At 45.9% G+C, this 72,089-nt stretch overlaps 1 protein-coding gene across 1 annotated transcript; it reads left to right on the forward strand.

Annotated features, from left to right (window-relative positions):
• The first annotated feature begins 25,867 nt into the window (after positions 1-25,867).
• On the forward strand, positions 25,868-36,128 carry ACTB (actin beta). Its single transcript, XM_077275619.1, has 6 exons — positions 25,868-26,042; positions 26,514-26,642; positions 33,666-33,905; positions 34,239-34,677; positions 34,755-34,936; positions 35,560-36,128. The coding sequence occupies exons 2-6, from the start codon at positions 26,520-26,522 to the stop codon at positions 35,701-35,703; spliced, it is 1,128 nt and encodes a 375-aa protein (XP_077131734.1). The 5' UTR covers positions 25,868-26,042; positions 26,514-26,519; the 3' UTR covers positions 35,704-36,128.
• Positions 36,129-72,089: the final 35,961 nt, after the last annotated feature.

The following is a 72,089-nucleotide window of genomic DNA, read 5'->3' on the forward strand; positions in this document are numbered from 1 at the left end:
TTGTATGCGTCAGTTCAGAGAAACCAAAAACCATATCATGTTTGGTGCACTATATTAAATCACTACAAGGCCGCATGTATTTATGTTACACAGCATGTTGTAGACTGGCTAGAAATGTAACAAAGCTTTAAAAGTATACATAAGTTAGATGTTTTTTGAATAAAAATAATCTGTCTTATATTATTCACTGAAAGGAAGCAAAATTTACGGTATACATAGAACGCCAAAGAACTGCGACAACTATAACTAAAAGTCAGATTATAAAGAAATTAAGATTTATTATCTGCAAAAAGTGGAGAAACAAACTTTGAATGTTTTGTAATTGTAATATTCAGGAGCCTGCACATTTATGTAGCTTGGTGGCTCTAATAGCCTATCTTGGGAGCAAAAATAATTGTAATGGCTAACAAATTCCATGGAAAAATAAATAAATAAATAAATAAAAATAAATAAATACATAAATAAAAATAACTGAATGTAACAATTGCCAAGTAGTAGAAACAATAAATGGTTTTACAATATCACCCAAATCAGCTAGGTCATTATTCTTTATTTTAATCCAGTTACATACAAGTTGAAAGCAAGAATCATTAGCTGCATGTTATAAAATATGACAAACGTTATTATATTCACTAATCCAACAAGTTCTAGAACCAAATTTCTACACATGTTGTTTATTGTAGAGATCCATAAACCCACTGCATAAGCCTTTTTTCACATTAACATCATGGATAATTTTCATCATTTTTGTTTTATAACTGGAGCGGCCAGTTCTGTAGCATTATTCTTTCCATAACTATTATGTGGAAACCTTGATAGAACCCCCTTAGACCCCATTAAAATCAGTGGTGTATGTCCGGATTTGAAAGTAGCTATTTGGCTCTATTTTAAGCTACAGATATTACAATAGTCTGAATGGGGCCTAAGATGTAACTTCATATGAAACTACTGTGATACATTATAAATTACAAAATAGTTTGAAGCTTTGTGTAGAAATATATCAGGCAAAGAATATAAATCTACTAGACACTCTAAAAGAATAGTTAAAAGTAACTATTAATAAAATAAAATACTGTAACATATGTAAAACATTATATTCAATAATACGCATATTTTTTAAGGAAAACTGTCCATGGTTGGGAATAGTGTACATTCAGAAGCAGCAAAGAGAAATGAGTGCAGTGGTAACGCTCAGCGAGCTGCGCTAGAAAAATCAGGAGAAACACAGCTGTTATACAAATGTTTAAGGTCAGCAAAACACGGTTTCAAAATGGTTGTGTGCAAATAGATGGCACAGACATCTGTGAAATTAATGTGTGATAAAATAATGTTGAATTAAAGAATGATGGAATAATATACGTGTCTGTGGCGGGTGTAAAAGTCATGCATTTGTTTCTTACATGTCTTGGGATAACCAAGAAGATTTTTATGGAAAATTTCATAGTCGTCCAATATTGACACAATTTTGCGGTGTATGGTTATTATTATTATTATCATTATTATTATTAAAGTAACACCGGGAAAATAAAATACTGTGACATATGTAAAACATTATATTCAATAATATTCGTATTTTTTAAAGGAGAGCTGTCTATGGGTAAGAATGGTGTACATTCAGAAACAGCAAAGAGAAATGAGTGCAGTGGTAACGCTCAGCGAGCTGCGCTAGAAAAATCCGGAGAAACACATCTGTTATACAAAATGTTTAAGGTCAGCAAAACATGGTTTCAAAATGATTGTGTGCAAATAGACGGCACAGGCACTACGATATCCGATGTCAATAAAAGAGAATAAATATTGTTGGTACACTTTTGATATTATTATCAATTTGTTGGAAGCGTATCAGTAATCAATTTAATACATTTTGATTCGCTATGATTTTGGTGTAATGTCTATTTAACACGCTTTATGCGATTTTAATTAATTATCTGCAGGCCAAATAAATATTATTGGGCCTATGAGTACAGTGGTAACGCTCAGCGAGCGACGCTGGATCGGAATGTAATAATGAGTGTTCAGTGGTAATTGATTTGATTTGTTTATTTGTGCTGTATTGCGGATTTCAAGAAGTAGCTTTTGATCTAATTGAACAGCGAAATTTATTCACATTACTTTTTTAGAAAATGTAATTGATTTTGTTCAATAAACGTTATTACTTTTATCTGAAAAGTTCTCTCGTTCTTTATTTTACAAAGATCAGTACTGTTTATAGTATCAAACTGTCAATAAAAGAGGGTCCTGCCTATGAAAATGTCAGAAGCACATCTTATAGTGGATAAATGACTTGTAACAAAATATTGTTTTGTAAGAAGTTTCACATATTTGGTAAACACCTCTTAACACGCACAACCTGACATCTAGTTAGTGGTCGGTACAGACACATTTTAACAGATGCTAGCAAGCGGAGTGTTTGTATCTGCAGCACAGAAAATCTTAGCAGCTGTTAGCAGTTATAGTACCCAGACTTCAAGCTCACAACAGAATAATACCATGGTTTCAAAATGATTGTGTGCAAATAGACGGCACAGGCACTACGATGGCCGATGTCAATAAAAGAGAATAAATATTGTTGGTACACTTTTGATATTATTATCAATTTGTTGGAAGCGTACCAGTAATCAATTTAATACATTTTGATTCGCTATGCTTTTGATTCGCTATGCTTTTGGTGTTATGTCTATTTAACACGCTTTATGCGATTTTAATTAATTATCTGGTGGTTAAATAAATATTATTGGCACTATAGGTTTATGAAAATGTCAATAAAAAGAGAATAAATATTATTGCTACATTTTTGATATTATCAACTTGTTGGGAGCGTATTCTCATACCCCTTACAGAACGTATTTTTATAGGCCGATATCCTGACGTGATCACCGACCTTTAAAGTCGTTTAATCGGTTTATTAGCAATAGTAGAACTGTAAATATTGCGCCAGATTTGCATAGCGTTTTTCTCTGTCACTTCAGCGGGGGTACATCGTATGGTAGAATGATACGTGTGATTGTAGCTATGCACCAAATCCGGTAAAATATCAATATACCTAAAGGTATTATGCTTCGTGAGAATGCTATGATTTTGGTGTAGTGTCTATTTAACACGTTTTATGCGATTTTAATTAATTATCTGCAGGCCAAATAAATATTATTGGGACTAGTGGAGTGTTTGTATCTGCATCACAGAAACTCTTAGCACCTGCTAGCTATTATAGTACTAGAATCCTTCAAGCTCACAGCAGAATAATACTGTAGATACACAGCCTCACTCTCCCTATCCGTGGATTATCAAACAAGACTAATCTTAATATATCATATAAACATCTAATATAAAACAATTACTGGGATAATATTCGCTGTATTAACAAATTAAACTATATCAAAAAGGTAGAGCCAGACATGGCGGACAGCTGGCTGACAGGGCGGGGTGGGGTACACACTTTTCTGACTGCAGCCCTTGCAGCCTGTACACAGACTCACCCAGAATAGAGTAACAGCTTTTATTTCGTCAACATTTTCAAATTTAACTCGTTCTAATTGTAATTATCAATTTAATCAAAACTGCACTTGTCTTCTTTGATCTAACACAAAATGTGCGCTCAAGGTGACCGCTGCATTGTGTGACAGCTGCTAGCAAATTCTGTGTTTTCTCAGCTAGTGGGAATTCTACCATGCTTTACTTCACACAGTAAGCTATTTTTAGCCATCCTCTGCTTGGGCCGTTATTTGGGGTACCGGAGAAACAGCTGTGGGGAGCCCCACAAACAACGGGTTGAATCATATGCAGTCATTTTCCAAGCACCGTGATCGCAGCTGTTAGGGTAGTTAAGTAGGAGACAGTATTCCTTACTTAAATGCACGCAGTTGTGTGGCCGTTAACTAGACAGCCAGAGTTTCTGCAGTTAGAATGTGTTCAGTGATAATGAATCACAACTTATAGTGGATAAATAATCACATTATTCTGTAAGAGTTTGTTGCTGTATAACCAACGTGCTATTTAACGCGAGTGCTTTTATACTGAGATGCGTTTATTTACAATAAATATCTTTTACTTTTACAATACCCTGTCTTTTGCTTTTTTATAAAGGTATAAAACACCACGATTCATACCTGCGCTTGTTGTAATATGGTTCCCCTATAAATATAAAACTCTAATATAAAACAATTACGGGGGGTAACAGGCCTGTTGTAACATGCCCGCATACATATATATAAATATAAAACTCTAATATAAAACAATTACGGGGATAATATTCATGTTGTAACATGCCCGCATACATAATGCGCGCATTATAAATCCCCTATAAATATAAAACTCTAATATAAAACAATTACGGTGATAATATTCCCTGTATTAACAAATTAAACTATATAAAAAGGGAGGGGGAGCTGCCACACAGCTGCTGTTAGAAGACAAGGAGAGGGGTGGGGTTACACACTTTGATACACTTTGATAGGGGCGTGTCCACCTGTCAGATTGAGTTTGACGAAACCACCCGACGCTCCACTACTCTAGTTCATCTCTACGTTTGTGTTTTCCTCTTGCCTCACCGTTATTATTTGTTGGGGGCTTTCTATATCTTTGGGGTTCAATTTCTCTGGAGGCAAGCGAGGTCTTATTTTTTCCCTCTAGGGGTAGTCAGTTTTCTGGCTGGCTCGAGACGTCTAGAACCAACGTAGGCACGTTCACCGGCTACTTTTAGTTGTTTGTGTCAGGATCAGGTATGCGGTTAGCCCAGTTTCCACCTCCCTAGAGCAGTATTTACATTTTTGCTATTGTCACGATTCACTCCGTGACTGTCAGGATCCCTTAGCCGCTGCCCACAGTCTGTCACGGACGGGGGTGACCTTAGACCAGCAGACGGCTATCACATGTGCAGGGGGCTTATCCTAGTTATCCCTCCACTGCCACAATGTGATGAAAAAAAAACACACACGAGGCTATTGACCTCTTAGTTTACAGCAGGGGCTTATTTTAGGTATCCCACTGCTCTTCAATATACCATGAACTGCAGGGATTTGTGTATCCCGCTTACAGTTCCACTTAAACCTTGCAGCTCTCTGGCGCCCCCTTTCTGTCAGGTCAGATTAGGTACTGCACCTGGGGTAATTAGTCGCCAGAAACGCTGCCTGCTATGTACTGGCTATTGGGTGTACTGCAGCGATGCGATAACTACTCCCGCTCAGGCAGGAACAATAATTATCAAGCCGCAGTCGCTACAGTGACCCCCCAAAAGCCGGCACACGGTCGCTGCCACCAGCTCCAATTGAACGGGTCTGGAGCAAACCCCAAAAAACAGTAGCGTAATTCCCTTCAGAGACAGGGTACGGTTTAGGGCAGGAAGAACGAACTAGTATTAAATAGGATACCCCATAAATGATTTTAGGCAGTGTTTATAAAATATTTTACAAAGATGTTACAAATGAGACAATTGCAAATATGTACAAGGTAATTATAAAAATAAAAGGATTAAAGGAAGAAAAGATAACTCACATGTTCTTAGATCATTGCATTGCAGGCAACAGGCTAGGAGCTTTCCATCTATCCCAGTGCATTGGGCACTCGCAGTCTGGTCGCTTCAGGAAAAAACTCACAACTCTGCTCTCTTGGATGCCTGCCAGCACTTAAAACCTACAGTCTGTGACCTCACAGAAAGGGCTTGGTTTTCCAACTCCTCCTACCTCTTCGGTTTCACTAACTGGGCATTAAATATATCTGATGCCCGTATCTTCGCTACAGAACATAAAATAATCGCACCATACCCATCGTTCATCTCATAGTATCGTGGGCATTCCGATGAGATCAAATATGCCCTGTCTGGGATACATATTTACAGAGAAATCCCTACTTCTTCACCAGATGGAGTTAGACGCCCGTATTTAGAGTGATGCGTAGATCCTCCGAGTGTGATTATGACGATATATTTTGGTGTTCGTAACTTAAACGGTTTGCATAATATCTTCCAAAAACAGAACAAAGAAATCCCATGCATTCTAGAAGTTTCTCTAACAGTTCCTGCTAACACAAATTTCTCTTGCAGCTATGCCCGTCGTAAATACCTTTCGTCAATAAAACTCCCCCACAAGGCAAGCTCTTCTACACAGACAGCTAGAAACACAGGGAAAGAAAGAGAACCAGAGAGAAGGGGGGTTTAGCCCCCGCATGCTAGCAGGAAAACTAACTTATGATATTTCATACCATATCGTGACACCTCCCCCTTTTAGCGTGCGCTACGGCGGCAGGACCTCTCGGTATGCCTCCATGCGCACGTCCGTGGGTTCACCCTGACGGGAAAGTCCATCTGCATTACCATGCTCTTTGCCCGCTCTGTGCTTAATGGTGAAGTCAAATTGCTGAAGGGCAAGGCTCCAGCGTAGCAACCTGCCATTGGTTCCACACATGGTGCTTAGCCAGCGCAGAGGGTTGTGGTCGGTCACCACCGTGAAGGTGCGACCGTACAAGTAGGGCTGCAAGCGCTGCAGAGCCCAGACTATGGCCAGGCACTCCTTCTCGATGGTGGAGTAGGCCACTTCCCTCGGCAAAAGTTTCCGGCTCAGGTACAACACGGGGTGCTCTTGGTCCTCCGAGTCAACCTGGCTGAGCACAGCACCAAGGCCAAACTCGCTGGCGTCGGTCTGTACCAAGAACGGTCGACTGCTGTCGACTGCTTTCAACACAGGGGCGTTGCACAGTGCTGTTTTCAACGCCTGGAAGGCCCCCTCACAGCCATCTGTCCAGTTGACGATGTGGGGTAGCTTCTTCCTGGTGAGGTCCGTCAAAGGTTTTGCCAGGCTACTATAGTGCTGCACGAAGCGCCTATAGTACCCTGCAGTGCCCAGGAAGGACATCACCTGTTTCTTGTTCCTGGGAGTGGGCCAGTTCACGATCACGCCCACTTTGTCAGGCTCTGGCTTTAGGGTGTTTCCACCTACCCGGTGCCCCAGGTAGTGAACCTCCCTCATGCCCATCTGGCACTTTCCCGGCTTGATAGTCAGTCCTGCTCGGTGAATTCGCCCGAGCACCTCTTCGAGATGCTGCAGGTGTTCATCCCAGGAGGGACTGAAGATGGCAATGTCATCTAAGTACGCCACAGCGTACTTCTCCAGTCCCTGAAGCAGGAGATTGACCATCCGCTGGAAAGTGGCAGGGGCATTCTTCATGCCGAAGGGCATGACCGTGGACTCGTACAGTCCAAAGGGTGTGATAAAGGCGGACTTCTCCTGCGCCTCGGGGCTCAGGGGAATCTGCCAGTATCCGCGACTCAGATCCATTATTGTCAGGTATTCTGCGCCAGCTAACTTCTCAAGCAGCTCCTCGATGCGCGGCATTGGGTGCGCGTCAGAGGCTGTAATGGCGTTGAGCCCCCTGTAGTCCACGCAGAACCGGGTGGTCCGGTCCTTCTTTGGCACGAGAACTACAGGTGAGGCCCACGCGCTCTTTGACCGTCGAATCACCCCCAGCTGTAACATCTCATTGATCTCCTGGCGCATAATCTGCTGCACCTGGTCAGAGATTCGATAGGGTGTTCGCCGTAGTGGGGCGTGGTTCCCGGTGTCCACCTCGTGGACGGCTAACTCAGTCCGTCCAGGCCGGTTGGAGAACACGACCCGGAAGGGTTCCAGTGTGGTTTGCAACTGCAACCGCTGTGGTTCATCTAGCGAGGCGCTTACCTCCACGTCCTCAATGGACCCACGGGCCTTGGCTTGGGCCAGCATGTCCAGGAGGGCGTCTTCCTCCCCTTCTTCGGGTGCGCTGCAGACCGGTAGGACGAAAGGTTCACGTTCGTGATGAGCCTTCATCATGTTGACGTGAAAGGCCTTTCGCCTACCCCGAGTGTGGTCAAGCGTGACCACGTAGGTGACCGGGTTGAGCTGTTGGTGGACGACGTATGGGCCCTCCCAGGCTGCCTGAAGCTTATCCGTTGGTACAGGAACCAGCACCCACACCTTTTGACCCACATGGTAGGTCCGCTCCCGGGCGTTCTGGTCGTACCAGTGCTTCTGATCAGCCTGAGCCTGCGTCATGTTGTCATGCACCAACTGCGTCAAGGTCTGCATCTTGTCACGGAAGCGCAGGACATACTCCACTATGGACACTTCAGAAGGGTTCGGCTCCTCTTCCCAGGATTCTCTTACCAACCCAAGGGGTCCCCGGACTCGCCTGCCGTACAGGAGCTCGAAGTGGGAGAACCCCGTCGAGGCCTGCGGAACCTCTCGGTAAGCAAATAGCAGGTGTGGGAGGTACCGCTCCCAGTCGCGCCCTTGTGTCTCAACCAGCATGCGTAGCATCTGTTTGAGGGTACCATTGAAGCGTTCACACAAGCCATTGGTCTGTGGGTGATATGCACTCGATACCAGGTGCTTCACCTGCATTTTCTTACAGAGAGCCTCCATTAGGTGAGACATAAATTGGGTCCCTCGATCAGTAAGCATTTCCCTGGGAAATCCTACCTGTGAAAAGATGGCCAACAGGGCATCCGCCACCTTATCTGCCCTAGTTGACGACAGAGCTACTGCCTCTGGGTACCGGGTAGCATAGTCTACCACAGTAAGAATAAATCGCTTTCCAGAGCTGCTGGAGACGGCCAGCGGGCCCACAATGTCCACCGCAATCCTCTGGAAAGGCTCCTCTATCACTGGCAAAGGGATCAGGGGAGCCTTAAGAGCAGGCCCCGCCTTCCCCACTCTTTGACAGGTGATACAGGAGCGGCAGTAGTTTGACACATCTGTCCCCATCTTAGGCCAATAGAAGTGTTGAGACAGCCGGGCCTTAGTTTTGCTGATCCCCAAGTGTCCAGCTAGCGGGATCTCATGGGCAATCCGCAACAACTCACCCCGGAATTGCTGTGGGACGACCAGCTGTCTTTCCCTCAACCACTCCTTTTGTGATTCTCCGGGTACTGTCTCCCGGTACAACCTTCCTCCGTCCCAGAACACCTTCTCCTTATCAGTTTCAGAGAATGACGTCCCGGCGAGTTGTCTCAAACTCTCTAGGCTCGCATCTGTGTGCAGAGCGGCCTGAAACTCCTGGCTAGGGGAAGCCAGAAGTGACGTCAGGGTCCCTTCCCCACGGGAGCCCTCTGGGACCTGCACTGGGTCCACCTCTGGTTCAGTCACACTGATGACTGAGGAGGGTCCGGGAGGCAAACAGTTATCTGCGTTCCGGGCACTCTGACTGCGGGTGACAGCAGCTACGTAGGCTGTCTCCCCGGGGGTTTCTACAGACCCATCAGCTGATGCTGCTATGGGCTCTACCTCCCCATCCTCCCCCATTACCTCAGGAGCATTGCTACTTATGGGCCAGTTACCTTCCTCGGTGGCACTGGTCAATTTCATGGCGTCACCTGTCTCACGGTTCCCATGTATCTCCCCATTTCTTGTAGCACCGACACTTGCCCCTGCTAGGGGTTCCTCAGCCGTCTCACTCCGCAGAGGGACTTGGCTGAGCACTCCTGTACCTATGGACACATCAACTTTCACAGAAACATCATTATCAGATACAGTTGGCACAGGTACAACATTTCCCCCATCAATCCTAGGGAAAAAATGGTTAACAGATGCATCATTACAAGATAAAGCATGGTCAGGTAACACATGCGATTTCCCATCATCATCATCATCATCATCAGGGTTAACGTTACGCTTATTAGCAGATTGGGGAGGGGTGTCAGGGACGTAGTATGCAAACAACCTCCCCAAATCAGTCCCCAACAAAACATCAGTGGGCAAATTATCAGACAGCCCCACTTCTTTCACCCCGCTCCCGGCACCCCAATCAATAAAAACCCGGGCCATTGGCAAGGGACAGCTGATGCCCCCAATCCCAGTGACAGTTAGGGTTTTCCCCGGAATGATTTCTTCAGGGGCCGCCAGTTCGGGTCGGATGAGGGTTCGTTCAGCCCCGGTGTCCTTGAGGCCTGTAGCAACACGACCTCCCACAGTGACGGGCTGTACGTTGTCACACACCCTCCCAACCACACCACCCACCAAAAGAACGGCTGCATTAGGCCCTGGGGCCTGGGATGAGGGGTTCTTCTGCCTGGCTGGACATTGGTGACTGAGGTGTCCAGTCTGCCTGCAGTGGTAACACTGGCGAAGTTCGGTGGTAGGTCTGGTGCTGTTGGCCACGGGGACAGGACCTCTGGTGTGTTGGCTGGCAGGGGTACTGGCGTTGGCTGCAGGCTTACCCCCTCTCCAGCTGGAGGTGACTGGCTTCCGCACTTCCGATCTACGGTTGGCCTCATAGGCATCGGCAATCTGCGCTGCTTTCGTCACATCGTTGGGTTCTCTGTCCATCACGAACTGTCGCACCTCAGTTGGGCAAAGACGGAAGAACTGGTCTTTGATCATCAGGTCTCGCAGCTGTACAAAGGTGGTCACTGACAGTCCTTGGGTCCACTGGTCAAAGTGGGTCCCCAGTCTATGCACCACATCACTGTAACTGTCGTGTGGGCCACGTAGGAGGGTCCGAAACTTTTTACGGTACACCTCGGGTGTAAGCTGGTACTTAGCTATGAGAGCCTGCTTGATGGCCTCATAGTCACCATCTTGTTCTTGAGGGAGGGCAGCAAACGCCTCCAGAGCTTTTCCTCTCAGCCCTGGTGTCAGGTATCGTGCCCATTCTTGTGTAGGCAGCTGGTACTGTCTGCAGGCTTTCTCAAAGGCCCGCAGAAACGTGTCCAAGTCCCCATCCTTTTCCATAACAGGAAAGTGGTCGGGCCGGGGCTTTGGTATCTGAGCGCTGCTGGGCTCACGGCTCTGGGCAGTGGAAGGCGTCCCCCCCCGCCGGAGCATCTCCAGTTCATGTTCTCGCTGGGCTTGGCGCTCGGCTCGCTGGGCCTGGGCCTCTCGCTCGGCTCTCTCAGCCTCTCGCTCAGCTCTCTCTGCCTCTCGCTGGGCCTCTCGCTCGGCTCGCTCCTGGTATTGCTGGATCAGCTGCAGACGTCTCTCTAGGTCATCTGCGGAGCATTGTTGCAGAGCCAGCTGCAGGCGGAGGTCTGCGCCCCCCTGGTTGCCAGTAGGGCCCGTATTCAGTGGTTGAACCTCTGCTGCAGCACCACGTTCGCTGGTGCTGGCATCTGCGGCCTCTGGGCTCTGTGAGTGGTCTAGAGCGGCTTCCCATTGCACCAGTTCAGCGACCATTTGAGTCTTGGTCATGCTCTGGGGGTTCAGGCCATGATACGTGCATATCCCAGCAAGAGTGTCCTTCTTCTGCTGGTTGTACCAGGCTTCTCCTTTCGTTGCCATGGTTGCCAAATAAAAGATAGGATAGAAAAACGAAGAAAAAGGGAGGGGATAATCACCAGTACACAATTGTCTCACAACTAATAAACACTGAGTTCGTTCTCCAAACTTATTTGCGCAGAGTTCTCGCAAGAAGTTTCTGCAAGTTTTTAGTGAGAGGAATGATTGCTCAAACCAAATCACTAATGCTCTAATATCCCACCGCCTTGCCACCAATATGTCACGATTCACTCCGTGACTGTCAGGATCCCTTAGCCGCTGCCCACAGTCTGTCACGGACGGGGGTGACCTTAGACCAGCAGACGGCTATCACATGTGCAGGGGGCTTATCCTAGTTATCCCTCCACTGCCACAATGTGATGAAAAAAAAACACACACGAGGCTATTGACCTCTTAGTTTACAGCAGGGGCTTATTTTAGGTATCCCACTGCTCTTCAATATACCATGAACTGCAGGGATTTGTGTATCCCGCTTACAGTTCCACTTAAACCTTGCAGCTCTCTGGCGCCCCCTTTCTGTCAGGTCAGATTAGGTACTGCACCTGGGGTAATTAGTCGCCAGAAACGCTGCCTGCTATGTACTGGCTATTGGGTGTACTGCAGCGATGCGATAACTACTCCCGCTCAGGCAGGAACAATAATTATCAAGCCGCAGTCGCTACAGTGACCCCCCAAAAGCCGGCACACGGTCGCTGCCACCAGCTCCAATTGAACGGGTCTGGAGCAAACCCCAAAAAACAGTAGCGTAATTCCCTTCAGAGACAGGGTACGGTTTAGGGCAGGAAGAACGAACTAGTATTAAATAGGATACCCCATAAATGATTTTAGGCAGTGTTTATAAAATATTTTACAAAGATGTTACAAATGAGACAATTGCAAATATGTACAAGGTAATTATAAAAATAAAAGGATTAAAGGAAGAAAAGATAACTCACATGTTCTTAGATCATTGCATTGCAGGCAACAGGCTAGGAGCTTTCCATCTATCCCAGTGCATTGGGCACTCGCAGTCTGGTCGCTTCAGGAAAAAACTCACAACTCTGCTCTCTTGGATGCCTGCCAGCACTTAAAACCTACAGTCTGTGACCTCACAGAAAGGGCTTGGTTTTCCAACTCCTCCTACCTCTTCGGTTTCACTAACTGGGCATTAAATATATCTGATGCCCGTATCTTCGCTACAGAACATAAAATAATCGCACCATACCCATCGTTCATCTCATAGTATCGTGGGCATTCCGATGAGATCAAATATGCCCTGTCTGGGATACATATTTACAGAGAAATCCCTACTTCTTCACCAGATGGAGTTAGACGCCCGTATTTAGAGTGATGCGTAGATCCTCCGAGTGTGATTATGACGATATATTTTGGTGTTCGTAACTTAAACGGTTTGCATAATATCTTCCAAAAACAGAACAAAGAAATCCCATGCATTCTAGAAGTTTCTCTAACAGTTCCTGCTAACACAAATTTCTCTTGCAGCTATGCCCGTCGTAAATACCTTTCGTCAATAAAACTCCCCCACAAGGCAAGCTCTTCTACACAGACAGCTAGAAACACAGGGAAAGAAAGAGAACCAGAGAGAAGGGGGGTTTAGCCCCCGCATGCTAGCAGGAAAACTAACTTATGATATTTCATACCATATCGTGACAGCTATCTTGCCGGAATATCAGAGATCCTCTGCCATTGGGATCATAACAGCACACTTAGCGCTGCCAGTCTTCTGACATTATTTGGTGTCAGGCTGGCTGCGCCTGTGCGGCCGCGCTGGACGAGATCCCGCCTCGTAGTGTCTTCTGATTTAATCCCACTGCGGGCCTGTGATCCATGGACATGCGCAGTGCATATCTTAACCTCCTCCTCTCACTCATCTCCCTACGCCTTCTTCAGACTGTGCAATGTCAGCTGATCCCTAATAGCATGCCACGGCCGTGACGCCGCACAGTCTGAAGAAGCCGTAGGGAGAGGAGTGAGATGCGAGGATATGCACTGCTCATGCCCATGGATCACAGGTCCGCAGAGTGATTACATTAGATGACACAGCGAGGCGGGATCTTGGCCAGCGCGGCCGCACAGGCGCAGCCAGCCTGACACCAAATGATGTCAGAAGACGGGCAGCGCAAAATGTGTGCATGGCCAAGGGCTAACATAACAGCGCAGGCTCCGGGACAGATTCAAACAACGCTGAGGAGGCGGCGCACGGCGCCAAGGGGGTAAGAATGACGGCTGTGCTGCGTCACATGACAAATGAAAGTTCCACCTACCGGATGGTTTTACGGTGTGGGGGGACACATTTCATAAGTGTCAAGTTCAGCGTTTGCAAGGACCATAATCAAAAGAGCTAAGTTTACCTTTTTCAGCATTAGTGCTGTACAAGATGGCTCCTTCAGCTACAATCGCCTTGGGGGGGGCTTAAAGGTTCTCTTTCAACTTGCTCCAGTGCAGGCTTCGGCCTACACTCTGCTCTTCCTGCTGACCCTGGGCTCTAACACCGCCAGTTGGCGCCCGGAAGTGCTAGCTGCACAGAGAAAAACACCCGCCAATGTGTCAGTGGGGTTCAGCACTGCCAGCTGTTCCCCTGCTGTGTAGCTGGCAACGTGTCCTGCAAAAGCCACGCAGACACAAAGCTGCCTCCAGTGCAGGCTTCGGCCTACACTCTGCTCCCTCTACTCCTCCTGCTGACCCTGGGCTCTAACACCGCCAGTTGGTGCCCGGTACTGCTAGCTGCACAGAGAAAAACACCCGCCAATGTGTCAGTGGGGTTCAGCACCGCCAGCTGTTCCCCTGCTGTGTAGCCGGCATCGTGTCCTGCAAAAGCCACGCAGACACAAGAACTGAAATTGAAGGGAACCTGTCCCCCCTCCCCCAGGTGTTTGTATGTTTTACAGCCACCTTGTACAGCAGTAATGCTGCATGTGTGTGCAGCGCCCCAGAGTCCTGGTCGTTGCAGTACTGATGCTCCGCCACTAATGGGGGCTATGGTACGTCTGATGGCACTGAAGGGGTTCACCTGACCAGGTATCACAGACACCAATACACTTCACAGTCTGGCCTCCGGGGGGAGCTAAGGGTGCTATGTATTAGGCCACTCCTCACAGTCTGGTAAAACTGGGGGTTAGACAGGAAGTTAGAGAGAAGCTGACTGGGTTGGAGCCAGGCAACATCCTGTGGCAGAGGGTGTTGCAGGGGAAGATTCAGGGGGGTCACTGTCAGGGGTGGGATCCTGACAGAGGCCTAGCAAACTGAGAGAACGTTACGGGACCGCGCCTGCACGAGAAAGCGGCGGTACCCCAAGAAAGGACAAGAAGCGAGGTTTATTGTGCTGAGTGAGAAACGAGATCAACGCAACAAGGAGAAACACCAGTAGGAGTCGTGCTGTAAGACGAGGCAACATCCTACTGAGGCGCGCAGCCGGTGGCCGGAACGCCGAGGAAGTATAGAGCTCAAGGCCTAACTTCAAACCTACGGCAGGACAGTCAGTTATAGGCGGGCTGTCTCACTCAATTCACCTAAGAAGACATAGGGGGCAACAACTGGAGAGGGGCAACACTAGGGTCCCAGAAGAGCTCCGAGCCTACCCGTCATACGGGTGCGTCCTATTCATATGATCTGGGGGACGAAGCAGAACATCATAATCGAGTTGTGAGGGAACTTCAGAAACAGACACAACAGTTGTGGGGACTATCCCGTAAGCACAGCAGGGGAGGACCACAACACACAAGCGCTAGAAGGTAGGCACAGATTTCCACCTTCAAAGGGAACTCTGGAGGTGCCATCGGACCGGCCGGACTTGCGCAGCCTGGTTAACCGTACTCCGGACTGAGGATCCTGAAGCCTTCAGTAAAGAGGTAAAGAGACTGCAACCTGGTGTCCTCGTTATTTACTGCGACCTGCACCACATCATAACATCAGCACCATACCACCCTCCACCTTCATTGTACGCCCCTCAGCAGGGTCACGGACCGGGTCTAGCCACCGTGACAATCCCAGAACAGAGACTCAGAGGCCTGGTACCGGGTACCCCTCGGCCCTGCGGCAGTGGGGGCGCTACAACTTGGCGTCACAAACAGGATCTACTTAAGCCTGAAGAATCAGGTCATGTGTGCCTTGGAACTGTGATTTATTGTGCTTGGACTGTGACTTAGTGCAAGGACTGTGCATTGCCGCTGCCGCCAAAAATTCCCGCCAAAACCCGCCGCCATTGCAGCACCATAGGGAGCGCAGAGGAAGAAGAAGGACGTGCCATGGGAGGAGATTACCAAAGCGGCGCCAAAAGCAGTGACCGCCCCCTCCGACTTCTGCTGCGAGATGATGACCTGCCCAGAAGCAGAGGAGAACCACCCCCTGATTTGGAACGGCGGGAACGAGGTGAAGAGGGAGCTCGACCTTGCAGAAATGGTGGAGCCAGGTGCATGCGTTGCCGCCGAACACTGGACAGCGATGATGATCAGCAAGTGCCCGAGCGGCGGCGAAGTGATCCCGGCTTGCCCTCACCCACCAGAGGCGGACCCGCGTCCACCGCAGCTGAAGGATCTGAACTTCTTGGAGCCGCCGGCGGAGGAGCCGAGCCTACCTATCCCAACCACGGAGCCATGGAGGGCGGAACCACATCAATAGGCCACCTTGGAGGAACCGCAGTCCGGGCTGCGGCCGATTCCAGTGTCCTTGTCAGCGGAACGGATCGACATCGGTGGAATCACATCAGGCGCAGGTATGGAAGACGCACCTGCTCCCCTGACCGATCCTGCTCCCCTGACCGATCCCGCTCCCGCGACCGCTCCTCACCCCAACAATGACCGTTTCCTCTCGGCGGGGCTGGTGGTGCTCACCCCCGACACGATGGGGAAGCTGGTACCTCCACTACCGACCACGATGGGGAAACCCATAGATGTGAGCCCAGAAGGGGTGATCCTCCAGTGGGACACCCCCCGGACCGGGCCAGATGGAGCTCGGGAGGAAGGTCTCACCCTTGCTGTGCTCACTTGGGAACAATATAAGCAATGCCTGATCCTATATTGGAAAAACCGAAAAGACACAGAACAAACTAATGCGCCAAAAGTACAACGCCCGAAGCCTGCGCGTGGCAGGAAAGACGTGGTAAAGCGGGGAACTGTGCTGGCCTTTCACCCAAAGCGGGGTTGGGGCTCCATACAGGAACCGGGACTGCCGACTGACGTCTTCGTTACCGGTTACAACGTGAAGACTCCCTGCCGCAACCAATATGGTGACCCACTATTGCAAAGGGGGGATCAGGTGACCTACACCCGCCACCGGAGTGCGCAAGGATGGTGCGCTCGGAACGTCCAACGATGTGGGCCTGAGGGGGTGTCCCCTGTTGCCCTGACCATGACCGATCCGGACTTGACAGATCTTGTTACTATCGCCACTGTACGCCTTATTGCGGCTACCGAGCTTGCAGCCAGGGTTAGCCTTCGAATCCAGACACCGGGTGATCTGACTGCATCCGAGAGACCAACCATTGACACTGACACTACATCAGCCGCAGACCGGGGGCCGAAGCCGCCACGGTCAGGAGATGTCCACTACCGGCTGATGTCTTGCAATTAACTATGAAGCTTTAAAGTGCTTTGCAAACTGTATATAGTTAACTGTCCGTCTTTCTATGTGTCTTCTAGCTGCTACAACCCGACTTGGGTTAACTCTTAAAGGGATCCCTTTGTTTACCCGGGATCCCTTCCTCTGCTTTTGCTTTTGTTTCCTATTTTATCATTGTTGAAAGAACTGCTGGATCATGAACACTGCATGATTACAAACCTTCTTAAAGGTGCCCTCTACTGGTTTTACAAAGAAAGGGACTCTTTGCGAAGAAACTGTTCCTGGAAACAGCATCAGAGTCCTTACTGCATACGGACTTGCAGCTTGAGAAGTTGCACTACCTCATAGAGACTTGGTCCCCTCTTAAAGGGAACGTTCATCGATAGCACTTAAAGAATGATGATACTTTAACAGAAGAAGTAATAATGCTGACATGTAACAGTTATATGTAGTTAGCTAGTTAATTGTAAGGAATGTTTAATAATGTGTTAGAGAATGAGGACAGGAAGTGAACCCGTATGGGGTTAGTCGGTGAGTCCTCCTAGGAGCCATACAGAGATGGCTCGGTGATCCTGAACTGAGAGATGGATGATATGTTCTATACTGTGTATAGTAGCAGAAAGGCAGAAGGCCCCGGCGGAAAGGGGCGGTCCTGCAACAGAATGAGAGGCAGTAGGCCTGGGGCAGATAGACAGGCGGTCCTGCAGATGTAAAGATGGAAAATGAAGAAAAGTTGATTAGCCTTATAGTGTTTTATAAGAAGGTCTTTAGTGGCTTCAGCGTGTACGTCCTTAAAGGCAACGTTAAATTATTGTTCAAAAATTTGCACTTAGTAGTAATACCCGGTTGGGTAGGAAAAGTTATTTATAGTACGTTATTTAAAGTATTTAACCATGTTTGCAACGTTCAAGTGTCCTCACCTCCCATAAAGGGAAGCTCTGTTCAAAATTTGCTTATTGTTATTGCATTTCAAAATTGTATGTCTTTTTGCTGACATGTATTGTTGTTTTCTTCCCAGTCCAGGAGTACTGGATTTAACCGGGGGGGGGAGTGCAGCGCCCCAGAGTCCTGGTCGTTGCAGTACTGATGCTCCGCCGCTAAGGGGGGCTATGGTACGTCTGATGGCACTGAAGGGGTTCACCTGACCAGGTATCACAGACACCAATACACTTCACAGTCTGGCCTCCAGGGGGAGCTAAGGGTGCTATGTATTAGGCCACTCCTCACAGTCTGGTAAAACTGGGGGTTAGACAGGAAGTTAGAGAGAAGCTGACTGGGTTGGAGCCAGGCAACATCCTGTGGCAGAGGGTGTTGCAGGGGAAGATTCAGGGGGGTCACTGTCAGGGGTGGGATCCTGACAGAGGCCTAGCGAACTGAGAGAACGTTACGGGACCTCGCCTGCACGAGAAAGCGGCGGTACCCCAAGAAAGGACAAGAAGCGAGGTTTATTGTGCTGAGTTAGAAACGAGATCAACGCAACAAGGAGAAACACCAGTAGGAGTCGTGCTGTAAGACGAGGCAACATCCTACTGAGGCGCGCAGCCGGTGGCCGGAACGCCGAGGAAGTATAGAGCTCCAGGCCTAACTTCAAACCTACGGCAGGACAGTTAGTTATAGGCGGGCTGTCTCACTCAATTCACCTAAGAAGACATAGGGGGCAACAACTGGAGAGGGGCGACACTAGGGTCCCAGAAGAGCTCCAAGCCTACCCGTCATACGGGTGCGTCCTATCCATATGATCTGGGGGACGAAGCAGAACATCATAATCGAGTTGTGAGGGAACTTCAGAAACAGACACAACAGTTGTGGGGACTATCCCGTAAGCACAGCAGGGGAGGACCACAACACACAAGCGCTAGAAGGTAGGCACAGATTTCCACCTGCAAAGGGAACTCTGGAGGTGCCATCGGACCGGCCGGACTTGCGCAGCCTGGTTAACCGTACTCCGGACTGAGGATCCTGAAGCCTTCAGTAAAGAGGTAAAGAGACTGCAACCTGGTGTCCTCGTTATTTACTGCGACCTGCACCACATCATAACATCAGCACCATACCACCCTCCACCTTCATTGTACGCCCCTCAGCAGGGTCACGGACCGGGTCTAGCCACCGTGACAATCCCAGAACAGAGACTCAGAGGCCCGATACCGGGTACCCCTCGGCCCTGCGGCAGTGGGGGCGCTACATGTGCAAGGTGGCTCATAAACTTATTCTCCTTGCACACGTGGAACGGAACACGTCTACAATGTGTCCCCTGAGACCATTAAAACGTCCCTGAGGTGTGACTTTCCTTTGTAATGACACGCAACAACCCCCTTGGTAGCACAGCCCTTCTTCTGACATCATTGTTTGGCTGGCTGCGCCTCTGCGGCCGCCCTGCCCGACACAACGCCCCTCGGTGTCTTATTTATTTTGACTGCGAGGGTGTGATTGACGGGCATGAGCAGTGCATATCTTCGCCAGGCTGTCACTCAGCTCCTTCCGCCTTCTTCAGACTGTGCGGCTTCATGGCCGTGGCATGCGATAAGGGATCAGCTGACGCCGCACAGTCTGTAGCAGGTGTAAGGACACGAGTGAGAGGCGAACATATGTACTGCGCCAGGCCATGAATCCCAGCCCCGCAGTGTGAAACACTGTAAAGACACTGCAGGGCTGGGATTCACGGGCATCGCGAACCGCACCGGCCGACATGAAATGATGTCAGAAGACGGGCAGCGCATGGCCAAGGGATAACGCAACAACGCAGACTCCTGTACAGCAAAATGCGATGCTCAGGAGGCCGCGCCAAGCACCAAGGTGGTATTTTTGCCAGCTGTGCTGCGTCTCATTACGAAGGGAACTCCCGCCTCCAAGACAGATTGACTCTATAAGGGCAAAAATGTTGTACGTGTTTCATTCAGCTTGTGCAAGGAACAAAATTAAAAGAGCAACCTTTGACTTGTGCAGCACTACTGCTGCATAAGGTGTGGCTCTTCTAGTTTGTAACACCTGAGGGGGGGTTAAAGGTTACCTTTAAAATTGGTTCAATTAGGCTTCGGCCTATACTCTGCTCCCTCTGCAGAGCCTGGGCTCTAACACCGCCAGTTGGTGCCCCGAAGTGCTGGCTGCACAGAGAAAAACACCCGCCAATGTGTCAGTGGGGTTCAGCACCGCCAGCTGTTCCCCTGCTGTGTAGCTGGCAACGTGTCCTGCAACAGCCACGCAGACACAACAGACCTACAAATGCCTCCAGTGCAGGCTTCGGCCTACACTCTGCTCCCCCTGCTGACCCTTTGCTCCAACACCGCTAGTTGGGGCTCTAGGAAGACAAGCTTGAATAGGTCCCCATCCTGGTTCCAGCACCGTCAGCTGTTTCCGGGCCGAGCCTTTGGCTTAGGTGCCTCCCTCTGGGTATCCGAGTTCCACCAACGTCAGGTGGTCCTTGGTAGTGCTTTCAGGCACGGGTACCTCCTGCTTAGTAACCGGGTTCCAGTAACGTCAGCTGGTCCTCGGTAGTTCCATTGGCTTTTGGACCTTCGGCTACCCATCCGGGTTCCAGTACCGTCAGCTGGTTCTCGGCAGTGTCTTTTGCTCTTGTACCTTCTGCTCCCCATCCTGGTTCCAGTACCATCAGCTGGTTCCGGGCAGTCTTTGGCTTAGGTGCCTCCCTCTGGGTATCCGAGTTCCACCAACGTCAGGTGGTCCTTGGTAGTGCTTTCAGGCACGGGTACCTCCTGCTTAGTAACCGGGTTCCAGTAACGTCAGCTGGTCCTCGGTAGTTCCATTGGCTCTTGGACCTTCGGCTACCCATCCGGGTTCCAGTACTGTCAGCTGGTTCTCGGCAGTGTCTTTTGCTCTTGTACCTTCTGCTCCCCATCCTGGTTCCAGTACCGTCAGCTGGTTCCGGGCAGAGCCTTTGGCTTAGGTGCCTCCCTCTGGGTATCCGAGTTCCACCAACGTCAGGTGGTCCTTGGTAGTGCTTTCAGGCACGGGTACCTCCTGCTTAGTAACCGGGTTCCAGTAACGTCAGCTGGTCCTCGGTAGTTCCATTGGCTCTTGGACCTTCGGGTAGCCATCCGAGTTCCAGTTCCATCAGCTGTTTCTCGGCATTTTCTCAGCCTTCTTGTACCTTCTGCTACATTTCCAAGTTCAAGACCCTAAAGACGACGACCCGGAAGACCACCCCTAAGATGACGACGACACCAGAGACGACAACCACTGAGATGACGACGACCCTGGAGACGATGACCCTGAAGACCACCCCGATGACGACGACCCTGGAGACGACAACCCTGGAGACGACGACGACATGGGAGACCGAGAAGCAGAAGAACAAGAGGCTGCAGAACAAAGAGCAGAAGAACATTAAGCATAACACTAAATATCAGAGCAAAAGATATTATCTAAATTATAAGCAGAAGAAGACTAAGCAGTGTATGGGGGTGAGTCCGTTCCTCCTCGTGGTGCCCCTGGATAAAGCCTGATGCTGCAGGCCAAACTGAACGCGGACAAATGTAACTCTTTTGTGACAGGCAGAACGGAAGGTGTAATCTTCAAACTTTTATAGATAACAACTACGGGAATGCCTGTCACAAATAAGAATATGATGAAGAAGTTGAATATGAAGAAGAATAATAGTTAAATAAAAAGAATATGAACAATGTAAAAAAAAAAATTATAGGTAGAAGATGAAGAAGATGAATAAGGTGAAGAAGAAGTTGATGTCAAAGATGCTGATGATGATGAAGAAGAAAGTGTGGGAGAAGTAAAAAAGAGGGTGAAGGGCGTGGAAGTAGTGAAACATCAATATCTGACAAAATAAAAAAAATCTTAACATAGTCAATATCTTTGTAACTCCGAACGTCTTAAAAAAAAATTAAAATTCCTGCTATTCTATTTGATTGGGCTAAACCTCTATGCCTTTAATGTCTCCGCCACGTCCCCCAATACATCCTACATTATTCTTAGTTGTTTTCCTTCACGTAGAATGAACCTACAAGGAAAGAAAGGGTTTATTTTAATTGCGATATTTTCGTCCCATTGACTTGCATTGGGATCGGGGATCGGAATCGGCGAGATCCGATACTTTGACGGTATCGGCCGATACTTTCCGATACCGATACTTTCCGATATCGGAAGGTATCGCTCAAGACTACTCAGTGGTTTTCTTTGCAGCATGAGATGGTGCATTGTCATGCATGAAGATGATTTTGCTCCTGAAGGCACATTTCTGCTTTTTATACCATGGAGGAAAGTTGTCAGTCAGAAACTCTATATACTTTGCAGAGGTCATTTTCACACCTTCAGGAACCTTAAAGGGCCCTACCAGCTGTTTCTCCATGATTCCGGCCCAAAACATGACTCCTCCACCTCCTTGCTGTTGTTGCAGCCTTGTTGGGACATGGTAGCCATACACCAACCATCCACTACTCCATCCATTTGGACCATCCAGGGTTGCTCAACACTTATCAGTAAACAAGAATGTTTGGAAATTAGTCTTCATGTATGTGTGGGCCCAATGCAACCATTTCTGCTTCTGAACACTGTTTAAGGGTGGCCAGATAGTAGGTTTATGCACCACAGCAAGCCTTTGAAGGAGCCTACACCTTGAGGTTCGAAGGACTCCATAGGCACCAGCAGCTTCAAATATCTGTTTGCTGCTTTGTAATGGCTTTTTAGCAGCTGCTCTCTTAATCCGATGAACTTGCCTGGCAGAAATCTTCCTCATTATGCCTTTATCAGCACAAACACATCTGTGCTCAGAAACAGCCTTAAATCTCTTAACAGTACGATGATTACGCTTAAGTTTTCGGGAATTTTCTAATGTTTTAATCCCTTCACCAAGGCATTGCACTATTTGATGCTTTTCAGCAGCAGAGAGATCCTTTTTCTTTACCATGTTACTTGAAAACTGTGACCTGCTTAATAATGTGGAACATCATTTTTAAGTAGCTTTCCTTTAATTAGAATCACCTGGAAAACTAATTATCCCATGTGTTTAAGATTGATTTCAGTGATCCATTGAGCCCTGAGACACAATACCATCCACGAGTTTATTTGAAAAACAAAACAATTAAATCTTTATCACACTTACCGTATTTTCCGGCATATAAGACGACTGGGCGTATAAGACGACCCCCCAACTTTTCCAGTTAAAATATGAAATCTTCTTAAAAGTCGGGGGTCTTCTTATATGCCGTATGTCGTCTTATTGGGCCGGTGACTAATGTTCCTTTTTGGGTGGGGAGTGGTCCCGATGATGAAGAGGGGGCGTCTCACAGGAAAGTGTGAGTGGAGTAGCCCCCTATTACCTCTTTGCGGCAGCGTGGGGGTCTCTGTGCTGGGGAGCGGCGGCTCCTCATTGCGGTAGCATAGGGTTTCTGTGCTGGGAGCGGCAGCTCCTCTTCGTGCCGTGGGGCGGTGCATCTTCTTGCAGCGTCGGGACTCCTCCGGCATCTCCTCAAGGCCCGGAGGCACGAGGGACGAGATCTGAATCTGAGCATGCGCCGCCCCCAGCGGCCATTTTCCCGGAGGCCACCGCATCGCAGCAATGGAGCTGCCGGTGCCTCCGGGCCTTGAGATGCCGGAGGAGCCCCGACGCTGCAAGAAGATGCACTGCCCCACAGCACAGAGTCCCCACGGCACAAAGAGGAGCTGCCACTCCCAGCACAGAAACCCTATGCTACCGCAATGAGGAGCCGCCGCTCCCCAGCACAGAGACCCCCACGCTGCCGCAATGAGGTAACGGGGCTACTCCACTCACACTTTCCTGTGAGACGCCCCCTCTCTTCGTCATCGGGACCACTCCCCCCCCCCCCACCCACCATATGCACATTTGTCTGTACCCGGCGTATAAGATGACCCCCCGACTTTTAAGAAGATTTTGAGGGGTTAAAAAGTCATCTTATACTCCGGAAAATACGGTAAATCCAATTTGCATAATAATTTGGAACACAGTGTATAACTCATTGGTGGTTGATACACACCAGGAGACATTTGTCATTGAGTTTGCACCAAAATGTGGCGCCAGCTTTCTATAACATTAGGAAGTGTACTACCTTATATTTTACCCTGATATTGGCATGGTTACTGCACAACTGGTGGTTTTCTATTTATAGCTATGTAGCTACATAGTGGCCCCAAGAATGATTTTCTCTGGTGGGCCCAAGGTGCTCCAGACTGATGCTGAATGCAATAATAAACCAGGCACCAAGTAATTTGCGACACAGCACACGTCACAGAACCATGGTAAAAGGCCCCTTTCACACATCAGTTTTTTGCCATCAGTCACAATCCGTTGGCTCAACGGATCCGTTGCAGATTCTGAAAAACTGAAGCGACGGAATTGTGTTTTGACGGATCCGACTAGCGGCTCTGGCTAATTGGATCCTAAATAAATCGGAGCGTGCTCAGTTAAAAAAACGTAATCCTGCGCCATAGGCTTCCATTCTAGCAAACGACGGACAGGGGTGGATATATCGCTGTCCATTTTTTCAACGAACACAAAAAACGTTACTTGTCCGTTGTCTCCGGCCGCCGGACAAAATTTTCCACCGATCCGGCGAACGACGGATGAAACGTGAGGCCATCTGTCGCAATCTGTTGGTAATACAAGTCTATGAGAAAAAAAACTGATCTGGCGGCATCAGTTATTTTCAAAATTCTACGGGTTGCGACTGATAGCACAAAACTAATGTGTGAAAGGGGCCAAAGGATAATCCTTGTTCAGAAGCTGCAGCAATAACTCTTCTGCCATTCTAAACATATAATGCGTTTTTCAAAATTGCTTTACATCCAATTAGTACTTCCAAACAGCCATCCCCAGCAGAAAACCGTGAGTGTGAACAGGTACTGGCCCTGACACATGGCCACAGCGATGCATGCCTGGGTGGGGCAGTAACGCCGGCCGTACTGCACACAGCGCTTTAGGCTACTTTCACACTAGTGTCGGTACGGGGCCGTCGCGCTGCGTCGGCCCGACGTACCGACGTATACTGTGAAAAAAATGCCCGACGTGGGCAGCGGAAGCAAGTCTTACGACGCTTCCGCTGCCCCATTGTAAGGTCCGGGAGGAGGGGGCGGAGTTTCGGCCGCGCATGCGCGGTCGAAAATGGCAGACTCGACGCACAAAAAGTTATATGAAACGTTTTTTTATGCCGAGGGTCCGCCAAAACACGACGCAACCATCGCACGACGGTTGCGACGTGTGGCTATACGTCGCTAATGTTAGTCTATGGGGAAAAAACGCATCCTGCAGACAACTTTGCAGGACGCGTTTTTTCTCCTAAACGACGCATTGCGAAGTACAGCCAAAAACGCTAGTGTGAATGTACCCGTAGGCTACTTTCACACTAGAATTGCGTCGTTGTGACGTACCGACGGTAGCAGTGAATATGCCGCACAACGGGGGCAGCGGATGCTGTTTTTCAACGCATCCGCTGCCCCATTGTGAGGTGCGGGGAGGCGGTCGGAAAAGACGCTATCGATGCACAAAAAAAGTTAGGCTACTTTCACACTGGCGTTAACTGCAATACGTCGCAAGTGCTTGCAGGATGCGTTTTTTTCTGCATTGACTAACATTAGCGACGCATTTGCGACGCATTGACACACGTCGCAACCGTCGTGCGACGGTTGCGCCGTGTTGTGGTGGACCGTCGGGAGCAAAAAACGTTACATGTAACGTTTTTTGCTCCCGACGGTCCGCTTTTTCCGTCCGCGCATGCGCGGCCGGAACTCCGCCCCCACCTCCCCGCACCTCACAATGGGGCAGCGGATGCGCTGGAAAAATGCATCCGCTGCCCCCGTTGTGCGGCGGAGACAACGCTAGCGTCGGTGACCTCGGCCCGACGCACTGCGACGGACCGAGCCCGACGCTAGTGTGAAAGTAGCCTAACATGCAACTTTTTTTGTGCCAACGGTCCGACGCAACGGTTGCGACGTGTGGCAATGCGTTGCACTGCGTCGCTAATTCAAGTCTATGGAGAAAAAACGCATCCTGCAAACAATTTTGCAGGATGCGTTTTTTCTACAGAACGACGCATAGCATCACAGTGTGCCGGGCAAAGGTTTTTTTTCGCTTCAACAAATATCCCTCCGCCGCCTGCTATCCACAGAGCCAATCAACACGTCGGGTCCGGGAACTTTCCTTATATGGCCTGGCCGGTGGGGCGCGCTCAATATAAAACAGGTGCCGAGCCCATTTTCTGTTAGTGATCGTTCGTAGTCTCACACATCTTTTTTTGAGCACTAGGCAGAGAAGCGCAACCCCAGGTAAGCGGAGTGCTCTGAGGTGAGAGGGTAGGGGGTTTGGTTACTGGCTTTTGACAGTACACGCTGGCTCTACTGCAGCGTACCGTGCCGTTTTTCTGCGGTGCTGGCCAGGCCTGAGTGTTCGGCTACTGCCTTCACTACTACACCATGTCGACCAAGCTGGCGTTGCAAGGGCCGCCCTGAGGGGAATGAGCGAACACCGGCAGCGCCTGTAGCTTTGTCCGGGGACGGTTGATAGAGGAGGCGGCCGTGGTTCGGGAGCGGCGGTCACACACCGCGCTCTCGGACTCATGCCGCCGCTGTCCCTCCCAATGCTGCTAATCTGTTCTGTTGCCTTATTTGGTCATTTTAGTAGCTTGGCAGGACTTCCCTTTGTTATGTCAGGCGGTAGTACCAACCCGTGCGCCCCCTGCAGGCTGCTGATGGCGAATATGTAGGAAGTGACTAACATGCAATCGTGTAATTGTATAGATCACCATGGATGACGACATTGCCGCACTTGTAATTGACAATGGCTCTGGAATGTGTAAAGCTGGCTTTGCTGGAGATGATGCTCCCCGTGCTGTGTTCCCTTCCATTGTTGGTCGCCCCAGACATCAGGTATGTACAGGTTCTCACAACCAGGACTGCAGGGGAGCTAAAAATGTGAAATGTCTATAGCTGGTAATGTAAGTGCTGGTGAGCCAAGGCATGTGGTCAGTGCACCGGTATTAACTAACCACTGTCCCCTTATGAGACACTTATGATTCTTGTAGCATGAACCAGTTTTTCTGATCTGCAGAAGTTGCCCCAAATAAAGGACGTGCTGAAGAAAAGTGCTCTGCAGCACATGGGAGGGGTGGAACTACATCCATCTTTCTACCCAGCTACTACTTGACATCTAAGGGTACCGTCACACAGTGCCATTTTCATCGCTACGACGGCACGATTCGTGACGTTCTAGCGATATCGTTGTGTCTGACACGCTACTGCGATCCGGATCCCTGCTGAGAATCGTACGTCGTAGCAGATCGTTTGAAACTTTCTTTTGTCGTCTAGTGTCCCGCTGTGGCGGCATGATTGCATCGTGTGACACAGGTTGTATACGATGTGCGCACAGTAACCAATGGCTTCTACATCGCAAATACGTCATGAAATTATCGCTCCAGCGCCGTGTATTGCAACGTGTGACCGCAGTCTACGACGCTGGAGCGATAATCATACGACGCTGCAACGTCACGAATCGTGCCGTCGTAGCGATGAAAATGGCACTGTGACGGTACCCTAAAGCTTTACACTCGTATTAGGTTGTTACAGTGTACTTGATGCCTTACTTGCACTGAGAGATTGTTTACTACTTTAACATTGATGCCTAAGGCTGTGTGCACACGTTCAGGGTTTTTCACTATAAACACTTAAAATGCTTACATATGAATCTCATCATTATGGTTCTTGAACCCTCGATTTATTATAATAATTTTCTCTGCAATTAATGCGGCCCGAACCGCTCAGTGCAGAGACCCTGTTCAGGTGTTATTTCGAAGCCCTCAGTGTGGACAGGTGTGCTATGTATTTTGAGTCTCTGCGATTTGTATTTTATTTTTTTTTTAAAGCAAAAACTATCCCATAGGAATTAATGACAACCTTTCCATGACCCCCAACTGACATGGATTGAAGCCACAGCGCAGGTGCACTGACCTTCCAAAGATGGCAGCTATACAAATGTACGGTGTCTATTTTAGGACCTGATCATTTATCAAAGTCAAACAGCAGAATAATGTGACTGACTCGTGGCTAAAATGGCAACACTGGCAGCGCTGTTCAAGCACCATGTATTTCCTTCAGGAAATGCCCATCTAGTTTATAATGCAGTCTGTAATTTTTGTGTAATTTTTTTTCCACATGAAAAAAGCAGCATGTTCATTAATTTTTCTGATTTCCCACTATATTGTGCATTCCAGAACCTCTGGGGGAAAAAAACACAAAAAAATCCACAAACGCAAGAACGCATGCAGATTTTTTTTTGGTGGAAAAAATCCGGTTTTGTGAAGGAAATTTCTGCAAGAAATTCTGAAGTGTGCACATAGCCTTAGTCTTATAATTGAGCATTAATGTCTGATCAGCTGGGTCCAGCATCCCACATGGAAGTGCTGGCAGAACTTAGCCATCTACTTGCAGTGGCTGGGGCTTGTTACTGCACACTTGCCTCCAATTCAATGTGTAGTACCCCATGGTGGCCCATACAAGTAGATGGCTAAGTTCTGCAAGGACTTCAGTCCGGAGGCTGGCTCCAATAACATCTAATCAACTGGACCGGAGGATAGGGTATCATGTAAAAGTACTAATTAATGATCTTTATATAGCGCTAACATATTCTGCAGCACTTTACAGTTTGCACACCTTATCGTCGCTGTCTCCAATGGGGGCTCGCAATCTAAATTCCCTTTCAGTATGTCTTTGGAATGTGGGAGGAAACTCCTGCGAACACAGGGAGAATATAGAAACTCATTGCAGATGTTGTCCTTGGTGTGATTTGAACCCAGTGCTGTGGTGCTAACTACTGAGCCACCATGCTTCCAGAGTGGACTAACACTAATAAGTAACTGTACCTTATGTGAGCCTGCATGCTTCAGTCACCTTTCATAGAACTGCTAATAAATATTTTACCCATGTTTCACTAGTGTGCTATACTGTAAATGGCTAGCAGCAGTGTACATGCGGCACCTCATATGCAGTCTTTCTGACACGGATGTGGGTGCCCAAGCTGAACCTGCTCCTGTATCTTTGCTGGTAGATTGATCAGCTTTCTGCCTCTAATGTTCATTACATAAAAATAAACTAACAACTTTTATTAATGCATGAATAACTTTAAATATTCAAAAATACTAAATTGTTCTCTTGCCAAACTGCAGTTTTTCAGCCACTTCAGCTAGCGAAATGTAATGTACCCCTAAACTGAGATGCATGAGCTTGGGGCACAAAACAAGCACTTGCACAGCTTATCCTTAAAGAGAACCTGTTGCCAGTTTTGTGACACAGCAGCTAAAAATGTCACCTTATTCAGCATCTGTGCTGCATTCCTTAAATCCTTATATAACCCCCCTGACTACCCTTGTATACTCACCAAAACATAACCATACAGCATGGGAGAAATTATCTTCTCAGTTTGTCTGATGGGCGTTTGTTTTGGGACAACTTAATCCCTCCCATCGGCTATTGCTCGCCATCCTACTCCGTGGATGACTTCATTTGCAACATCTTGCACTGGCTCAAATATTGTGCAGTATCCTTTGCCTAACTGCAGGCAAAGCTGAAATAACAAGTGTGGATGTGAAGGCAAACACCGTTCCAGTACATGTGCCAGCACATGTGCACTTTTCTTTTTAACCCCTTCATGACCCAGCCTATTTTGGCCTTAATGACCTTGCCGTTTTTTGCAATTCTGACCAGTGTCCCTTTATGAGGTAATGACTCAGGAACGCTTCAATGGATCCTAGCGATTCTGAGATTGTTTTTTCGTGACATATTGGGCTTCATGTTAGTGGTAAATTTAGGTCGATAATTTCTGAGTTTATTTATGAAAAAAACAGATATTTGGCAAAAATTTTGAATTTTTTATTCTGTTAAACCAGAGTTATGTGACACAAAATAGTTAATAAATAACGTTTCCCACATGTCTACTTTACATCAGCACAATTTTGGAAACAATTTTTTTTTTTGCTAGGAAGTTATAAGGGTTAAAATTTGACCAGTGATTTCTCATTTTTACAACAAAATTTACAAAACCTTTTTTAGGGACCACCTCACATTTGAAGTCATTTTGAGGGTTCTATATGGCTGAAAATACCCAAAAGTGACACCATTCTAAAAACTGCACCCCTCAAGGTGCTCAAAACCACATTCAAGAAGTTTATTAACCCTTCAGGTGTTTCACAGCAGCAGAAGCAACATGGAAGGAAAAAATGAACATTTAAATTTTTAGTCACAAAAATGATCTTTTAGCAACAATTTTTTTATTTTCCCAAGGGTAAAAGGAGAAACTGGACCACGGACGTTGTTGTCCAATTTGTCCTGAGTACGCTGATACCTCATATGTGGGGGTAAACCACTGTTTGGGCGCAGGGCTCGGAAGGGAAAGAGCGCCATTTGACTTTTTGAATGAAAAATTGGCTCCAATTTTTAGCGGACACCATGTCGCATTTGTAGAGCCCCCGTGTGCCTAAACATTGGAGCTCCCCCACAAGTGACCACATTTTGGAAACTAGACCCCCCCAAGGAACTTATCTAGAAGCATAGTGAGCACTTTAAACCCCCAGGTGCTTCACAAATTGATCCGTAAAAATGAAAAAGTACTTTTTTTTTCACAAAAATTATTTTAGCCTCAATTTTTTCATTTTCACATGGGCAACAGGATAAAATGGATCCTAAATTTTGTTGGGCAATTTCTCCTGAGTACACCAATACCTCACATGTGGGGGTAAACCACTGTTTTGGCACACGTCGGGGTTCGGAAGGGAAGTAGTGACGTTTTGGAATGCAAACTTTGATGGAATGGTCTGCGGGCATCATGTTACGTTTGCAGAGCCCCTGATATGCCTAAACAGTAGAAACCCCCCACAAGTGACCCCATTTTGGAAACTAGACCCCCCAAGGAACTTATCTAGATGTGTGGTGAGCACGTTCAACCCCCAAGTGCTTCACAGAAGTTTACAACGCAGAGCCATGAAAATAAAACATTTTTCTTTCCTCAAAAAAGATGTTTTAGCAAGCAATTTTTTATTTTCACAAGGGTAACAGGAGAAATTGGACCCCAACAGTTGTTGCCCAGTTTGTCCTGAGTACGCTGGTACCCCAAATGTGGGGGTAAACCACTGTTTGGGCGCACGTCGGGGCTTGGAAGGGCGGGAGCCCCATTTGACTTTTTGAACGCAAGATTGGCTGGAATCAATGGTGGCGCCATGTTGCATTTGGAGACCCCTGATGTGCCTAAACAGTGGAAACCCCTCAATTCTTACTTCAACACTAACCCCAACACACCCCTAACCACAACCCTAACCGCAACACACCCGTAACCCTAATCCCAACCCTAACCACAATTGTAACCCCAACACACCCGTAACCCTAACCACAAGCCTAATCTTAACCCTATTTCAAACCGTAGCCCTAATTCCAACCCTAAGGCTATGTGCCCACGTTGCGGATTCATGTGAGATTTTTCCACACTATTTTTGAAAAATCTGCAGGTAAAAGGCACTGCGTTTTACTTGCAGATTTCCAGTGTTTTTTTTGTGCGGATTTCACCTGCGGATTCCTATTGAGGAACAGGTGTAAAACGCTGCGGAATCCGCACAAAGAATTGACATGCTGCAGAAAATACAACGCAGCGTTTCTGCACGGAATTTTCCGCACCATGGGCACAGCGGATTTGGTTTTCCATAGGTGTACATGGTACTGTAAACCTGATGGAAAACTGCTTCGAATTCGCAGCGACCAATCCGCTGCGGAGCCGCGGCCAAATCCGCACTGTGTGCACATGCCATAACCCTAACCCTACCCCTAGTCCTAACCCTAACCCTAGTGGAAAAAGAAAAAAAAATATTTTCTTTATTTTATTGTCCCTACCTGGGGGGGTGGTTATTTTTTTTTATTTTGATCGCTGCGATAGAACCTACCACAGCGATCAAAATGTACTTGTAATGAATCTGCCGGCTGGCAGATTCGGCAGGCGCACTGCGCATGCGCCCGCCATTTTCCAAGATGGCGGCACCCATGGAGAAGACGGCCGGACACCGAGAGGGACATCGAAGCTAGGTAAGTATGGGGGGGGGGGCTGGGGGTTGGATCGGAGGACCGGGGGAGCGGACAGGAGGGAGGAGGGGAGCGGACAGGAGATCGGGGCAGAAAGGACGACTGGGGGGGGCGATTGGTGGGGGGGCAGATCGGGGTCTCCAGCCATGGCAGATGCTACTGCAGCATCGGCCATGGCTGGATTGTAATATTTCACCATTTTCATGGGTGAAATATTACAAATTGCTCTGATTGGCTGTTTCACTTTCAACAGCCAATCAGAGCGATCGTAGCCACGGGGGGGGGGGGGGGTGAAGCCACCCCCCCTGGGCTGAAGTACCACTCCCCCTGTCTCTGCAGATCGGGTGAAAGGGTTCTTTCCATGACGCCACATAGGCGTCATGGGTCGGATTGGCACGGGTTTTCATGACGCCTACGTGGCGTCAAAGGTCAGGAAGGGGGTAATCTTACTCTTCCTGCAGGTGGGCAAAGAATACTATGCAAAATGCAGTACTTCTGAGCAGGTGTGGTATGTTGCATGGCAATATGGATCGTTACCCATTTCAGGAGGACTGCAATTAGAAACTGGGAGAGATGCTGAGGCCCAAAACCATGCCCATCAGTCCAGACTGAGAAGATTACCATACAGCAAGGGAGAAATTAAGTTTTTCAGAGTATGCAAGGGGAGGTGTCTATAAGGATTTGGGGAATGCAGTGCAGGTGCTGAATTAGGTGAAACTTTTTTTTTTGCTATTTCACAAAACGTGACAGGTTCCCTTTTAGCTTAAAAAATATATATATAATGGCTTCAAAAATTACCACTAAATAAAACAAACTATGGATGTTTATCTCTTTCCAGTACATACAACCATTAAAAGTACAAGACTTCTGATGGAAATTAATCAGTTATAATGTATAGAAGTTGTAAGAAACTACCTAGTCATTGAGAGGTTTGTCTTAATCAAGTTTTGTTTAAAGGGACACTGTCACCCCCCCCCCCCCCCTCAGCTGTTAGAAACTAAAAGAGCCACCTTGTGCAGCAGTAATGCTGCATTCTGACAAGGTGGCTTTTAGTTATTGGTGCAGTCAAAGCAGAAATAAAGTATTTTATAATTTTGCCAAAATACCTGTTTTTAGCCAGGGAGGCAGGTCCTAACCCCCCTGCTGCACAGGCCACACTGCCGTCATTCAAATCTTCTTCGGCGCTGCCCCTCCACGCTGTTTGCCAATGAAATCTGGTGCCTGCGCTGTTTAGTACTGGCTGGGGCAGGCACAGTGAGCTCTGGCTGTCGGACCTCCGTTGCAGACTGCAGCTGCCCTGCTTATGAATCCCAGACCCGCAGTGTTATGCATTGTGCAGGGCTGGGATTCACAAGCAGGGCGGCCGCACAGGCGCAGTCTGCAAGACTGCATCGGAGTTCAGATGGCCAGAGCTCACTGCCTGCCTCAGCCAGTACTAAACAGCGCAGGTGCCAGGTTTCATTGGAAAACAGCGCGGAGGGGGCAGCGCTGAAGAAGATTTAAATGACAGCAGTGTGGCATTTGCAGCAGGGGGGTTAAGACCTGGCTAGAATGGTATTTTGGCAAAATAATTGCTTTATTTTGGCTTTAACTGCACAAATAACTAAGAACCACCTAGTCAGAATGCAGTATTACTGCTGCACAAGGTGGCTCTTAGTTTCTAATGGCTGGCGTGACAGTGTCCCTTTAAGCTATTTGGTTTGAATAACCTCAGCAAATGAGGTGAGGCCCATGGCTCATTATGACTTTAGTCTAAAGGATAACCTAATGCTAAACAATATATGGTGTGTGTGTGTGTATATATTATATATATATATAATTTTTTTTTTTTTTTAGGGAGTCATGGTTGGAATGGGACAGAAGGACAGCTACGTAGGAGATGAAGCTCAGAGCAAGAGGGGCATCTTGACTCTAAAGTACCCAATTGAGCATGGCATTGTCACAAACTGGGATGATATGGAGAAGATCTGGCATCACACTTTCTACAATGAATTGAGAGTTGCTCCTGAGGAGCACCCTGTTCTACTAACTGAAGCACCTCTTAATCCCAAAGCAAACAGGGAGAAAATGACCCAGGTAAATGGATAATTTATATGCTATAATCGGCAATTCTCAAAAAAAGCATATTAACAATGTTGTTTGCTATCCATACAGGGTTTCTCTTGTCACAAGTCTTCCCTTTGGATTTGATACAGGTTTCCCTTGTAATGTCTTCTGCTTGTGCAACTAACAGTGTGCAGTATGACTATTGAATTTAACGCCTATTACTTCAATAAGTTTGCCTCTTAAAGACACATGCTGTAGTGCAACATTTCTACTCAGCCTTTCACATATTGCATGGTTTGCAGCACTATGATTGGCATGTTCACTTTTTCTGATTTAATTTTTATTTTTTTTCCCTCTTTATAGATCATGTTTGAGACTTTCAACACTCCTGCAATGTATGTTGCCATTCAGGCTGTATTGTCACTATATGCTTCTGGGCGTACAACTGGTATTGTGATGGACTCTGGTGATGGTGTAACTCACACTGTACCAATTTATGAAGGCTATGCACTGCCTCATGCCATCCTACGTCTTGACTTGGCTGGACGTGACCTGACAGACTACCTCATGAAGATTCTTACAGAGAGGGGTTATAGTTTTACCACCACTGCAGAAAGAGAGATTGTGCGAGATATAAAGGAGAAGCTGTGTTATGTAGCTCTGGATTTTGAGCAGGAAATGGCAACTGCTGCTTCTTCCTCTTCCCTGGAAAAAAGCTACGAGTTGCCTGATGGGCAGGTTATCACCATTGGTAATGAGAGGTTCAGGTGTCCAGAAGCGCTCTTTCAGCCTTCTTTCCTTGGTAAGACCATCAATGTAGGCAATAATTTGAGTATATATGCATTACTTCCACTCATTCCTGACACTTGTGTACTTCAGGTATGGAGTCATGTGGTATCCATGAAACAACATACAACTCAATTATGAAATGTGATGTGGATATTCGTAAGGATCTCTATGCAAACACTGTACTTTCTGGTGGTACCACAATGTATCCAGGAATTGCTGACAGAATGCAGAAAGAGATCACTGCACTAGCTCCAAGCACCATGAAAATAAAGGTAAAGGATATCTACCACTAAATCATGGATTTATTGTCAGATGTTTGACTAATGACACCCCAGTTGGCCTAAACAGATGAAGCTGTTATGTGACTCAAATGGAGATGTTGTATTGAAGTCTTAAAGAAATCATTTTTCATTATCACATTTTGTAACTGTCTTGTTGGCCTGTAGCTGAGTAAAGTAACTTGCTCACTTCTAAGTTTACAATCTTAGGCTTCTTTCACACTAGCGTCAGGCTCGGCCCGTCGCGGTGCGTCGGGCCGAGGTCTCCGCCGCACAACGGGTGCAGTGGATGCATTTTTCCAGCGCATCCGCTGCCCCATGGGGAGGTGGGGGCGGAGTTCCGGCCGCGCATGCGCAGTCGGAAAAAACGGACCGTCGGGAGCAAAATGTTACATGTAACGTTTTTTAGTCCCGACAGCACGACTGTTGCGACGTGTGGCAATGCATCGCAAATGCGTCGCTAATGTTAGTCAATGCTGAAAAAACGCATCCTGCAAGCACTTTTGCAGGATGCGTTTTTTCGGCAAAACGACGCATTTGCGACGTATTCCAGTTAACGCTAGTGTGAAAGTAGCCTCAGTCTGCAGGCTGTTAACTTTCTTTCTGTTGTTCTACAGATAATTGCGCCACCAGAGCGTAAGTACTCTGTCTGGATTGGAGGATCTATTTTGGCTTCTCTGTCCACCTTCCAGCAGATGTGGATCAGCAAGCAGGAGTATGATGAGTCTGGGCCCTCAATTGTCCATCGCAAATGCTTTTAAGAACTGACCCTTGTATTGAGTGCACTTGCACAGAAAGATCACACTGGCATGGCTTTCCTTTTTTGTTGGTGCTTTGCTCAGGATTTAATATCTAGCAACTGGAATGAAGATGACAGAACTTTGCTTAAATACATCTTAGGACTGACTGTATTTCCTCCCCCCCCCCCCCCCCCCCCTCCATTCAATCCATCACTAAAGAGAACTCATTCTAGATGCTGCTCAGTTAAAGCTCTAAAGTTGTGTTGCTTATTTGTGCAGCTGTAAATCCAAACATGTCTGTCTTTGTCTGAAAGACCCTGCAATTCAAGCTCATGAATGGGTTACGTTCATAAATATTAAAAGATTACATTGTTAGTGTTCTTGCTAAGATGTGATGGGTCACCTGAGAAATTTAAAAGAAAGTTAATAAAAACAAATTGCAGTTATGTCAGTGTTTGGTCAATCTCTTGACTCATGAATTAGCAGCAAGCAATTTAAGTCCAGTCTTTAGGGTATGTGCACACGTTGCGGATTTGCCTCTGGAATTTTTTTAGTGCTGATTCTACATCTCTTGGTGGATAATGCAGGTGTTTTTTTTATTTTCCCCTTCAGATTTCTATAATGGAATAGGTACAAAAACTCTGCAAAAAGCACAAAAAAAATGCTTCTTTTAAGCCACAGCATTTTCCATGCAGAATTTTCTGCACCATTAGCACTTTTTTTTTTTTTAACATAGTACTGTAAATCACTTGCAGCATTTCTGCGCAGGGGGAAAAAATGCTGCAGATCTGCAACATGTGCACATAGCCTGAATGAACACTCCCCACCCTTGTTAAACTATCTTGCATGTGTGAAGCAGAGAAGTTGACACCATGGCAGTCTGTGCTGAACACTCTCAACCTCCCCCTTAACGACCGTCAATACACTTTTTTTTTTTTAAACAGCGGTAGTTAAAGGGAGCCTGTCACCCAGTTTTTTTTTTTTTTTGAAGATGAGCTAAAAAAAGCGTTAAATAGGGGCAGAGCTGGGCATTACATTAGTGTCTTTTGTGTGCCTTATTACCCACCTATGCTGCTGAAATACCTTTGTAAAGTCACCGTCTTCTGCTGTCACTCACGCTGGTCTGGTCCTATGGGCGTGGTGACAGCGCAGTTTCTCCCCCAGATCAGGCTCATCATTCCGTTGGTGGTGTGCGCATGTCCAACAGAATATCCACTGCCCAGGCGATGAGAGAGCACAATCTGCACTATTCAGCCGTTTACCGGTGGGCGCGGCCATCTTTCTGTGGCCGCACGTGCGCAGATGGAGCGCTCTGCTGCCCGGGGCTTCAGGAAAATGGCCACCACGATCTCCATCTGTGCACGCGTGGAATCCCGCAGCCATTTTCCTGAAGCCCCGGGCAGCAGAGCGCTCCATCTGCGCACGTGCGGCCACAGAAAGATGGCCGCGCCCACCGGTAAACGGCTGAATAGCGCAGATCGTGCTCTTTTTCATCACCTGGGCAGTGGATATTCTGTTGGACATGCGCACACCACCAATGGAATGATGAGCCTGATCTGGGGGAGAAACAGCACTGTCACCACGCCCATAGGACCAGACCAGCGTGAGTGACAGCAGATAACGGTGACTTTACAAAGGTATTTCAGCAGCATAGGTGGGTAATAAAGGCACACAAGACACTAATGTAACGCCCAGCTCTGCCCCTATTTAATGCTATTTTTAGCTCATCTTCAAAAAACGGGGTGACAGGTTCCTTTTTAAGGGTACTTAAACCACAGCACTTGATAACTAATGGTGCTGTAGAGATGGATTTTTCTGTGGGGGTAGCTAAGACCCCAGAGAACATGGGTTGGGTTTTATTAACCCCCCACCCCCCAGTTATTAACTGTTTAATGCAACCTCAAAAGTCCAGTGTTCCATTTAAATCTACCTCTAACAGGGTCCCAAAGTGGGCACCGCCATCTTCAGCCATGGGAAAAAATGGCTCAGTATGCCCACAAAGATATGCCAGCCAGCAACAATAGTTTTGTTTTGTTTTTCCCCCCCCCCCCCCCCCCCATTAATTCATTTTGGTCACTGTGATAAACCCTAAGTGATAAAACTAAAAAAAGTAAATAACCCCCTTCATTTCCCCCTCCCCCAGCTTAAGGAATGATAAGGCTATAATTCCATTTTCCCATTTGGGTTGGGGTTAAAATTAGGGAAGGCTATTGTAATCCCAATAAATTAATACGGGGCTGTGAAAATAAGGCCTGCTTGATAAACTTCACAGCTTACGATTGGGCTGTGTCTAAAAATACCTTCACACTGAGTGACTTTACAACAAGAACGACAGCAATCCATGACATTGCAGCGTCCTCGATAGCGATCTCATTGTGTTTGACACGCAGCAGCGATCTAGATCCTGCTGTGAAATCGCTGGTCGGAGCTAGAAGTCCAGAACTTTATTTGGTCGTCAGATCGGTGTGTATCGTTGTGTTTGACAGCAAAAGCAACGATGCCTGCATTGTTTTACAATGGTAAATATCGGGTTACTAAGTGCAGGGCCGTGCTTAGTAACCTGATATTTACCCTGGTTACCATTGTAAAAGTAAAAAAACACATACTCACCTTCAGATGTCTGTCACGTCCACACACACTCACACTATCCCTAACACACCCCTTACCATAATCCTAATCACAACCCTAATCCCAAATACTTTGGCAAAAAATTAGAGAAGAAAAAATAAATTTCCGCAAAATCAGATGTCATGGCGCACCGCATAAACCACCTTCCATTGTTTTTGTGGCCCCATTGTGTTAAGGTACCATCAGACTCAGCGACATAGACAACGAGCCGATCGCTGCAGCGTCGCTGTTCAGGTTGCTGGGGAGCTGTCACACAGACAGCTCTCTCCAGAGATCAGGGGAACGACTTTGGCATCATTGAAACTGTATTCAACGATGCCGAAGTCCCCCTGCAGCACCCGGGTAACCATCGGGTTACTAACCGCAGGGCCGCGCTTAGTAACCTGATATTTACCCTCATTACCATTGTAAAAGTAAAAAAAAAAAAAATACATACTCGCCTTCTGATGTCTGTCACATCCCCGGCGTCCACAGGGTTAAACTGCTTTCGGCAGGAGCGCTTGCTGAATGCATGCACTGCTGCCGATAGCTTCCTGCACTGAATGTGTCAGCGCCAGTGGTGACGTCACCGCTGTGCTCTGCTTTACGGCCGGCACTGACAGTCAGTGCAGGGAAGCTCTCGGCAGCAGCACGTGCATTTAGCAAGCGCTCCTGCCGAAAGCAGTTTAACCCTGTGGATGCCGGGGGACGTGACAGACATCTGAAGGTGAGTATGTGTTTTTTTTTACTTTTACAATGGTGGTTTGCACCTAAATGACAGGCAGATTTTTACAATTCTGACCACAGTCCCTTAATGAAATTATTACTCTAGAATGCTTCAACGGATCTTGTTAATTCTGACAGTTTTTTTTTCATGACATATTGTACTTCATGATGGTGGCAATTTCTTCACTACCTGCGTTTCTTTGTGAAAAAAACAAATTTTTAAAATGTTCCTACTTTTAATTTTTATACCCTTAAATCACAGAAAAATGTCACACAATACTTAATACGTAACATTTCCCACATGTCTACTTTACATCAGCACAATTTTGAAACCAAATTTTTTTTGTTTTGGAGTTAAAAGTTGACCAGAAACTTCTAATTTTTACAACTTTTATCTTAATGGGACCACATTTGGAGTCACGTTGAGGGGTCTACAGTTGTGGCCAAAAGTATTGACACCGCTGTCCGATAATACTCAGTTTCTTCATGAAAATGATTGTAAACACAAATTCTTTGGTATTATCATCTTTTAATTTGTCTTAAATGAAAAAACAAAAGCCAAATTGGATTAAATTCCACACTAAACATAAAAGGGTGGACAAAAATATTGGCACTGTACGAAACATCATGTGATGCTTCTCTAACTTGTGGAAGTAACAGCACCTGTAACTTACCTGTGGAACCTAACAGGTGTTGGCAATAACTAAATCACACTTGCAGCCAGTTGACATGGATTAAAGTTGACTCAACCTCTGTCCTGTATCCTTGTGTGTACCACATTGAGCATGGAGAAAAGAAAGAAGACCAAAGAACTGTCTGAGGACTTGAGAAACCAAATTGTGAGGAAGCATGAGCAATCTCAAGGCTACAAGTCCATCTCCAAAGACCTGAATGTTCCTGTGACTACCGTGCTCAGTGTCATCAAGAAGTTTAAAGCCTATGGCACTGTGGCTAACCTCCCTAGATGTGGACGGAAAAGAAAAATTTACAAGAGATATCAACGCAAGATTGTGCGGATGTTGTATAAAGAACCTCAACTAACATCCAAACAAGTTCAAGCTGCCCTGCAGTCCGAGGGTACAACGGTTTCAACCCGTATTATCTGTTGGCGTCTGAATGAAAATGGACTGTATGGTAGGAGACTGTTGTGAATTCTGCTCTTGGGTTCCCTCCGGTGGTTGTTGGTGGTAGTGCAGTTGTCCCTGGGTTGCAATCCTGGGCAGGTGTCCCTGCTGATTGCAGCTCTGACTGGGGTATTTAGGTGTGCAGGATTCATTAGCCCTTGCCAGTTGTCCATTGTTCTTGGAGGTTTTGCATCTCTGTCTGGTTCCTCCTGCCCTGCTGCCAATTCAGCAAAGATAAGTGTCTGGTTTTTGTTTCTACAGCACACATGCTGTGTGCTTTACAATTCAGTGCTATTCATTGTTTTTTCTTGTCCAGCTTAGACTGTGTTTGGATATTTCAGTCAAGTTGGATTCTCAGGAGATGCAGATATACATTCCATGTCTTTAGTTAGATGGTGGAATTTTTGTATTATCTGCTGTGGATATTTTTAGGGTTTTAATACTGACCGCTTAGTATTCTGTCCTATCCTTTCCTATCTAGCTAGCATGGCCTCTCTTGCTAAATCCTGATTTCTGTCTGCGTGTGTCTTTCCTCTAATACAGTCAATATTTGTGGGGGGCTGCCCATCCTTTGGGGTTCTGCTCTGAGGCAAGATCGAATTCCCATTTCCATCTATAGGGGTATTTAGTCCTCCGGCTGTGTCGAGGTGTCTAGGATAACAAGGTACACCCCACGGCTACTTCTAGTTGCGGTGTCAGTTTAGGGTTTGCGGTCAGTACAGGTTCCACCTACTCCTGAGAAAGTCTCATGCGGCTCCAAGGTCACCGGATCATAACAGGAGACCCAGGAAGACCCCACTTCTTACCCCGAGACCTAAAAAAGCCAGGCTGGAGTTTGCCAAAACTTACCTGAAAAAGCCTAAAACGTTTTGGAATAATGTTTTCTGGTCAGATGAGACAAAAGTAGAGCTTTTTGGGCAAAGGCATCAACATAGAGTTTACAGGAGAAAAAAAGAGGCATTCAAAGAAAAGAACACGGTCCCTACAGTCAAACATGGCGGAGGTTCCCTGATGTTTTGGGGTTGCTTTGCTGCCTCTGGCACTGGACTGCTTGACCGTGTGCATGGCGTTATGAAGTCTGAAGACTACCAACAAATTTTACAGCATAATGTAGGGCCCAGTGTGAGAAAGCTGGGTCTCCCTCAGAGGTCATGGGTCTTCCAGCAGGACAATGACCCAAAACACACTTCAAAAAACACTATAAAATGGTTTGAGAGAAAGCACTGGAGAGTTCTAAGGTGGCCAGCAATGAGTCCAGACCTGAATCCCATAGAACACCTGTGGAGAGATCTAAAAATGGCAGTTTGGAGAAGGCACTCTTCAAATATCAGGGACCTGGAGCAGTTTGCCAAAGAAGAATGGTCTATAATTCCAGCAGAGCATTGTAAGAAACTCATTGATAGTTACCGGAAGCGGTTGGTTGCAGTTATTTTGGCTAAAGGTTGTGCAGCCAAGTATTAGGCTGAGGGTGCCAGTACTTGTCTGGCCCATTTTTGGGGTTTTGTGTGAAATGATCAATGTTTTGATTTTTGCTTCATTCTCTTTTGTGTTTTTTCATTTAAGTCAAATTAAATGAAGATAATACCGTATATACTCGAGTATAAGCCGACCCCCCCCCCCCCCCTAATTTTGCCACAAAAAACTGGGAAAACTTATTGACTCGAGTATAAGCCTAGGGTGGAAAATGCAGCAGCTACCGGTGAATTTCAAAAATAAAAATAGATGCTCCATACCGTTCATTATGGCCCCATAGCTGTGCCATATAGTGCTCTGCACCGTTCATTATTGCCCCATAGCTGTACCATAGAAAGCTGTGCCATATAGTGCTCTGCACCGTTCATTATTGCCCCATAGCTGTGCCATATAGTGCTCTGCACCGTTCATTATTGCCCCATAGATGTACCATAGAAAGCTGTGCCATTGCTGCTGTTGCAATAAAAAAAAAAAAAGACATACTCACCTCTCTTGCTTGCAGCTCCTCAGCGTCCCATCCCGGCGTCTCTCTGCACTGACTGATCAGGCAGAGGGCGGCGCGCACACTATATGCGTCATCGCGCCCTCTAACCTGCACAGTCAGTGCGGAGAGACGCCGGGAAGATGGAGTGGCGCCTGGCGTGTGGAACGCGGACAGGTGAATATGTAATACTTACCTGCTCCCGGCGTCCCGCTCCTTCCCCCGGACAGCTGGTCTTCGGTGCCGCAGCCTCTTCCTCTATCAGCGGTCACCGTTACCGCTCATTAGAGAAATGAATATGCGGCTCCACCCCTATGGGAGTGGAGTCCATATTCATTTCTCTAATGAGTGGTCCCATGTGACCGCTGAACAGGGGAAGAGCTGCGGCACCCGGAGACCGTGGGACTGCAGGGACAGCGCCAGGAGCCCCGGAAGCAGGTAAGTATGCCTCAGCGCCCTCACCCGCCGACCCTGCCGCCGACCGTGACTCGAGTATAAGCCGAGAGGGGCACTTTCAGCCCAAAAATTTGGGCTGAAAATCTCGGCTTATACTCGACTATATACGGTAATACCAAAGAATTTGTGTTTTGCAATCATTTTCAGGAAGAAACTGAGTATTATCTGACAGAATTGCAGGGGTGTCAATACTTTTGGCCACAACTGTATATGATAGGAAATACTCAAGTGTGACACCATTCTAAACTGAACCCCTCAAGGTGCTCAAAACCACATTCAAGAAGTTTATTAACCCTTCAGGTGTTTCACAGGAATTTTTGGAATGTTTAAAAAAAAAAAAAAAGTGCCGTTTGACTTTTCAATACAAAATTGACTGAAATTGAGATGGGACACCATGTCGCGTTTGGAGAGTCCCTGATGTTCCTAAACATTGAAACCCCCAACAAGTGACACCATTTTGGAAAGTAGACCCCCTAAGGAACTTATCTACATGTGTGGTGAGCACTTTGACCCACCAAGTGCTTCACAGAAAGTTTAAGGAACTTATCTAGATGTGTTGTGGGAACTTTGAACCTCCAAGTGTTTCACTACAGTTTAGAACGCAGAGCCGTGAAAATAAAAATTATTTTTCCACAAATTATTTTTTAGTCCCCTGTTTTGTATTTTTCCAAGGGTAACTGGAGAAGTTGGACCCCAAATGTTGTTGTCCAATTTGTTCTGAGTACGCTGATACCCCATATGTGGGGGGAACCACCATTTGGGCGCATGGCAGGGCTCAGAAGGGAAAGCGGCGTTTGGAATGCTGACTTATATGGATTGGTCTGCAGGTGTCACGTTGCATTTGTAGACCCCATGATGTACTCAAACAGTAGAAACCCCCCACAAGTGACCCCATATTGGAAACTAGACCCCCCAAGGAACTTTATCTAGATGTGTTGTGAGAACTTTGAACCCCCAAATGTTTCACTACAGTTTATAACGCAGAGCCGTTAAACTAAAAATTCTTTTTTTTCTACAAAAATTATTTTTTAGCCCCCAGTTTTGTATTTTCCCAAGGGTAACGGGAGAAATTGGACACCAAAATTTGTTGTCCAATTTTTCCTGAGTACGCTGATACCCCATATGTTGGGGTAAACCCCTGTTTGGGCGCACGGGAGAGCTCGGAAGGGAAGGAGCACTGTTTTACTTTTCCATCGCAGAATTGGCTGGAATTGAGATCGGATGCCATGTCACGTTTGCAGAGCTCCTGATGTGCCTAAACAGTGGAACCCCCCCCCCCCAATTGTAACTGAAACCCAAACACACCCCTAATCCCAACTATAACCCTAAGCACACCCCTAACCCAAACACTGAACACACCACTAACCCTAATCCCAACCCTAACCACACCCCTAACTCCAACACACCCCTAATCCCAACCGTAAATGTAATCTAAACCCTAACTTTAGCCCCAACCCTACCTGTAGCCCTAACTGTAACCCTAATTTTAACCCTAACCCTAATGGGAAAATGGAAATACATTTTTTTTTAAATTTTAGTATTTTTCCCTAACTAAGGGGGTGATGAATGGGGGTTTGATTTACTTTTATAGTGGGTTTTTTAGTGAATTTTTATGATTGGCAGCCGTCACACACTTTTAAAAGACGCTTTTTATTTCAAAAAATAGTTTTTGCGTCTCCACATTTTGAGAGCTACAATTTTTCCATATTTTGGTCCACAGAGTCATGTGAGGTCTTGTTTTTTGCGAGACGAGTTGACGCTTTTATTGGTACCATTTTCAGGCACGTGACATTTTTTTATCGCTTTTTATTCCTATTTTTGTGAGGCAGAATGACCAAAAACCAGTATTCATGAATTTCTTTTGGGAGGGGGGGGGGGCGTTTATACCATTCCACGTTTGGTAAAATTGATAAAGCAGTTTTATTCTTCGGATCAGTACGATGACAGCTATACCTCATTTATATCTTTTTTTTATGTTTTGACGCTTTTATACGATAAAAACTATTTTATATTAAAAAAAAATATTTTTGCATCACTTTATTCTGAGGGATGTAACTTTTATTTTTTCGCTGATGATGCCGTATGGCAGCTTGTTTTTTGCGGGACAAGATGACGTTTTCACGGGTACCATGGTTGCTTGTATCTGTCTTTTGGATCACGTGTTATTCCACTTTTTGTTTGGTCGTATAAAGCGTTGTTTTTTTGCCACGTTTTTTTTTTCAGTGTTCACTGAAGGGGTTAACTAGTGGGACAGTTTATAGGTTGGGTCGTTACGGACGCGGCAATACTAAATATGTGTACTTTTATTGTTTGGTTTTTTTATTTAGATAAAGAAATGTACCATATTTTTCAGATTATAAGGTGCACTTTTGTTCCCCCAAATTTTTGGGGAAAGTGGAGGCAAGATTGCCTTGTGCAGGCATGTACTACGGAGGACAGAGAATGAACTTCAATCCAATATTGCAGCCAGCGGGTAAGGAAAGGGTGAATCAAACACCCGAAAACCCCGCCCATATGACTGAAAATTGTTCCCTCCAAATTCAGGTGACCGAGTCCCTTTAAACATGCGACCCATAACAAAAAAAGTTATTCACTCACTAGAAGCAAGACTTCCTAAGCCAGCATTTCTCTGCAGCATATTTGTGTGAAGGATATGCTGTCAATGTTCTATGGGCTCAAAATAATCATACTAACTACTCTGCATCTGTAACACATGCTGGCTGAAACTTTATGTGCAAAAAGTCTAAGGCTATATGCACACGTATTTTTTAGGTCTGCGGATTTCTCCGCAGCGGAGTCGAGAAATCCGCAGGTAAAAGGCACTGCGGACTCCTATAGAGGAGCGGGTGTAAACCGCTGCAGAATCCGCACAAAGAATTGACATGCTGCGGAATGGAAGGCTACTTTCACACTAGTGTCGTACGACGCGCGACGAATTGCGTCGTTGCGACTTACCGACGCAAGCAGTGAAAGCGCCGCACAACGGGGGCAGCGGATGCTGTTTTTCAACGCATCCGCTGCCCCATTGTGAGGTGCGGGGAGGAGGGGGCGGAGATCGGAAATGGCAGACACGATGCACCAAAAAACGTTACATGCAACGTTTTTTGGTAGCGACGGTCTGACGCAACACGACGCAACCGCACGACGGTTGCGACGTGTGTCAATGCGTCGCACTGCGTCGCTAATGCAAGTCTATGGAGAAAAAAACGCATCTTGCAAGCACTTTTGCAGGATGCGTTTTTTCTACAAAACGACGCATAGCGTCGTGCACTGCACGTTTCTAGTGTGAAAGTAGCCTAAACCGCAGCGTTTCCGCTGCATGGGCACAACGGTTTCTGTTTTCCATAGGTTTACATGGTACTGTAGGCTAATGGAAAACTGCTGCGGACCCACAGCAAAATCCGCAACGTGTGCACATACCCAAACTGGCAACCACTCTTCAGAATGCATGGGTAGCTCAATGGCTCATAAGAAGTTTTTTATCTTAACAGCAGCTGGTGTTAAAGTCATGTGACTACAGCAGTCACGAATCTGGCACTAGGCTGCATATCATGGGGAACTTGAAGGGAAGATGCTAAAAGCAATTGAAAAATGTAAAGCATTAATGTTTAACTTGGTAAAATATGAAAAATAGTTTTGTGACCAGCAGTAGCATTACCATAGGTGAGTCACAGCTGCAGGGTCACACTAACATGTGCACCCCCCGCAGCACTCTGACTGGCGGTCTTACTGGCAGCTCCAGTCATCGCTTGCAGTGTGCAATGACATTTGGAAATTAAATCTCAGCATACGCTGCGGGCTGCAACAAAATGGCCACAATCTCCTCCCACAGCTATGACCTGAACAGCCCAGGGGGGTGTGCCTAAGCCACAGCTGAGAGGCAGGAGGAGCGGCCTCAATGCAAGAGATGCGGTCGGAGCCCTATCATTGGCTCTTATGACCATCGCTGCCGTAAGTGAGGTGTACAAGTGTTCTCAGACACTCATGCCCCCACTAGTCAAAATGGCAGACCCCAGTGGCACACGTGTCAAACTATTAAAGTAGTTTAATTTTAAAATAGATGAGACCCCAGAGAACATGATTCGGGTCGGTTTTTAACTACCCTGGTGTTGCGATCACCATTAATAACCGCAAAAACAAAGTGGTTATTTAATTTCTCTCTCATCTGATGTGATCGCACATCAAAGGAGAGAGAAATAGGGTCCTGCGGAGAGTGACCATCAACAATAGGAAAATGTTTCTATTGATTATATTGATCACTGTGATAAAGTCTCAGTGATCAAAATAAAAAAAAAATAGTAAAAACTCCCTTAGGGGGGAAACCTTTTTTGTTTTTTTTATTTTATTTCCCGTAGGGTTAGGGCTGGGATTAGGGTTAGAGGTCTGTTGGGGTTAGAATTAGGGGGTTTCCACTTTTGCATTAAAGTCAAACGGTGCTCCCTCCCTTCTGAGCCCTGCCATGCTCCCAAACAGTGGCTTTCCCCAGCATGGGGTATCGGCATACTCAGGATAAATTACACAAATTTTGTGGTTCATTTTCTCCTGATACCCTTGTTAAACTAAAAAATTATTAGTTCTAAAGTGAGCTTTTTTTCACAAAAAAAATTGTTTTCTCTTCGCCACGACAGCACCCACTGAGAGAGGGGATCCGCCCCTAGGAACAGGAAACCCTACGGAGAGATAAAAGGGGCGGTCCCCCTCGCTCCCACAGTTTTGGTTTCCTGTTCCTACGGGAATCCACGGAGAAGAGGATGCCTAGCCTGGATGCCGCTTGCGCAGTTTACCTGTGAGGACGGCAAGGGCTCCAGGGCTGGATGCAGCGTCGGGGGTCCTCTTCTCAGTTCCCCCCTCTGCTGGCAGACGCCATGAGGCCACAACTGCAGGGGTTCCTGGCTCATGGGAATCCATCCGGGCAGTCTGCGGGACCTAGCGCCGAGGAGAGGTAAGCGCTGCGCTTTGGCGAGCGCTCAGGCGGCGTGGAGCTCCACAATTTACCCGGGAGTCCTGAATTGAAACTCCGGGCGGAGGAGGAGGTGGACGGCACCCGCGCTGATGCCGGTGACAGCGCGAGTGCACACAGTATGGCCGCGACCCGGAAGTGGTTAGCACTTCCGGGTTCAACCGGAAGAAGATGGCGGCCCCCATGTAAAAGGACGCCGGCACAAGCGCCCGGTGTCCACAATGGATTCGTCACAGACCCCTGCGATGCTCTCCATAGAAGACACCGCGGCTACCCCACGTACACGGGGCAGCAGCAGTCGCTCCAAACAGAGCGGATCCTCCAGGAAGAAATCCGGTTCTCCACCTAAATCTCCTCGTCAATCGGTACCGTAAAAGCTTCACTGGGGTAAGTGTGCTTCTACCCTCATAAGCTGACTGGTGTTCCCTTTCCCTTTATACACTTAGGGAAAGAAAACAGAGAAAACGAAGCACAAACAGTGTGCATTATGTCTCCAGCCTCTCCCGGATAGTTATAAAAAGAGATTGTGCAAATCATGTATTGCTTCTACCTTGCGGGAGGAAGCCTCAGTTAAATCTGAGGACATCAGGCTCATGATAAGGCAAGAGTTACAAGCCTTGCGAGGTTCTGATAAAGAGCCACATACTAGAAGTAAAAAAGGATATGAATCCCCTATATCTGACCCATCTTCGGATAGGGAGAAAGCGGACTCTGACATCTCCTGCGAATATGTTTCCTCGGACGAGGAACAGGATACATGCTTTCCCACGGATAGTATTGACAACCTTGTCAGGTCCGTGTGTAATACGATGGGTATCGAAGATTCTAAAATTCCCAGAACACAGCAGGACATTATGTTCGCTGGCTTATCGGAAAAGAAAAGGCCTTCTTTTCCGGTGATAGCAGCAATAAAATCTTTAGTTAAAAAAGAATGGGAAAGCCAGGGCCAAAGGGGGTTACCTCCATCCTCAAAGAGACGGTATCCCTTCAATGATGAAGAGTTCTCGACATGGTCAAAAGCGCCAAAAGTGGACGCTGCGGTAGCATCTACATCTAAAAAATCTTTGCTACCTGTGGAGGATTCAGGCTCATTACAGGACCCGTTAGACCGTAAAGCCGACTCACTACTAAAAAGAGCCTGGGAGTCGTGTACGGGAGCCTTCAGACCATCTATCTCTGCTACATGCACCGCTAGGTCCATGTTGGTCTGGCTGAGTGACTTAGAGGAAGGCCTTAAAAGTGGTCTTTCCAGAGACAAACTGCTGTCTTCCATACCCTTAATTAGAGGGGCTACAGCTTTTTTGGCGGATTCATCGGCCGATTCTATACGTTTGGCAGCCAAATCAGCAGGTCTCACAAACGCGGCACGCAGAGCCCTATGGCTTAAGGGCTGGAAAGGCGATCCACAGACAAAGTCTAAGTTATGTGGCCTCCCATGTCAGGGTGAGTACCTGTTTGGTACCAAACTGGACGAGATTCTAACTAAAGCGGGGGAAAGAAAGAAGGGCTTCCCTAATAATAATTACCTTCCATTCTATAGGAAAGCGTTCCGGAAGCCCATATTTAATAAAAGAAAAGATTTTAAAAACCAAGATCGCTGGACCCCTAGAGACGCAAAACAAAGAGGTGCATTCTTTGGGAAGCGCCCTTTTAAATCTGAAGACAAGCCCCGTTAGAGCAGATCTACCTGTGGGAGGTAGATTATCCTCTTTTTCAGACCAATGGAGGAAAATAACTTCGAACAATTGGGCAAATAATCTCGTCACCTCTGGCTTAAAATTAAAATTTGCCCGAGTCCCTTCGGACTCATTTCTATTGACTTCCTTAAAGTCACAGTCTCAACAGGAGGCATTACAGCAAGAAGTAATGAATCTGCTATCCAAAGGAGTTTTGGTGGAGGTTCCATTTCTTCAGGAAGGGAAAGGGTTCTATTCCCCGCTGTTTCTAATCACAAAACCTGATGGATCATTCAGAACCATCATAAATCTTAAAAAACTGAACACCTTCCTAGAAAATCAAACTTTTAAAATGGAATCCATTCGATCCACCGTAAAACTCCTGTTTCCCTATTGCTTTATGGCGGTTCTGGACTTAAAAGATGCGTATTACCATCTACCAATCTTTAAAGAGCATCAACAATTTCTCCGCGTAGCGGTTATATTAAATGGATGTATACGGCACTTTCAGTACACAGCAATGCCCTTTGGACTATCAATTGCTCCAAGGGTATTTACTAAACTAATGTCAGAGGTTATGTCTTATCTAAGATTAAAAGACACACTCATAATCCCGTACTTAGACGACCTGCTAGTAGTGGGAAAATCCACCTCGCAATGTCAGCAAAGACTATGTCATATGATCTCATCCTTACAGAACTTAGGATGGATAATAAATTGGGAAAAATCTAGACTGATCCCGACAACCCGGCAGGTATTTTTGGGAATTATATTAGATTCTGTAAGTCAAAAGTGTTTCCTCCCAGAATCTAAACAGATAACAATTAGGGATAAAGTTCAGTCCATACTAGATAAACCTATAATTTCCCTCCGGGAAGGCATGTCCTTGCTTGGCTCCTTCACGTCATGTATCCCAGCGGTTCCGTGGGCCCAGTTCCACTCGAGGTGCTTACAGTATACAATTTTACATGAGGAGATAAAATTACAAGGGCGATTAGACGGTAAGATTTCCCTTTCTAATGATGTAGTCCAATCCCTAACCTGGTGGCTACAGCCAGATCATCTAGTTAGTGGGGTTCCCTGGGAGGTCAAACCCTCAAACATAATTTTTACGGATGCCAGCCCTCATGGTTGGGGGGCACACTTGGGGAACCAGGTTGTCCAGGGGCTGTGGTCGGTTACGGAATTAGACGACTCCTCCAATAAAAAAGAACTAAAAGCCATCTATCATGCCCTATGTGAATTCCTCCCACAGCTGCACGGAACACATACCAGGGTGCTCTCAGACAACATGACATCGGTGGCTTACGTCAACCATCAAGGCGGAACGAGATCAGGCACTCTCATGTCTATAGCCGAAAACATCTTGACTATAGCCGAAAATCATCTTCTGTCCTTATCAGCACTACATATCCGGGGGATAGACAACGCAAAAGCAGACTTTCTCAGTCGTCATACCCTCCATCAGGGGGAGTGGGTGTTAAATCGTCGGATATTCAGTATGATAACTATAAAATGGGGTATACCCGACATAGATCTCTTTGCCACAAGAGACAACAGGCAAGTAAAAACATTCGCCTCAATGTTTCGAACAGACAACCCCGATGTTCTCGACGCCCTCCAGATTCCATGGACATTTCAGAAAGCATATGCCTTTCCCCCAATGATTCTTCTTCCAACAGTCATCAGGAAGATAAGAGAGGACAGAGCGAATGTGATATTGATCGCTCCATTCTGGCCAAAGAGACCATGGTTTTCCCTGCTCAGAGCCATGTCCATCTCGGATCCATGGATTCTCCCAGAGAATCAAGATCTGCTTTTCCAGGGACCCTTCAACCACCCTCATGTGAAGGGTCTACGGTTGACAGCCTGGGATTTGAGAGGCAGCTGTTAAAACTAAGGGGCTTCTCTGATAAAGTAATTGATACCCTATTGCTGAGTAGAAAAAGATCCACTACATCGATCTATGTAAAAGTATGGAAAAAATTTTTAAGCCTCTATCCCTCAGCCCTGTCAAATGAAATTCCAGTCCCTATTATTCTTGAATTTCTCCAAAAAGGACGTGATTTAGGCCTTTCAGTTAACACCTTGAAAGTGCAAGTTTCAGCGCTAGGGGCTTTGTATAGTCACAATGTTGCAGGAGATAGATGGATATCCAGATTCATCTCAGCCTGCCAGAGAGCAGAACCAGTCCATATTCCCAACTCACCCCCTTGGGATGTTAATCTGGTCCTTGAAGCCTTAACAAATCACCCGTTCGAGCCTCTGCATTCTGCTCACATTAAACATGTCTCCCTCAAAACAGCTCTTCTTGTTGCCTTAGTATCGGCAAGAAGGGTAAGTGACATACAGGCGCTATCAGTAGATCCTCCATTTATGTCAATATTGCCAGATAGGATTGTCCTAAAGACAGACCCTTCCTACTTACCTAAAATGAGTACCAAATTCCATAGGTCTCAGGAAATTCTTCTTCCTACCTTCTATAATAATCCTACAAATCAGGAAGAAGAAAAATACCATACTTTAGATGTGAGGAGGGCTGTAATAACCTATCTAGACAGAACTAGCGCCTGGAGGAAGAGCAGGGCTCTCTTTGTTTCCTTCCAGGGTCAGAGGAAAGGAGCTGGTGTTACGAAAGGCACATTATCCCGATGGATTCGGGAGGCGATATACCTGGCCTATTCGTCTAAAGGGGAAGATCCACCTGAGACTATAAAGGCACATTCCACCCGGGCGATAGCATCATCCTGGGCAGAGCGAGCAGAAGTTCCAATAGAACTCATATGTAAGGCCGCAACCTGGTCGTCTCCTACTACCTTCTATAGTCACTACAGATTAGATTTATCTGCCTCCACTGACCTGTGTTTCGGTAGATCGGTTCTTAACACGATAATCCCCCCCAAATAACTATCTCTGAAAGTCTCTCAGTGGGTGCTGTCGTGGCGAAGAGAAAACACCGGATTACGTACCGGTAATGCTCTTTTATAGAGCCACGACAGCACCCCTTCACTTCCCTCCCTTATATATATTAGTTTGCATATGAGCACAAATAAGGGTGATTGGTTCTTGTAAATATTAGTAGTATAAGATTAAATGATAATATAGAATTGCCTACTAATACTGGTGGGCGGTTCCTCGCAATCTCTGTAACCCAAACTGTGGGAGCGAGGGGGACCGCCCCTTTTATCTCTCCGTAGGGTTTCCTGTTCCTAGGGGCGGATCCCCTCTCTCAGTGGGTGCTGTCGTGGCTCTATAAAAGAGCATTACCGGTACGTAATCCGGTGTTTTTTTTTTTCCTTCCACATTGCTTTACTTCACATAAAGCACCTGAAGGGTTAATAAACTTCTTGAACATGGATGCCCCTTGAGGGGTGCAGTTTTTAGAATGTCACTTTTCTGTTATATTGAACCCACCAAGACACTTCAAATGTGAGGTGGTTCCTAAAAAAAATGGTTTTGTAAATTTTGTAGGAAAAATTAGAAATCGCTGGTCAACTTTTAACCCTTAACTTCCTGACAAAAAAATTGTTTCCAAAATTGTGTTTATGAAAAGTAGACATGTGGGAAATGTTGTTTAGCTATTTTGTGTGACATGACTCTCTGATTTAACCCCTTCATGACCCACCATATTTTGACCTTAATGACCTGGCTTCAACGGATCCTAGCGATTCTGAGATTTTTTTTCGTGACATATTGGGCTTCATGTTAGATGTAAATTTAGGTTGATAATTTTTGCTTTAATTTGTGAAAAAAATCGGAAATTTGGCAAAAATTTTGAAAATTTTGCAATTTTCGAATTTTGAATTTTTATTTTGTTAAACCAGAGAGTTATGTGACACAAAATAGTTAATAAATAACATTACCCACATGTCTACTTTACATCAGCACAATTTTTACAACAAAATTTACAAAACCATTTTTTTTAGGGACCACCTCACATTTGAAGTTAGTTTGAGGGGTCTAACTGGCTGAAAATACCCAAAAGTGACACCATTCTAAAAACTGCACCCCTCAAGGTGCTCAAAATCACATTCAAGAAGTTTATTAACCCTTCAGGTGCTTCACAGCAGCAGAAGCAACATGGAAGGAAAAAATGAACATTAAACTTTTTTTAGTCACAAAAATGATCTTTTAGCAACAATTTTTTTTATTTCCCCAAGGGTAAAAGGAGAAACTGGACCCCAAAAGTTATTGTACAATTTGTCCTGAGTACGCCGATACCCCATATGTGGGGGGGGGGGGGAGCCACTGTTTGGGTGCAAGACAGGGCTCGGAAGGGAAGGAGCGCCATTTGACTTTTTGAATGAAAAATTGACTCCAATCTTTAGCGGACACCATGTCGCGTTTGGAGAGCCCCTGTGTGCCTAAACATTGGATCTCACCCACAAGTGACCCAATTTTGGAAACTAGACCCCCCCCAATGAACTTATGTAGATGTATAGTGAGCACTTTGAACCCCCAGGTGCTTCACAAATTGATCCGTAAAAATGAAAAAGTACTTTTTTTTTCACAAAAAAATTATTTTGGCCTCAATTTTTTCATTTTTACATAGGCAACAGGATAAAATGAATTTTAAAATTTGTTGGGCAATTTCTCCTGAGTACATCGATACCTCATATGTGGTCAGAAACCACTGTTTGTGCACACGGCAAGGCTCGGAAGAGAAGGAGCGCCATTTGACTTTTTGAATGAAAAATTAGCTCCAATCGTTAGCGGACACCATGTCGCGTTTGGAGAGCCCCTGTGTGCCTAAACATTGGATCTCACCCACAAGTGACCCAATTTTGGAAACTAGACCCCCCCCAATGAACTTATGTAGATGTATAGTGAGCACTTTGAACCCCCAGGTGCTTCACAGAAGTTTATAACGCAGAGCAATGAAAATAAAAAAATCATAATTCTTTCATCAAAAATTATTTTTTAGCCCGCAATTTTTTATTTTCACAAGGGTAACAGGAGAAATTGGACCCCAAAAGTTGTTGTCCAGTTTGTCCTGAGTACGCTGATACCCCATATGTGGGGGGGAACCACTGTTTGGGCGCACGTCAGGGCTCGGAAGGGAAGTAGTGACTTTTTGAAATGCAGACTTTGATGGAATGGTCTGCGGGCGTCACGTTGCGTTTGCAGAGCCCCTGATGTGCGTAAACAGTAGAAACCCCCCACAAGTGACCCCATTTTGGAAACTAGACCCCCCAAGGAACTTATCTAGATGTGTGGTGAGCACTTTGAACCCCCAAGTGCTTCACAGAAATTTATAACGCAGAGACGTGAAAATAAAAAATCTTTTTTTCCACAAAAATAAGTTTTTAGCCCCCCCATTTTTTTATTTTCCCAAGGGTAACAGGAGAAGTTAGACCCCCAAAGTTGTTGTGCAATTTTTCCTGAGTATGGTGATAGCCCATGTTTGGGTAAACCACTGTTTGGGCGCACGTTGGGGCTCTGAAGGGAGGGAGCACCATTGGACTTTTTGAACGCAAGATTGACTGACTGAAAATCAATGGTGGCGCCATGTCACGTTTGGAGACCCCTGATGTGCCTAAACAGTGGAAACCCCTCAATTCTAACTTCAACACTAACCCCAACACACCCCCAACCATAACCCTAACCACACCCGAACCCTAATCTTAACCCTATTTCCAACCCTAACTAATTCCAACCCTAATCCTAAGGCTAAGTGCCCATGTTGCGGATTCGTGTGAGGATTTTCCCGCACAGGTTTTGAAAAATCCGCACTGCGTTTTACCTGCGGATTTACCACGGATTTCCAGTGTTTTTTGTGTGGATTTCACCTGCGGATTACTATTGAGGAACAGGGGTAAAATGCTGCGGAATCTGCACAAACAATTGAGCGCAGAAAATACAACACATCATTTCCGCGTGGTATTTTCCACACCATGGGCACAGCGGATTTGGTTTTCCATACGTTTACACTGTGTTCCAAATTATTATGCAAATAATATTTCCTCATATTTTCTCTAAATTACCTATCTGAATTGCAGTCATTGTTATTTTCCAGTCATGTACTATTCTAGTATAATTGCAAGGTTTTGGAAAAAACTGCCTATGAAAACAGTATCTTTTTTAAAAAAATAAACACTCAAAATGCATGTTCCAAATTATTATGCACAGCAGAGTTTTCAACCTTTTTTTTTTATTTTTTTATTTTGAACAAAAAAATGGTCAATTGTGAAGTTATAAGCATTATCAGCTTATTACAAAATGAAATCAAACAGTTTTCAAGTGAAAACTTTATTCTAGGTGATGTTACATTTGCACGTAGGACCCCTTGTTCAAAAGAAGCTTCTGAACTCTCTCGTCTATTGAATTTGTCAGTTTTTGGATGGTTTCTGCTTCAATTGTTTTGCATGTGGGCAGAATACCCTCCCAGAGCTGTTGCTTAGATGTGAACTGCCTCCCGCCATCATAGACAGGGACAGCAGATGACAGGACGGAGGGGAGGAGATCGGTGGCGTGGCGGGGGGCAGATCGCGATCTCCAGCCATGGCTAATGCTATTGCAGCATTGGCCATGGCTGGATTGTAATATTTCACCAATTTTCATTTGTGAAATATTACTATCGCTCTGAAAGTGAAACATCACTTTCAACAGCCAATCAGAGCGATCGTAGCCACGGGGGGGGGGGGGGCGAAGCCACCCCCCCGGGCTCAAGTACCACTCCCTCTGTTCCTGCAGGTCGGGTGAACTTACAGTTAACCCTTTCACCCGGCCTGCAGGAGTGCGATCCGACCATGACGCATATGCTGCATCACAGGTCGGATTGGCACAGGTTTTCATGATGCATATGCTGCGTCAAAGGTCGGGAAGGGGTTAAAGGCATAAAATTTCAAAGTTTGAAAATTTCAATTTTTGCAATATTTTTCTTTTTTTCATAAACACAACTCGTATCAAAATTTTTTTTTACCACTAACATGAAGTACAATGTCACAAAGTCTCAGAATCAGGGGGATCGTTTGAAGCATTCCAGAGCTAGAACCTCATAAAGTGACAGTGGTTAGAATGGTAAAAATTGGCTTGGTCATTAACCCCTTCATGACCTTGGGATTTTCCGTTTTTCCGTGTTCGTTTTTCACTCCCCTCCTTCCCAGAGCCATAACTTTTTTATTTTTCCGTCAATTTGGCCATGTGAGGGCTTATTTTTTGCGTGACGAGTTGTACTTTTGAACGACATCATTGGTTTTGCCATGTCGTGTACTAGAAAATGGGAAAAAATTCCAAGTTCAGTGAAATTGCCAAAAAAGTGCAATCCCACACTTGTTTTTTGTTTGGCTTTTTTGCTAGGTTCCCAAAATGCTAAAACTGACCTGCCATTATGATTCTCCAGGTCAGTACGAGTTCATAGACACCTAACATAACTAGGTTATTTTTTACCTAAGTGGTGAAAAAAAATTCCAAACTTTGCTAAAAAAAAGCGTCTCCATTTTTCATGATCTGGGGTCGGTTGAGGGCTTATTTTTTGCGTGCCGAGCTGGCGTTTTTAATGATAGCATTTTGGTGCAGATACGTTCTTTTGTTCGCCCGTCATTGCATTTTAATGCAATGTTGCGGTGACCAAAAAAACTTAATTCTGGGGTTTCAAATTTTTTTCTCGCTACGCTGTTTAGCGATCAGGTTAATGCTTTTTTTTATTGATAGATCGGGCGATTCTGAACGCGGCGATACCAAATATGTGTAGGTTTGATTTTTTTTCTATTGATTTATTTTGATTGGGGCGAAAGGGGGGTGATTTAAACTTTTTTATATATTTTTTTTATTTTTTACTTTTGCCATGCTTCAATAGCCTCCATGGGAGGCTAGAAGCAGGCACAACGCGATCGCCTCTGCTACATAGCAGCGATCTGCTGTTCGCTGCTATTTAGCAGAAAATCAGGAGGTGTGCTGTGAGCACCGACCACAGGGTGGCGCTCACAGCTGCCGGGGACCAGTAACCATAGAGGTCCCAAGGACCTCTATGGTTACTATTCTGAAGCATCGCCGACCTCCGATCATGTGACAGGGGTCGGCGATGCCATCATTTCCGGCCACACGGCCGGATGCGGTAGTTAAATGCCGCTGTCTGCGTTTGACAGCGACATTTAACTAGTTAATAGGCACGGGCAGATCGCGATTCTGCCCGCGCCTATTACGGGCACATGTCAGCTGTTCAAAACAGCTGACATGTCTCGGCTTTGATGCGGGCTCACCGCCGGAGCCCGCATCAAAGCGGGGCTTCTGACCTCGGACGTACTATCCCGTCCGAGGTCAGAAAGGGGTTAAGCAGCAAATTGGCTGTCACTAAGGGGTTAAAGCTACATGTGGTATACTAGCCTTTCTTTCATTTAGATATACCAACTTAACCCCTTGGTGTCAAGGCCAAATTTTTTAAATCTGACCCGTATCAATTTATGTAGCAATAACTAAATGCTTCAGCATATCTCAATGATTTTGAGTTTTTTTTTTTTTACATATTGTACTTTATGATCACATTCACTAGCAGTGACAACATTACCGACTTTTTCCCACAGTCCTGAGGTCACCGCCATTCAGCCCGGCCTTGATGATGTCACCGCTAGTAAAACCGCATCTAATGATTAGTGAAATGCGTAGTAACTGCGTTAATGCAGCTTACTACACATACATAATTAGTCCATAGCATAACACATTCAAAATTACTGAATAACACAAGACCTCTCTGAGATATTTATAAAGACAGGCCACAAGAATGTATAGTTAAAAAGTACAAATTTTATTTCAAACAAAAGAGGAAAAATATCTCAACCATAAACATAATCACATAAATATAATGTTAATGATGCCTCCAATCTAACAAAGGTCCAGTGAAAAATCCATAAAGTATCTAGGTCTCAATACAATACAGTTATATCCATCTAGTGGCTATTAATATATATATAGCTATACAAAAAGGTTAAAGTGCATGGTGCCTATGTTTTCATGTACATATAGCCGTGGCTTATTTTTTACTTTATAGAGATACCACACATGAATAAGAAAATCTATGGTGTACTAATACGTATAATTAGCCACTAATGTGCTTCAAATACTAAAGAGCCAAATACCGATATCAATATTGTCAAGCTGACAACCTGCCTCCCTGCAATAAAGTGCAAATGTACTATCAGGAAGTACTACAGGGGAACCTGTGTCAGAGGTGTAGCGGTACTTTTGTAGCATAGCAGACCGATGTCATCTGTATGCGGTATAGGGCTGCGCACCAAAAACTGAAACCTATAGCATAGTTACCAGAGTGGGAGACGCCGGACCTGTGAACCCCTACGCGCGTTTCGATGTGTATTCTTCTTCCGGGGGCGTATAGTTTAGAGAGAAATGGGAGTATTTTATGTAAACCCCAGCCATTCAGATTGTTAAGAGCCCACATGATTTAACATGCTGTGACGAGTGCTGCTACACGTGGGGTGGACGCTGAAAGGCATCCATACAAATCATACTGCTGGGTCGGAATGTATGAGTATAAAACTAATCTATTATAGGCATAAGTGCAAGCGTTTCAGCCCACAATATAGTGACATGGCACAGGGGCCCCAGGCAGAACATGGGGCCCCAGGCAGCATATGGGGCCCCAGGCAGAGCACAGGGGCCCCAGGCAGCATATGGGGCCCCAGGCAGAGCACAGTGGCCCCAGGCAGCATATGGGGCCCCAGGCAGAGCACAGTGGTCCCAGGTAGAGCACAGGGGCCCCAGGCATCATATGGGGCCCCAGGCAGAGCACAGGGGCCCCAGGCAGCATATGGGGCCCCAGGCAGAGCACAGGGGCCCCAGGCAGCATATGGGGCCCCAGGCAGAGCACAGGGGCCCCAGGCAGCCTATGGGGCCCCAGGCAGAGCACAGTGGCCCCAGGCAGAGCACAGGGGCCCCAGGCAGCCTATGGGGCCCCAGGCAGAGCACAGGGGCCCCAGGCAGCCTATGGGGCCCCAGGCAGAGCACAGTGGCCCCAGGCAGAGCACAGGGGCCCCAGGCAGAGCACAGGGGCCCCAGGCAGCATATGGGGCCCCAGGCAGAGCACAGGGGCCCCAGGCAGCATATGGGGCCCCAGGCAGAGCACAGGGGCCCCAGGCAGCATATGGGGCCCCAGGCAGAGCACAGTGGCCCCAGGCAGCATATGGGGCCCCAGGCAGAGCACAGTGGCCCCAGGCAGCATATGGGGCCCCAGGCAGAGCACAGTGGCCCCAGGCAGAGCACAGGGGCCCCAGGCAGCATATGGAGCCCCAGGAAGAGCACAGTGGTCCCAGGCAGAGCACAGTGGCCCCAGGCAGCCTATGGGGCCCCAGGCAGATCAGTGGCCCCAGGCAGAACATGGGGCCCCAGGCAGAGCACAGGGGCCCCAGGCAGCATATGGTGCCCCAGGCAGAACACAGGGGCCCCAGGCAGCATATGGGGCCCCAGGCAGAGCACAGGGGCCCCAGGCAGAACATGGGGCCCCAGGCAGAGCACAGGGGCCCCAGGCAGCGCACAGGGGCCCCAGGCAGCGCACAGTGGTCCCAGGCAGCGCACAGGGGCCCCAGGCAGCCTATGGGGCCCCAGGCAGAGCACAGTGGCCCCAGGCAGAACATGGGGCCCCAGGCAGCATATGGGGCCCCAGGCAGAGCACAGTGGTCCCAGGTAGAGCACAGGGGCCCCAGGCAGCCTATGGGGCCCCAGGCAGCCTATGGGGCCCCAGGCAGAGCACGGGGCCCCAGGCAGAGCACAGGGGCCCCAGGCAGCATATGGGGCCCCAGGCAGAGCACAGGGGCCCCAGGCAGCATATGGGTCTCCAGGCAGAGCACAGCGATATTTTGGACCACTGTGCGGTGTTTCAGACCCCCTGTGTGATGTCTGGGGCCCTGTTCTTAAGTATATTAAAGATTAAAGTAATGTATATTAAAGTATATTATAGATCAAATTTGACACGTTTATGAGCACCATTGAGTGATATACTCAAGAATGACATAATTTTTCAACATTTTATGGTTTCAAACTGTAAACACTCAGAGTTTTTTTTACTTCAACCAGAAAACCTTAACGGTTCATAAAAAACTTGACTGTTCAGGATATGATAAAAGTCATAGTATTCTGAATCTTTAACTTATAAAGATACCTTTACATGGGGTGATTATTGGTTCCAGAGAGGCTTTCGGCCGATAATCGTACACATGGCTGATGACAGGACAATACAATATAAACGTTCAAAGGTAAACACTGATAACATTAAAATCTAATATATAATTGCCTAGAATACTACTTCCGGCAATTTGTGCCAACTTCCGTGGCTTTGTCCGGAGATAATGTCCGGAGATAAGTGACGTCACCAGCGTCCTACACCCGCTCAGGGTGGACAAAGATATATGCCTTCGTGGTGCGCGGCACTTTTCTGATTGGTTGCCGCCTGCCGCGAGCGACCAATCAGAAATGTGCCGTACTGTGACACACTCCGCCCGCCATTTTGGTGTGATTTTTGAATTTTTACCTCACAGCAAGTTTCTACTGCGTGGAGGCGGTCCCAGTGACGTCGCTCTTCAAGCTCCTGCCGAATTTCGTCAAAAAAATGATAATACCATTTACCAAAACTATATATATTTAGTTGTGAAGTGGTTCAGTGACATTTTCACACCAATTTTGAACTTTTGTTTGGTGTTTTCTCCATATACTGCCTATTATTCACTGACTGTTATACTGAGAGACTGCCGTTTATTAACCTCTTCTTTGCCACACTGGGTATATTGCTCTATTATTTGCCACATAAGGACATTGTCCATTATTGCCCAGCAATTTCTCTGCAATATAAACTGCCTATTTATTAATATCTGTATTCCTGCAAAGAACTATTGCCTATTATTAACTGGCTATTTTCCTACTACCTGACACTGCCTCTTATTAACCTGTTGTTTGCCACCACCACGCTTAAAGCTGTTTAGCTTAGCCAACATGAGCTCTAATAGTAAGGATACTAATGACACAGAGCCCAAAGCTGCTGATGGCGCACGTAAGATTAGGTCTGATATAAAGTATACTAATAATGCAGAGCGAAAAGCCGCCGATGCCGCACGTAAGCGCAAACAGCGTGTTAACAAGAGTACAGAGGATAGATGCAAGCGCCTGGATACTGTTAAGTATACTAATGACACAGAGTGTAAAGCTGCTGATGGCGCACGTAAGATCAGGTGTGATATAAAGTATGGTAATGATGCAGAGCGAAAAGCCGCCGATGCGACACTTGGGGCTATTTAGTTTGGAAAAACGAAGACTAAGGGGGGATCTTATGTTAATGTATAAATATATGAGGGGACAGTACAAAGACCTTTCTGATGATCTTTTTAATCATAGACCTGAGACAGGGACAAGGGGGCATCCTCTACGTCTGGAGGAAAGAAGGTTTAAGCATAATAACAGACGCAGATTCTTTACTGTAAGAGCAGTGAGACTATGGAACTCTCTGCCGTATGATGTTGTAATGAGTGATTCATTAATTAAATTTAAGAGGGGACTGGATACCTTTCTGGAAAAGTATAATGTTACAGGGTATATACACTAGATTCCTTGATAAGGCGTTGATCCAGGGAACTAGTCTGATTGCCGTATGTGGAGTCGGGAAGGAATTTTTTTCCCCATGGTGGAGTTACTCTTTGCCACATGGGGTTTTTTTGCCTTCCCCTGGATCAACATGTTAGGGCATGTTAGGTTAGGCTATGGGTTGAACTAGATGGACTTACAGTCTTCCTTCAACCTTAATAACTATGTAACTATGTAACTATGATGCTGCACGTAAGCGCAAACAGCATGCTAACAAGAGTACAGAGGAGAGATGCAAGCGCCTGGACACTGTTAAGTATACTAATGACACAGAGCCCAAAGCTGCTGATGGCGCACGTAACATCAGGTCTGATAATAAGTATACCAATGACGCAGAGCGAAAAGCCGCCGATGCTGCACGTAAGCGTAAACAGCGTGCTAACAAGAGTACAGAGGATAGATGCAAGCGCCTGGACACTGTTAAGTATACTAATGACACAGAGCCCAAAGCTGCTGATGGCGCACGTAACATCAGGTCTGATAATAAGTATACCAATGAAGCAGAGCGAAAAGCCGCCGATGCCGCACGTAAGCGCAAACAGCGTGCTAACGAGACTACAGAGGACAGACAGAAGCGCCTGGACACTGTTAATGCTGCTTGCAATAAACGCATTACTAATGAGTCTTTTGAGGACAAAACTAATCGATTAAGTAATAAAGCTGCTGCTGCACGCTCTCAACGTTGCAAACATAATATTTCCACGTCCTCAGTCATAGATTCTGCCCACAATACAGCTTCTTTGTCTCCATTCATAGAATGTGTGCAGCCTGAAGCTCCTTTAACCGTTGGTAAATCTGCACGTAAGCGCAAACACTGTCCTACTTACACTCCAAATGATAAACGCCGTCGCCTGTACACCGTTAAGTCTGCTTATAAGACATGCTTCACACCTGACTCTTCTAAGGCAACAAACAAACCATTACCAAATGCAGCTGGTGCACGCCGTGAACGGCGCAAAAAAACCGCTTGCACCTCCATATTAATAAACCCTGACCACGATACACCTTCCAACTCCTCAGTGATTGAATCTGTGGACAGTGAAGATCCTCTACCAGGTCCACGCTTTATATATGTTGGCTTAAAGAAACATTCCAATGCTCCGTTACCACAACCTGTACCTCAACATCCTACAGGTTTTACTAATGATGACAGTACCATAGTAGAACACTCCTGTGGTCCTATGAACTATTTATGTGAACATTGTCAAGCATTACATTTTAATGCTGAGATACCAGCAGATAAAAATTTTACTCTGTGTTGTCACAAGAGTAAAGTGCATATACCTATACCCCAATATCCCGAGGTCTTTAAACGATTGCTGACAGGGGAGAGTGAGTTCAGTAAGAATCTCATGGAAAATATTCGTAGTATTAACAGCTCATTTGCTTTCGCCTCCATGGGTGCCAATATATCCCCTCCACCTGGACATGGCCCTTACTGTTTCCGTATACATGGACAAATACACTCACCGGCCACTTTATTAGGTACACCTGTCCAACTTCTTGTTAACACTTAATTTCTAATCAGCCAATCACATGGCGGCAACTCAGTGCATTTAGGCATGTAGACATGGTCAAGACAATCTCCTGCAGTTCAAACCGAGCATCAGTATGGGGAAGAAAGGTGATTTGAGTGCCTTTGAACGTGGCATGGTTGTTGGTGCCAGAAGGGCTGGTCTGAGTATTTCAGAAACTGCTGATCTACTGGGATTTTCACGCACAACCATCTCTAGGGTTTACAGAGAATGGTCCGAAAAAGAAAAAAAATCCAGTGAGCGGCAGTTCTGTGGGCGGAAATGCCTTGTTGATGCCAGAGGTCAGAGGAGAATGGGCAGACTGGTTCGAGCTGATAGAAAGGCAACAGTGACTAATCGCCACCCGTTACAACCAAGGTAGGCCTAAGAGGATCTCTGAACGCACAGTGCGTCGAACTTTGAGGCAGATGGGCTACAGCAGCAGAAGACCACACCGGGTACCACTCCTTTCAGCTAAGAACAGGAAACTGAGGCTACAATTTGTACAAGCTCATCGAAATTGGACAGTAGAAGATTGGAAAAACGTTGCTTGGTCTGATGAGTCTCGATTTCTGCTGCGACATTCGGATGGTAGGGTCAGAATTTGGCGTAAACAACATGAAAGCATGGATCCATCCTGCCTTGTATGGAGCATCTTTGGGATGTGCAGCCGACAAATCTGCGGCAACTGTGTGATGCCATCATGTCAATATGGACCAAAATCTCTGAGGAATGCTTCCAGCACCTTGTTGAATCTATGCCACGAAGAATTGAGGCAGTTCTGAAGGCAAAAGGGGGTCCAACCCGTTACTAGCATGGTGTACCTAATAAAGTGGCCGGTGAGTGTATATCATCGTACTGGAACCCTACATCCCAGTGATGATCAAGTTCCAGCTTATGCCCAACTGTATATTTTGGATACCGCTACCGCGAATGAACAACGTTTAAACTGAACAAAATCAAAAATGTCATCCCACTTTGATGAGTATAATTGCTCTTCAGTTAGACAATGTGAATCCCTTTGTTGCTGCCTACAAAATGTTACGAGATGTGGAACATGAAGAACATCTTAAAGCTGAAGCTAATGGCACTCTCATGCCAAATATCATCATGGCCCTTAAACAAGATCGGAATCAAGACCCTCGCCGATATAATAATCCAACTGTCAATGAAGTTGCTGTCGTATTTGAAAATGACAATGGAGAGCCACCATTTAATCGTGATATTTTAATACATTTACAACCGGACCCCAAAAATCCTTTGGCGCCAAGAACACAACAGGTCAGCATTCTACACAGTAATTTAGATGCTTTACTCTATCCTTTATTTTTCCCTTACGGAGACCAGGGCTGGCATGATGGCCTCAAGCAACAAGGGCAAAGTCCACGCAGAGTTACACAACTGCAATATTACTGCTATGTGCTGTCTGTCCGTAATCAGTTTAATCCACTCCTGAATGGTGGCAAACTCACTCAGCAGTACTTAGTGGATGCTTATGTGAAAATCGAGGCAAATCGCCTAAATTATATCCGTCAACACCAAAAGGATTTGAAAGTAGAGGATTATTGTGTACTCCAGGAACATCTCCAGAAAAAATCCATTGAGAAGGGCATCCCCATTGGAAAAACGGTCATTTTACCATCTTCGTTTGAAGGTAATCCCAGGAATATGCAGCAGCGGTACCAGGATGCCATGGCTATTGTGACTAAATATGGTCGTCCTGATCTATTCATCACCATGACCTGTAATCCGAAATGGAATGAGATTACTGAGAATTTGGAACCTTAGCAGCGTGTGGAACATAGACCTGATTTGGTGGCACGTGTTTTCAAAATAAAACTGGAAGCACTCTTAAAAGACATTAACAATTGATTAATTGAATTTCAAAAACGTGGCCTTCCACACGCTCACATTTTGATTATTCTGGACAGCAACTCCAAATTAAGGACTGAGGAGGACATAGACAATACAGTGTGGGCTTAAATTCCCAATCCTACCCACTACCCTCAGCTCCATAAAATTGTTCTCCAACATATGATTCATGGTCCGTGTGGAGAACACAACCCAAATTCTCCCTGTATGGATCTGGGGAAGTGTACAAAAGGTTTCCCTAAAGATTTGCAACCAAGAACCATCATAGCTAAGGACGCCTATCCTACTTATCGCAGACACTTTGGCCCATCTTTTCAACACCATTCTAACATGATTGACAATTTGTGGGTGGTTCCATATAATCCGTTCCTGCTATTAAAATACAAGTGCCATATAAATGTCGAAGTTTGTGGTTCCATTCAGGCTGTGAAATATTTATTTAAATACGTCTACAAAGGACATGATAAAGCCAATCTTGAAATCTGCCAGACTAACATCCAACATGATGAAACACACCAATTCATGGATTCAAGATATGTCAGTGCACCAGAGGCAGCTTGGCGAATATTCTCATATCCAATGCATAAACAATCTCATAGCATCATTCGCCTTGCTGTACATCTACCGCATTCTCAGCCACTCTATTTTCATGAGGATGACTCTATTGGAAACATCAAACAAAAGCTCCATCAAAATTCTACACTTATGGCCTACTTCAAGCTTAATCAGAACGACCATCATGCTCATATTTATTTATACCGTGAAATTCCCGAAAACTATGTTTGGAAAGAAGGTTCTTGGGAAGTTAGAAAGCGAGCAGGTGGTTCTGTGATTGGACGAATGTATACTGTCAGTGTGAAAGACCAAGAACGCTACTATTTAAGATTGTTATTGTTACATGTCAAAGGTGCAACCAGTTTTGACAGCATAAAAACTGTACACGGAGTCACACATGAAACCTTCAAAGATGCGGCATTAGCTCTTGGCTTACTATTTGATGATAGTCTGTGGAGAAATACATTACTTGATGCCAGTATTCTCAACATGCCAGCACAGCTACGTGACATGTTTGCCTACATTTGTATTTTTGGTCCTCCAGCTAAACCTCGGGACTTATGGGATGAATTTAAGGAACACTTTGTAGAAGACTACTGCTATGCATACCACTCCGACACTCTGGAGTGTGTCAATTGTGAAGGCTATGCTATGACAGATGTCCAATATGTTCTTAAAGCTCATGGCAAAACTTATACTGATTTTAATTTGCCACGTCCAGTCAAGAAACAACACCTCCTCCCACAGTATGATAAAGATTATGAGTTATCAGCAGCTGCTGAAATGAAAGCTACTCTAAATGAGGACCAACTTTTTGCTTTTGATGCTATCACTCAAGCTTTAGAAGACACTAATTGTACAGCAAAGTGTTTTTTCCTTGATGGTCCTGGTGGCAGCGGAAAAACGTACCTATATCATCTACTCCTACATCAGCTAAGAGGACAAGGAGACATTGTGTCACCTGCTGCCACTACTGGAATTGCCGCCAACTTGCTACAAGGTGGACGAACCATTCATTCTCTTTATGGGATTCCAATTCCTGTGAATGAAACATCTGTTTCCAGGATTAAGAATGATACCGATGCAGCAAAAGATTTGCACAGCACTAAACTTTTTATTATTGATGAGTGCACAATGCTATCCAAATATGCATTGCATGTCATTGATAGAGTTTTACGTGATGTCATGACAACAAATGTAGCTCACAAAGAAAAAACACCGTTTGGAGGTAAAGTGATTGTTTTTGGAGGCGACTTTAGACAATGTCTTCCTGTCATCCCTCATGGGACAAGAACTGATGTTGTAGAGAGCTGTATAAAATATTCACAACACTGGCAACATTTTACTCGCCTGCCACTTATTAACAACATGCGCTCCATTGATCCTCACTACAGCAGTTGGTTGCTTCAACTGGGAAATGGTGAACTATCTAATGAACATAGCCTTGGAGATGATGTAATTGAAATTCCTCCAGACATGGTATGCACTGGCTCTTTAATAATTGGAATTTTTGGAGATAATCTTTGTATTGATGTGAATGACACCGAAAGCATAAATACAGCTGCATCTCATGCAATTTTATGTCCAAAAAATGAGGACGTTGAGAAAGTCAATTCCCAAGTCATGGATTTATTGATAGGTGACTATACTGAATATATCAGTGATGATTCCATCGATCCTGATGAAGCTGATGACCTCGATCAATACCCACTTGAGTTTTTGAATTCACTAACACCAACTGGAATGCCTTCACATCGGCTGAAACTTAAAATTGGCACCATTGTCATGTTATTACGTAATCTGAACACGAACAAAGGTCTCTGCAATGGTACGCGGCTCATTGTCACTGCCTTACATGCCAATATCATACTGGCTAAAGTAATTAGTGGGTCAGCAGCAGGAAATGTGGTATTCATTCCACGAATTGATTTGTGTCCATCAGAGACTGGATTACCTTTTAAATTAAGACGGAGACAATTTCCCATCAAGCCCGCATTTGCAATGACCATAAATAAATCTCAAGGCCAGACCCTCCATCGAGTTGGCATTTATCTACCAGAACCTGCTTTTGCCCATGGTCAATTGTATGTTGCTTTTTCCAGGGTGAAGCAATGTTGCAATGTGAGGGTTAAAGTGGTTAATACACCACTTCAAGGACAATTATTGGCTGATAGTACTAAAGTTTTCACACATAATATTATCTACAAAAATATTTTAGTTTAAAGTTACTTTTCTTTTTTTTCATTATTCAGTTTTTCTAATAACATAGACAGCAATAGGCAAATTCTATGTATAGAGATAAGGAAAAAAAACAAAAAAAAATTAGTGTAGCCATAGACATATAGATTTTAAGTACTTATGTAGGAAACTAGACTGTGGCCCGATTCTAATGCATCGGGTATTCTAGAATATGCATGTCCACATAGTATATGGACAATGATGATTCCAGAATTCACGGCAGACTGTGCCCGTCGCTGATTGGTCGAGGCAACCTTTATGACATCATCGTCGCCATGGCAACCATTATGACATCTACGTCGATACTGTGCCCGTCGCTGATTGGTCGAGGCGAATTCACGGCAGACTGTGCCCGTCACTGATTGGTCGAGGCAACCTTTATGACATCATCGTCGCCATGCTGTGCCCGTCTCTCTTTAAGTTCTCGGGTGGTGAGCCCAATATAAATCTTGCCACAAGGGCAAGTGGCATGATAAATCACTCCTTTGGTGGAACAGTTGATATACTTTCTGATATCATATCTTTTGGAGCCGTCAAAATTAACAAAAGTTGTTGTCCTGATGGTATTGGCGCAAGCCTTGCATAATCCGCAGGGATGAAAACCAGCATTGGAACTGATTCCAATGTTCCTGTTAGGACCAGTAGGATTGTAGAAGCTGTGTACCAAGGTATCGGCCAAATTCTTGGATCTCCTGGCTGTTATCAATGGTTTGGTGGGTAAAAATTTTTTCAATATAGGGTCTGTAAATAAAATTTGCCAGTGTTTATTGATAACATCTCTAAATTGATACCATTTATTATGGTAGGTTGTAATTAGTCTCGCCTGCATAGAATCATTATTTTTGGTTTTATTGGTTTGTCCATATAGTAGCTCTTGTCTAGGTTTGTTTACAGCCCTTTGGTAACCCCTTCTAATGCTTTTTTTGCTATAACCCCTTTCCTGAAAACGATCGGCCAGATCCCTGGCCTGAGCATCAAAATCCATGGGGTTAGTGCAGATCCTTTTGGCTCGAAGGAACTGGCCGATCGGAATACCCCTGATGGTTGAGGATGATATCAGATATGATATCAGAAAGTATATCAACTGTTCCACCAAAGGAGTGATTTATCATGCCACTTGCCCTTGTGGCAAGATTTATATTGGGCTCACCACCCGAGAACTTAAAGTCCGAATCAGGGAACACTGTAGAGACATCGAGAAGGCCAAAACTATAGAAGATGAAACAGTGCTCAAAACATTACCCCGCCATTTTAAGACCTATCATAAATGTAGTACTGTGGGCCTCATAATAAGGGGTATTGACTCTGTATCTATGGGCATACGTGGTGGTGACCTTGGGCGACTCCTGGCGCAAACTGAAAGACGCTGGATTTATAGATTGGGCACTATGGCCCCACAGGTTTTAAATGAGAATTTAGGCTTTGGGTCCTTTCTATAGGTAGTTTTCTCCTTCTAGCAAGTATCCCCTTACTTAATGTTTCCTATCAGATACTGTTTTTATGGGAATGGGTTTTGTTGTATTTTAACATTCAATGGTTTTAACTGCATTATTAATTTTTTTTGTATGTCTGTTTATCTCAATAGTATACCCCAGCCCTACAATTTCTACCTCTGGTCAAATTGACTTGTTCGAGTATGTTGGCGGAATGAATTCCTATGCTTCATGTTTGGATGCACATTTGACAACTATACAAAGATTAATCTTACATGTTGGGTTATTATTTTAACTTTGTTCTGTGTGTTTCACACCTGATTGTTAATTTATGTATATGTTATATTTAATACTATATGTATTTAATATATCACTAATGATGTGACATTGTTCATATGATAAGTGTTTTATGATGATTGTTGTATTTATTATTATATATTTTTCATATGTTCAGCGATTAATCATCGCAGTCTTATGCACTTAGCACCTTATATCACTTTTATTTATTAGGGATACCAGTAGTGCGCATGCGCCTTTGCGCCGCGAGCGGGTCATCCTACTGTTGATACAGACTATACCTGTGACCCACCCGATTACTCCGGATTGGTGCGCGGGTCCGGTCACCATCGACAGTGGGATTGATCACTTAACTCGCGGCGCCAACAGCGCATGCGCCGATAATACTGGGTTCACTATGTATTTTTACTCATTATGGCGATCACAGCCTATCATCACGGCATTATTATCACGGCTATTCCTTTTTCCATTCAGCACATGATTTTGTGTATTTTATCACAATGTTGGTGGTTTGTTTACCTTCCATAGTTGGTCACTTCCAGTCCGGCACTTTTTTTAATTTATTCACGCAGAACAGCATTTTATATGCAATGTCACTATATTGTGGGCTGAAACGCTTGCACTTATGCCTATAATAGATTAGTTTTATACTCATACATTCCGACCCAGCAGTATGATTTGTATGGATGCCTTTCAGCGTCCGCCCCACATGTAGCAGCACTCGTCACAGCATGTTAAATCATGTGGGCTCTTAACAATCTGATTGGCTGGGGTTTACATAAAATACTCCCATTTCTCTCTAAACTATACGCCCCCGGAAGAAGAATACACATCGAAACGCGCGTAGGGGTTCACAGGTCCGGTGTCTCCCACTCTGGTAACTATGCTATAGGTTTCAGTTTTTGGTGCGCAGCCCTATACCGCAGACAGATGACATCGGTCTGCTATTCTACAAAAGTACCGATACACCTCTGACACAGGTTCCCCTGTAGTACCTCCTGATAGTACATTTGCACTTTATTGCAGGGAGGCAGCTTGTCAGCTTGACAATATTGATATCGGTATTTGGCTCTTTAGTATTTGAAGCACATTAGTGGCTAATTATACGTATTAGTACACCATAGATTTTCTTATTCATGTGTGGTATCTCTATAAAGTAAAAAATAAGCCACGGCTATATGTACATGAAAACATAGGCACCATGCACTTTAACCTTTTTGTATAGCTATATATATATTAATAGCCACTAGATGGCATATCGAAGGATATAACTGTATTGTATTGAGACCTAGATACTTTATGGATTTTTCACTGGACCTTTGTTAGATTGGAGGCATCATTAACATTATATTTATGTGATTATGTTAATGGTTGAGATATTTTTCCTTTTTTGTTTGAAATAAAATTTGTTCTTTTTAACTATACATTCTTGTGGCCTGTCTTTATAAATATCTCAGAGAGGTCTTGTGTTATTCAGCTTACTACGCATTTCACATGCCGGTTTACCTGTCCTGCCGCCGGAAGCCCCGCATCCACTGCAGTTCTCGCAGTAAGATAAGTTCTTGCGATAACTTAGCTTACCGCGAGAACTGCCGTGCACGTGGCTGGGGGTTATCTCTGGTCACTCTAGGCTGGTTCTCACGGTCAGCTGACCGTGAGTGCTAGAATATAGATGATCGCTGGAGAGTTATCTCCAGCGATCATCTTCAAGCTCTGCTATGTCTGGATGTCAGGCATCCAGATGTAGCAGAGCTGGACTCGTCGTGGGACACTCGTTATGGGATATCTGCGGACAGGGAGTATGAATTTGGTGTGTTTTTTTTTTGCTTTTTTGCAGGATGAGGGTCTTCAAGAGGATTGAGCGTACAATATAGATATGGTCAAAAAGTGTGTGTAATCATTTCATTAAAATACTTTTTTCTAGTGTCTGTTTTATTTACACTTTACTAGGATTAATAATGGATAGGCGTCTTATTGACACCTCGCCATTATTAACTGGGCTTAATGTCACCTACGGTGTCATTAACCCCTTATTACCCCATGTCCCAACGCTACTCAGGAGTGGGAAGAGAGTGGCTAAGCGCCGGAATTGGCGCATCTTACAGATGCGCCATTTCTGGGGCAGCTCGGGGCTGGTATTTGTATCCGGGGGGGCGGGGGGGGGGGGGCAATATCCATGGTCCCTCTCTAGGCTATGAATATCAGCCCGCAGCTGTCTGCGTAACCTTTCTGGCTATAAATTATAGGGGGACCCCACATCATTTTTTTGGGGGGTCCCCCTATTTTTATAGCCAGTAAAGGCTACGCAGACAGCTGCGGGCTGATATTCATAGCCTGGGAAGCTCCATGGGTGTTAACCCCTTCCCAGGCTACAAATATCAGTCCCCCAGTTGCTGACTTTCCCTTTCTGGCG

This window comes from Ranitomeya variabilis, chromosome 7 (genome assembly GCF_051348905.1).
Source record: "Ranitomeya variabilis isolate aRanVar5 chromosome 7, aRanVar5.hap1, whole genome shotgun sequence".
Classification (NCBI taxonomy): Eukaryota; Metazoa; Chordata; class Amphibia; order Anura; family Dendrobatidae; genus Ranitomeya; species Ranitomeya variabilis.

Coding starts and splice junctions, on each gene's coding strand:
- ACTB (XM_077275619.1), top strand. CDS start 26,520: ATGGATGACGACATTGCCGCACTTGTAATTGACAATGGCTCTGGAATG. Junction 26,643..33,665: donor TTGGTCGCCCCAGACATCAG/GTATGTACAGGT, acceptor TTTTTTTTTTAG/GGAGTCATGGTTGGAATGGG. Junction 34,937..35,559: donor CAAGCACCATGAAAATAAAG/GTAAAGGATATC, acceptor GTTGTTCTACAG/ATAATTGCGCCACCAGAGCG.